The 69,860-nt window shown below is 40.4% G+C and overlaps 1 protein-coding gene across 2 annotated transcripts; it reads left to right on the top strand.

Annotated features, from left to right (window-relative positions):
* The first annotated feature begins 10,132 nt into the window (after positions 1–10,132).
* Positions 10,133–65,100, top strand: CLGN (calmegin). Of its 2 annotated transcripts, none has more exons than XM_063458450.1 (15): positions 10,133–10,277; positions 26,513–26,669; positions 29,272–29,345; positions 31,688–31,746; positions 38,587–38,728; positions 40,671–40,752; positions 41,393–41,585; positions 47,815–48,004; positions 50,166–50,279; positions 53,421–53,577; positions 54,741–54,956; positions 56,169–56,288; positions 59,374–59,521; positions 60,040–60,134; positions 63,650–65,100. In XM_063458450.1, exons 2-15 carry the CDS (start codon positions 26,514–26,516, stop codon positions 63,728–63,730), a joined length of 1,827 nt encoding a protein of 608 aa, XP_063314520.1. In that variant the 5' UTR covers positions 10,133–10,277; position 26,513; the 3' UTR covers positions 63,731–65,100. The 2 variants fall into 2 exon arrangements, with proteins under 2 accessions (XP_063314520.1, XP_063314521.1); XM_063458451.1 differs by having other exon boundaries at positions 26,510–26,669.
* The last annotated feature ends 4,760 nt before the right edge of the window (positions 65,101–69,860 follow it).

Below are 69,860 nucleotides of genomic sequence, written 5' to 3'. Positions count from 1 at the left end.
CTCCGAATAGGCTTTCTTACCACAGATCCAGTACAAATTTGCTGGGGCTCTCCAGGTAGATGTGATGGATAGGTCAAACCACACATCCTTTAAATTGGCGTATCTAGCAAACGGGTTAGATGGTTCTGAGACATTTGAAGCCGACCACCAAGTTGTATTCTTAGTATCATCATCATAAGCTTTTTGCCCTAGACAAGTTAATTCTCCTACAGAAGTATTATACATTATTCCTTTCCTTGCTATGCAAACATAATCTATGATGGAGGTATTTAATCTCCACTCAGATTTACCTCTAACACTCGCATGATAATCGGCTTGTGTAGATATTAATTGGTCAACTGCCTCAGAACCGGACATTACCTCCTTTGCTTCCCAAGGCCATTGGTCTCCCATGTTAGTACCTCCACACACATAGCAGTTGGTAACATTAAGACTACCGGCAATACTTTCAGCTAAATCGATGAACAGGTTTTTAGCATTATGGGGGATCTTATTATCTATACTCATCTCTTCATAAAAGGAATGGTATACTTGATGAGTCTGGGAGGATACCGTATCAGTCTCTATCCCTATAAACAATACTGTCCCAGGATCTAAACCCGTCCCATATATTTGAAACCCAAATAAATTACCATACTTGTCTAAGAACTTGTCGGGGTTATTTATAAGTATATGGACTGGATTGCATTCCATAGACTTACAATATGGGCTAGTAGGCAACTTAGTCACTATCATGTCCTTGTCTACTGTCTGTCCCCAAGTTGCCCACCCCACACAAGATCAATATGGGCAAAAGTTATAATCTCTATTTGGGCATCTAGGACTCACATACTTATTTTTACTACTGGGACAAATATATTTATCGTTAGACCCATACGTCCTCTCCCATCTAAGATCCCCACATACATTCCACGGCTTTCTACCACTTGATATCGCCTTACATGCATCAAATAGCAGAACACCCGAAGAATATACGGATTCTAATACTGTCTTGTTAATTAGGGTCCCCTGAGGATCTCCATTCCTGAGAGTCAACCAAATTGTACGAGGTTGATACTCTGGACTGAAGCACTTAGGTTCTCCTACTCCTAAATGGCACACACTATATTCTATATTTAGGTATCTACATCTTGATACATCTCCTTTACACTCGTATTGCGAATGCCAAATTAGGGTTTGGGAAATATGGTTACCTGTTCTTGTAGTCTTAATGCATACCTCACAGCTAGGAGTGTCGGTACCTCTACCTTCCTGAATATAAAAATACACATAAATAAACATTATCAAAAACACATCTTTCGCCGTCATCCTCAGTCTTCGTCCGTGCGAAGGCACCTCAGCTTCCAGGATGTAAGGGCTGCAGGGAATGGAGTTCTGCTCGTCTTCACATGAGTCCCTTCGAGACTTTCCCTGGCTTATACACTATACGTCGGTGAGCGGACAGGCTTTATTATGGCCGTCTAAACACTCACTTCACCAAATCTCTGTAACAATAAAATTTATAATCCACAAAGTTCCTCGTTACTCCGACTGAGTAGTGCGTTTTAACCGGATCTTGCAGGGATTCTCTGGATCTGCTGTAACTTGCCAAGAATCGACTGCTGCTGGTTTAACCCTGGAGTGATGTATCCACGGAGTCACTTCGGCTACTTTTATTGCTGTAGGGGTAGACAAAAGAACAACATAAGGACCTCTCCACTTGGGCCCTAACGGTACATTATTCCACTCTTTAATCCACACTTGATCTCCTGGATGGTAACTATGAACTGGGGGATAAATATTCACAGGTAATCTATCTTGTACCCATTTCTGTACCTCCTCCATAGTCTTACCCAACTCTACAACCTGCTGCCGGGTAATTCCTTCTCCCAACTGACTCAAATCCCCCCTTAAGTTACCAAGTACGGGAGGTGGTCGCCCATACATGATTTCAAAAGGAGAGAGGCCCATCCTTCTGGTAGGGGTACTGCGGATTCGCAATAGAGCTATGGGTAAGAGAACGTTCCACTTAAGTTGGGTTTCCTGACACATTTTAGCCAACTGATTCTTAATAGTTCTATTCATTCTCTCTACCTTACCAGAACTCTGGGGTCTATATGCAGTATGAAGCCTCCACTTTATACCAAGCATATGAGTCAGTTGCTGTAGGCACTGGTGAACAAAAGCTGGACCATTGTCCGATCCTATAGAGCAGGGTAGTCCATATCGGGGTATTATTTCTCGTAACAGGAATCTCACAACTTCTCCTGCTTTCTCTGTACGAGTAGGACATGCTTCTACCCAGCCTGAATAGGTGCACACAATTACCAGCAGGTAACGATGTCCACCCGACTTAGGCATCACTGTAAAGTCAATTTGTAAATCGGACATGGGGAGTCCCCCCATAAACTGGACTCCTGGTGGCTTTACTGGTCCTTGTCTTGCATTATTTTTAGCACACGTTACACATCTTCGTACAATGGCCTGAGTCAAGTTGGACAATCTTGGTATGTAGAAATGTTTTCTGAGAGATTCTTCTGTGCTGTCTCTCCCAGAATGTGTCCCGTTGTGATAATTCTGGACAATTTCTACCGCTAGTGATGCTGGAATGACTATTCTTCCATCTTCTAACTGATACCATTTGTTCTCCAAATACTTTCCAGGTTCAGTCTTTAACCACTCCTCTTCTTGAGCTGTATAAATTGGAGTCCATTGAGACAGTGGAGTTGGTATTAGAGCAGCTATATGCCCCACATATTCCTGTCTTCCCGATTCAGCGGCACGCTTAGCTGTACTGTCTGCCATCCGATTTCCCTTGGTTACATCACCATCTCCTCTCAGATGCGCTCGACAATGTATGATACCGACTTCTTTCGGCTCCCACACTGCTTCCAATAGTTGTAGGATTTCAGCTGCATACTTGATTTCTTTGCCTTCTGAATTCAATAGTCCTCTTTCTTTATACAAAGCTCCGTGGGCATGAGTGGTTAAAAACGCATATTTGGAGTCCGTGTAGATGTTCACTCTTAAACCTTCAGCCAATTGTAACGCTCGTGTCAGTGCTATCAATTCTGCCTTTTGTGCTGATGTTCCTTTCGCCAGTGGCCGAGCTTCTATCACCTTGTCTATTGTTGTTACTGCATATCCTGCATAGCGGATCGCTTCTTTCACATAACTACTGCCGTCGGTGTAATATTGAACATCGGGGTTCTGGATGGGAAAATCACGAAGATCTGGTCTACTTGAAAATACTTCATGCATTACTTCCAAACAATCATGTTGACTTTCAGTAGGTTGTGGCAAAAGGGTAGCTGGATTTAAGGTGTTTACAGTCTCTAAATGCACTCTTGGGTTTTCACACAACATTGCTTGATACTTGGTCATACGGCTGTTACTAAACCAATGATTTCCTTTGTAATCCAACAACGTCTGTACTGCATGTGGGACTCGTACATAAAGTTCTTGACCCAGAGTGAGCTTATCGGCTTCAGCTACTAGCAGGGCGGCTGCAGCTACTGCTCTTAGACAAGGTGGAAGTCCGCTGGCCACTGCATCCAGTTGCTTAGACATGTAGGCGACAGGTCTTTGCCATGATCCCAAGTACTGTGTCAATACTCCCACAGCCATTCTTCTTTGCTCATGTACATACAGGTAGAATGGTCGTGTGTGATCAGGTAGACCTAATGCTGGGGCACTCATCAAAGCCTTCTTCACATCTTCAAATGCCGTTTGCTGTTCTTGAGTCCATAAGAAGGGGTCGTGCTCTGTACCTTTGATAGCTGCATACAGAGGTTTTGCCAGTATCGCGTAGCTGGGAATCCATATCCTACAGAAGCCTGCTGCCCCCAAGAATTCTCGCACTTGTCTTCTATTCTTGGGTATCGGTATTTGGCACACAGCTTCTTTTCTCTCTGGCCCCATAATTCTTTGACCTTCAGAGATATGGAATCCCAGATATTTGACAGTTGGCAAACCCAACTGAGCCTTCTTTCTAGACACCTTGTATCCTGTCTTCCAGAGAATATGTAGTAGATCGTGCGTTGCTTGCTGACATATTTCCTTTGTAACTGCTGCTATCAACAAGTCATCTACATATTGTAACAATACACACTCTCCTGGGATGGACTCGAAATCCAGTAGATCTTGGCTTAAAGCTGAACCAAATAGGGTAGGTGAATTTTTAAACCCTTGGGGCAGTCTTGTCCAGGTCATTTGGCGTTTTGAGCCCGTTACAGCGTTTTCCCATTGGAAAGCGAAGATACATTGACTTTCTGCGGCAATTCGGAGGCAAAAGAAGGCATTTTTGAGATCTAAGACTGTGAAGTAAGTAGCCCCGCCCGGAATTAAAGCAAGCAGGTTATATGGATTGGGCACAACTGGATGTATACTAACAACCGCATCATTGACTGCTCTCAAGTCCTGCACAGGTCGATACTCATCTGTACCGGGCTTTTGAACAGGCAGCAATGGGGTGTTCCAGGGGGAAGTACAGAATTTTAGGATACCATACCGTATGAACTTATCCAGATAAGATTGTATGTTCTTCTTAGCCTTCTGCGGGATGTGATATTGTCTTAGGCTCACTGGATAAACCCCAAGTTTTAGTTCAATTTTAATAGGTGGAATATTGCGGGCCAGTCCTGGTGGGTTGTTCTCTGCCCAAACTCCTGGTATGTTGAATAAGGATTCATCACTCCTAGGGTTTTGGCTAGTCAACGCTGTATAAAGTCGCCACTCTTCTTCCTTTGGTACGGATAATGTCATAATACCTGAAGGTCCATTAAACTTTAAGGATGTTGTTCCATTTGGTAGGAACGTAATCTGCGCTTGTAATTTAGATAGCATATCACGTCCCAGCAATTGGACTGGACATTCAGGCATATAAAGGAATTGATGTTTTACTACGTGGCCTCCCAATGTACAGAGTCGACTTTTAAGAACCGGTTTTTCAGCACTTCTTCCAGTTGCTCCTATCACAGTAATAGTCCTTCCAGATGGAGGAGCAACTAGATTAGTCACCACCGAATGTTCAGCACCAGTGTCGATCATGAACGCACTCCTTTTTCCCCCTATTGATACATCGACCATAGGCTCCGCTCGACCAAGGGGGATGGAGCCCGGTCGGTATCAATAGTCCTCCATGACCGTGTCAGCCAATCCTACAAAGTCCCTACCTTCTCTATCGCGGGACCTTTGCGCTGCTGGGAAATACCTATCTTCCCTAACACTTCCTCTGTTCCCATTACTCCCTCTATTACCATTACTCCCTCCGGGACCTCCTCTACCTCTCGCTCTGCCTCTAAAGTTCCCATAACCTGTCCTAGGTCTGTCTTTCTCATACTGTTCTCTTCGCGGACACTCATTTCTCCAATGCCCTTCTTCCCTACAGTATGCGCACTGATTTCTACTTAGCGGTTCCTCATTCCACTTACTATCGCCTCTATCTGGGCCCCGTCTATCTACGCCTGCGATTGCTACCGCTAGCATATCTGCCTTTCTACGCATCTTGCGCTCTTCCTCTTTCTTACTTTCTGTTTCCCTGTTCATATATACTTTATTCGCTACCTCCATTAGTTGGGTGATGGACATTCCTGCAAACCCTTCTAACTTTTGTAGCTTGCGCTTAATATCTCCGTAAGCTTGGCTGACAAAGGCGGAGTTCACCATTCGGGAATTATCTGCGTCTTCCGGATTAAAGGGGGTATACAAGCGGTATGCCTCCAATAATCGGTCATAAAAGACACTGGGCGCTTCATCACTTTTCTGAATCACCTCAACTGTCTTCGACATGTTAATGGCTTTCTTTCCTCCGGCTTTCATGCCAGCAATTATAGCGTCTCTATAGGCTCTGAGTTGAACCATATCAGCACCATTTACATTCCAATCGGGATCGGTGTTAGGATAGTGTGTTGCGGCCCATGCTGCTGGATTGGCTTGATTCAAAGCACGGGCTCTATCCTCTAGCGCTTTAATGGCCGCTTGATTAATTCTTGTCCTTTCCTCATTGTTAAACAAAGTCATTAATAACTGCTGGCAATCAGCCCATGTCGGGTTATGTGTCTGAACTATCGAGGTGAACAGATCAGTCATAGCTTGTGGTTTCTCAGTATACGAGGAATTGTGGGTCTTCCAGTTTAAGAGATCGGTTGTAGTGAACGGGACATATACGAAGACTGGGTCAGCATGTGCCATTTGACCCGCGGCATCGATATAGGCTGACCCGGGATTCAGACGAAGAGGCATCTGATAGTGTTTTAATTGTTGGGTACCGGTCAGTTGTCGGGTTTGTATGGGGCTACGTGGAGGGGCGTCAGTTATGGGTTCCAGTCGGGGAGAGATAGGGTATGAGGATGGGGGAGCTTGGTTTTGGGAAAAGGTAGTAAATAAAACACTTCGGGTCGAGCTAGAAGAAGCTTGACCGGATGTCTGAAGTGGCGCCAAATCAGGATATTCAGACCTAATGGGGGTTGGCTCTGATTCCGGAAGGGGAGATTTAGTACGAGAGGGGGTGGATTCTGTACTGGAGGAGGAAGCGGAAGTGGATGAGGGCAATGAGGGGAGGGTTGCAGGACTTCCTGCATTTGCGTCACTTCCTCTTAAAGGAAAGTAAGGGGGCGGCAAAGGGATCTCGGACTCAGGGGGCGTGTCCAAAATGGGCCCAACCACAGTCCTAGTGGACAAACAAGTCCTGGCCACCATGAGGCGACATTGCTCCTCGTGGCATGTCTGGATCCATTTTGGCGAGTCATTTACGGCCTGTCTCCAACAATCAATATAAGGAAACTGTCCGTAAAGTTCAGGCCTACCTGATACAGCCACGTGTAAGCGCTGTACCAGAGTTGGATCCAAACTGCCACGTGGCGGCCATGCCGCAACCAAAGTAGGCCACTCCCTAGTACACAAAGTGACCAAACGTACAGGAGACATTTTAACCCCAAAATCACATTTTGTAAATCCCTTTTTAAAATTCTTCACCATACAACCTAAGGGATCCGGAATCGTTGACTGCGACGCGCCCATACTTAACAATGGAACGTCGTCGACAACGAATACTATACACGCGTACTATTCAACAGTCACACCCGTTTCCTCTGGCAACAGCACCACGTGGTACGGTTACCAAGTGAAACGTACACAATAACACAATAAACACTCAGGGAATTCCCGTACACACACAGCTGTTACACCAGTCACTAGATAATCAATATTATGCCCTTTGGCGAAACTATACAGTCACCCATGCTATAATTCTCTATATACGAATTACCCGTCTATAACACACCCCAGTAACATCGTCTTTTACAAATAGCGGTTACAGTACGGTTAGCATAGGTCAAAGCACAAGTTAAGGTCACAATACAATTATTAGTGGTTATGGTGTTAAACATGCATTAGACGACAGTGATTAGTACTTATATACAGTGTCAGTAAATATACAGGGTTATGGTACCGTGCACTATGATACAGCAACAACTATTAACACTCTCGCTAGACGGCTGAGCTCGCGCTATCTAACAAGATATACACTTTACTAACAATCTTTAACACATTTACAATTCCCAACTAAACTATTGGCCAGTACCTTGAATGGACTACCTAAAAACAATCTACATACGTTTTGGTTAGCCACACTGCCCAAGCACCACATATAGCGAGCTAGAGGACCGAATTTACACAGACGCCTCTTAGTCGATAACTATCAAAAGTCTAGTGGGTTCCAAATTTACACGCCTTCCCACTTAGCCAAGATAGGTTGAGAGCTAGCGAACCGAATTTACACAGACGCCGCTTAGTCTCCCGGTCCCTCCGACCTAGCGAACAAAATATACACCCTAGAACGCTAGTCTAGACAAGACACCGGTGTCCGGCTAGGGCTATTTACACCAGAACCCCGCCTGACTAACAAAATCAAACGGTCTGACTAAAGAGCGTTCGATCGAGCGGTGCGCCTTCGCTCCTTCCCTCCGACAGAGGGGGCAGATTCCATACACAGATTTAAACCCCTTTTGGGCCTACCGCACAATCGGTATACCCCTAGTGGGTCTGCCGTCTAAAACAGCAGTTGTCTTACCTCCTCGTTCCTGAACCTGAGTTCACACTCATCGACGGGGACACCCCAGCACTTCTTACGTAGAGGCCGATGATCTCCTGGACAACAGACCAGTGGCGCCGAGACGAAGGGAGGTCCACGCAGAAGTTCAGGGGTGCAGCCGTAGAGAACGTGGGCAAAGATAGACCGTCTCACGCCTCTGCCTCTCAGCTACAGTTGAACGATGATCTTCCCGGCCAATGCACCAAATGATACCGGAGAAACTGACGGAAGCGAAGCACAGAGAGATGGACACAGGTTTCTTCAGGAAGGAAGAGATTCTTTATTGGATCACCGATCGGGACTCAGAGGGACTAACGTCACCAAAATACAACAAGTTCTGAGCCCCGGACAATAGTGCAGGCTCCTTATATAGGCACATAACTCCTCCCATATTAAGCTCCACCCGCACATTCTCTTGACCAATCAACACAAATAAGAATTAACTTCCTGTTTGACCGCATGGCCTGTCCAGCACTAATGGAGGAGGGGAATACTACATCCTGTATTCTTGCACATGCTCCGTACACTACTGATCGTATCTTGCCTCGTGCAACCAACTGATCGATACGTCAGCATATGCACGTACACATGCCACGTGGTAATCTCGGCCTACTAAATTTATTTTTACCGAGATTCCACCACAGTACCATTTGGTATTTATTATTCTTTTAAGTTTTATTGTGGACTCTTTTTATATCCTGTGTGTTTTTCTACTGCTCTTAATATTATACACTATTGTTTGGAGTACTTTTCTCGGCGCTACCTACCTGTATAGCGTTGTTTGACTTTTTCCTATTCATTATTTAACTTGAATTTGTTTTGTTAAACAAACGAAATAACAAAACTTGTCAGTGTCCAAATATTTCTGGAACTAACTGTATCCGTTGTTATTTTTTGTGCAAAAGAGACAGATTTCACCACAAGAAGTGCAGATGCCCACATTTCTCAGTACTAAACTATGACCGAAAGTAGTGTAAATTCCCGATGCACTGTCCTACTGACTTGAGCTGTTGTAAAATTTCATAATTTTATGTGCTTTATTCAACACTGAGAATATGATCTGTGATCACGCTATGTTATCACACTGGTGAGACTGCTCTGCGTACTACATTCCCACAGTGATATGAGATATGCCTCAGACATACCTCTTTATTCTTGCATTGGTAACTGCTGGTTACAATAAAATATTTAGGGGGACGGGAACTTTGAGACCACTGCCATACACTTTGTAAGATAAAAAAAACTCTGACCGCACAAAGCAGTCCACAAGAAAAACAATACATAAATTGCAAATACCAAGTAATAGCCAAGAGACTGTGCAGAATTCAATAAGCATGAAAATTGCTCACCAACCTGTTTTTTGCAAGCATTTTAGGAGTGCTGTGAGAAAGTCTCTGATGCCAGCAGCAAGTAATTTCAAATGAACTTTCACATAGGGATTTTAAAGCGCAGAATGCTTGGAGTGAGTAGACATATTGATATAATTAATTTTCAATTTACAAGGTTATAATTGAACTTCACAACTTTTAGATGATTCGAACGGAGGAATACTAAATTGTACTTTTATACAATGAGTAAGAGACAGCAGAAATGTATTTCACCACACATTGTAAAGAATTACCATTACAGAGCATGACATGTATGTACATATACTCTTGGGGTTAACGGAATACTCATGCTTGTTAAACACTAGTAGGTTACCATAGTAACATATACTAAAACAACCTATATAGTTGAATGGCTTGCCAGCTGTATCTCTATCAATAAACCATCCAGATGAAAAACACATGTATTTTTCATTTACCCAGGAATGGGATCGCATATACTGGTCACAGGTAGGTACTGCCAGGATTTCAGAGCCAATAGGTTATATGTAGTGTACTGGGAGTGTGAAGCAGCTGGATGCTGATGAAACCACCATTGTGTTAGAATTTAAGCGAGCAGCTCAGTGAGAGGGATGCAGTAAATAGCAATGTGCTAGCATCAGGCGAGCGGCACAGTGATATGGATGCAGTGAGTGTCCCTCCTCCCACACCCCCTCCCCCGCCCAGTAACCTAGCGAAGAGGAGGATTACAGGGGATATCGAGCAGCACCCAGTGTTAGCAGCAAACTGGATTTTTCCTTCTGTCTAAGCACAGGCCATTACCATCACTGGAAGCTATAGCAACTCTGCATCCCCTGCTGCCTGTTTCCTTCCTTCCTGCAGTGAGTATATCCGCGGTCCCTGCCGTGCCTTGTCCATCCTCCTGCCCAGTACTGCTAATCTCATCTATTATAGCCTTTATGTTTTCTACATGAGCCGGTTCTTGTCACCCCTGATCAAGTCATCATAGGGCTTCTCCCACAATCCTGTCATTCGAACGTTCACATTCTAGAATGGTGGGGTACATTAAATAGACATAAATGTCCACGATTTGGGTGAATGTTAACATCAGTTATAAAGGCTGTACCAGCTTCATGGGAGTCGTAGTACTCCGTACCTGTAAGTGATAAGGTTCATCTTCTTCATATTCTTTAAAATGCAAGTCAGTCATGGTAAAGGCTAAATCGTTTGTGTTTTATTTCGAATGTAATGTTTAGATCTAACTATATTACTATATATTGAATATTTACTCTGAATTGACCTTCTATCAAGTTTGTAATCTCTTACTTTTCGTGTTTCTACTGATAGTCCATTCTTTATGCTGGCCTCTGACTCCCTATACATAACCTTTTGCTCCAGTGTGATTTAGGCCCATGAAGAATTGACAGTAATTATAATCACATGGTTTTGCATGAAAACCGTACTGGACTCTATGATCTTTATAGCATCTTTCATCATACTATATTGATTATATATTGTACATTCAGACAACATGTCATGCTTTAATACATCTCCCGTCACATACGAGAACCCGGTCCCCAAACACATGTATCACAGACATTCAGCTTCCATTATGTTTCACACAGCCAGACAGCTTCATTCACACATGTTTTAGGTACTACCATATCACACAAACACTTTACAAAAAAGGCGAGCTTCCCTTTTACTTGATCCTCAACCCAGCACCCCACCACCAAAAGCAAAACAAAAACAGACTTCCTGAAGCCACATTCTCAGAATATACCTCCATTGCCAGTTATGGCAACTTTCCTCTGCCCAGTTTATATTTCTCTTTTTCTGTTCCCCCTTTTCAGTTCATCCTTCCAATTGTCATATCCCTTCAAACAATTCTACAATCACACTTCCCCTCTCCAGGTTTCCCATTATCATCTCCAATTCATTCAACCCCCATCAATATTGCTCCTAGTCATGCCCCCTGCCATATATCCCACTCTTAATATACCCCATCTTCATATGCCCCAACTATTTTACGTTCTTTTTCTTGCTCCCTGCCATATTCCCGCATTCACCTATACATCTATATCTCCCAATTTCACATAAACCAGCAATATATCACGATTTATCCACCCATTCATCATCCCCACAGTAATTTAACTAATATTTCTCTTTCCCACAGCCATATCACCCCCAGTTTGCTGTTCACGTCATTATGCCCCCATTCATCTCCCAACATAAACAGTGTACCCCATTTAATTTCCTTGTAGGGCCAGCCCTGATGTCAGAGATTTATCTACCTATCTCTTGGATACATACAGCTGCCAGGGATATGCACTAAGCCAGGAAGTGTCACAAACTGACTAGGCCGGAATTTAGCTGGAAAACATTGAGCAGGAGAAATGATTGACATAAACTTTATTTCCAGCTCAACTATTTTGGCATAAAATGTGAAATCCCCCTATAATTCATATTTTAGTGGATAACCATGTGCATTGCTTATCTAACACTTACAGGTTTGTGTATGTGGCGTTGAGATTTTATGCATTGAGCACCCAGTTGTAATGATTTGAATACCGAATTGCAAAATTCAGGCAAAAAGTGGAAACATTTGGATTTTTATTCTGTTATAGCACATGCCTCACTCAGCTTTTACTGGCAACTCACAATAAGCTGCATGAGGCACCTGACATGTAGATCACATCTACAGAGCGCCATGTCGCGCAACTCCCGGGAGCAAGACTTGCTGACTGTTGTCTCCCTTTGTGAATAATGTTGGCCTTCCAAGTGGGAGGGATAGCAGTGATTCCCCAGGCAGCGGCAGAGCAAGCCAGCCCCGGAGTCACTACTCTTGCGATAGGCACACAATCACAGTGCTCTGTGTGCCGAGAAGGCAATGACATATGATGCGTGTCATATCTCCACCCCCTTTACAGAGCACTATGTGATGTGTTCCAAACTGAACTATGCTAACTCCTCTCAGTGTGCCAACATGTTTGGGGACTATCTCTCATCCAACGCCACCACACTCACAGGTTTACAATTACATTCTATATATAATAATTAAAAAAAAAAAATACAAATAACAATTTACTTATAAAATAAAGATGTGATCAAAATGGGAATGTAGAACGACATGAGCAGGGGACACAAGTATGAAACGGGGGATATAAGATGGGAGACATCATTGATCAGCTGCACATTTTCTAAATCAACTAACCTTTCCCAGCTTAATGTAGTGGTTCTGGTGTCTATATTCTGACACTACGGACTTTTCAATGTAAACACTACCTTTTCAGAGAAAAGGCAGTGTTTATATTGCTGCTTAGGCACTCCTACAGGTGGCAGGTACTCAGACGGCCACTAGAGGTGCATCCTCGGTCAGTTCAGTATCTCCATGCGGAATGTTCCCCATAGAGATGCATTGATTCATTTAATCTCTGAGGAGATGCTGATTGGAACAGCGGGGCCATAGCATGTTCAATAGCCTGTTTATTGGCTGAGATAATCAAGATTGATTATTGATTGAGGGGAGGCCAGCAGACGGTGCGGCGGTGTAGAAAAGGTGACTTAAAAACTTTTATCTCCACAGAGAGGGGGGTCATGGAGCTAAAAATGTATTCCAGCACTACAGTATCCTGACACTATATACCTTGACCTTTATGTCAAAATAGCCAAAATAAAAACATAAGTGACTTAGATTCTTTACAATTGGCTAGTATGGCCTACATTTTTAAAATTACTTTGAATTCCTTGAAAGTCTCAGTTTATTGAATAGCCCTTCTAATTTTGCAATTTGGTTTTCAGTTGACTGCAGTTTGGAATTTAGTGTATAAACGTTTTTTAACGTTCTGGGGTAAATTTATCATGGCAGACTGCTAAATGTTGCTACAACTTATGGTCTCTGTGTTGATTGCTCCTCATATAGCACTTTGATTAAGAATAGTGCCTGTTTTACATTTTTGCAGGCTTTTTAAAGTGACACTATAGTCACCAGAACAACTACAGCTTATTGAATTTGTTCTGGTGAGTAGAATCATTACCTTCAGGCTTTTTGTTGTAAACATTGTCTTTTCAGAGAAAATACAGTGTTTACATTACAGCCTAGTGATAACTTCACTGGCCACTCCTCAGATGGCTGTTAGAGATCCTTCCTGGGTCATGGCTGCCTAAAATGCATCCAAACATTCAGTGTCACCTCCCTCTGCATGCAGACACTGAACTTTCCTCATCGAGATTCATTGATTCAATTCATCTCTATGAGGAGATGCTGATTGGCCAGGGCTGTGTTTGAATTGTGCTGGCTCTGCCCCTGATCTGCCTCTTTGTCAGTCTCAGCCAATATAAGTATTGTGATTGGATCAGGCTACCACTTCTGCTGATGTCAGCAGGCAGTGGGCAGGTCTAAAGGAAACAGTGACAAAGTAAGCAGCTCCAGACTTGAATACAAGTAAGATTTCTATATTTAGGGAGGCATGAGGGGCTCAGGGTGGCAAGGTGGTGGTTTTAACCCTATAGGGTGAGGAATACATGTTTGTGTTCCTGACCCTATAGTGCTCCTTTAACAAAGCTGATCTGTCACCCCACAAAATATTTTGAGCATTTAATAAAGGTTAACAGGGTTATTCACTAGAGTCTAAATGGTCTCAATACTGAACGTGGCAAATCCATCCAGCTGCATACAGAGCAATTTGGGCTGCTAAACCCGGATATAGTTTGTGCTATTTAATAATGTCTGGATTTTATAATTCAGGCATTGATCGTACGGTATGCTAGTCCATGGTCAAAAGTGAAGTGAGGAAACTCAAAACATGACTCACAGGTGCAGATATGGGATCCACGTGTTGTTCCATACACCAATCATTCCATGAGTTCCAGGCATAGACATATGATTTCCTTGTTCCTGGGGCCTAAACTCCCGCCAGGAGGTCCAAAGTTGTTCTTGGAACATTAGGGTCGAAAACAGAGTCTCCGGAATGGAGCAATGCTAATAGCTTGAGATGTGCCTGTAGGAGAAGTGGATGTGGGTTCCCGTTGGGATCCAACAATAAGTTGGAGAAGACCGGGAGCAATGAGTGTAGGGAACCATGGCTGAGTTGTCCAGAACGGGCTATGAGGATCAAGGAGGTCCGATAACACGTGAGATGTAGAAGTGTCCGAGCAATGATGGAGAAAGGTGGAAAGCGTAATGACGAGTATTCGGGCATGGTTGCAGGACGGCATCTGCTGCAAGAGCCTCTAGATCTGGTCTCCAGCTGAAAAATTTCAGTAGTTGGGAGTTCAACTGTGATGCGAATAGGACGATCTCCAGTGGGACCCAAAGAGACTGCAAACGGAGAAAAATGGATGGGTTCAGCCGCCAATCGCTGGCATCCCGTAAGTGTCTTGCGTTCCAATCCGCTACTGTAGGACATCCCCGGAATGTTCTCCACTTGCACAGAGATATTGCGATCCAGGCAGAATTACCAGAATTCCATTGCTTGGTTTGCCAAAATTGTTGACTTTGTGCCCCCGAGGTGGTTGATGTACCAGACAGCTGATATGTTGTTCATCCGTAAAAGTATAGAGCAATTGGTTGATACACCCAAGAAGCTCCATAGGGCAAATGAGCCTGCCAGCAGCTCAAGGCAATTGATATGCATTCCTTGTTCTTCCAGGGACCATTTCCCTCCGGTGGAGGTAGGCCCGCAGCTTACGCCCCAGCCAGTCGTACTTGCATTCGATTCTATGACGAAATCCGGAGAGGTTCCAAAAATTACTCGACCGTTCCACAACTCCATGTGTTGTAGCCACCAATGAAGTTCCTCATTGGCTGTGCAGTCGAGAGGAACAGAGTCTCAATAAGAATGACCCAAACAAAGATGTTTGGCTTTCAGTTGTTGAAGTGCTCTGTAATGAAGCGGGCTGGGAAAAATGGCATGAATCAATGCTGAGAGAAGGCCGATGATCCTGGCCAGCTGTCTCAAGGTCAGGACGGATCTCTTTCTTGATGGACTTGATCTTGGAGAATGGTAGTAGAAGTGCCCCAAAAAAGGAATCTACGATGAATCCCAGGAATTCTATGGATTGAGAAGGTTTTCTTAATTTTTTCGACTTTTCACAATTTAGAAGGAAACCTAGGTTGCTCAGGAGAGTCGTCGCCCAGGACAGGTGTACGTGGAGCATGTGAGGGTCCTGTGCCATTACGAGGATTTCGTCCCAGTATATTATGAGGCGAACTCCACTGCTGTGCAGAAGGGCCACTACTTTTTTCAGTAGTTTTGTGAAGCACCATGGGGCAGAAGCGAGACCGAATGGAAGGCAATTGAAACGCCACATGGTCTTTTCCCACTGAAATTGCAGGAATTGTTGTGAGTCCTCGGCCATCAGAATGGTGAGGTATGCATCCTGTAAGTCGGGTTTGACCATCCAATCTCCCAAAAGGAGCAGGTCTCGAAGAGCGTGAATACCCTCCATCTTGAAATGGTGATATGTGACAAAAGCGTTTAGAGGTCGTAGATTGATGACCAGTCGAACACCTCGACCTTTCTTGAGGACTAGAAAGGGGTTGTTCAGGAAGCCTGGGGTTTGAGGGTGAATTTCCGATATAGCGCCTTGGATGCCAGGGACTGTATTACTTGCGACACCAGGTGCCGGTCTTGTGCTGAGAACACGATGCAGTTGGGTAAAAACCTCTGAACAGGATATTGTACGAAATCTATGGAATAACCCAGGACAGTTTGAAGGACCCAAGCATCTGAGGTTAACCTGCGCCAAGCATTGTCTTAATCAGCCCCCCACTGCCACTGAAGGCAAATGGCATAAAATTGAACTTGCCATAAGGCCGTCGGCCATAGGAGGAACCTCTGGGTCTGCGAGACTGCCAAGGTCTGCCTCGACCTGGGAAAAGCGGTGAATTGGGTTTGGGCTCAGGTAGTTTGAAACCTGGCGTGATCAGAGCCTCTGGAACCCCGGGAGGAACTCTGGGAGAACATTCTCTTCATATTGGCTTGCGCTTTATCAAGTGTCGTGAAGGTCCGTATGTATTTGCCTAACACCTTCACAAACTTGTCTCCAAATAGGAGGCCTTTTGGCTGTGGTTCAGGCTCTAAGATAGCTAGATTCACTAGCTTAGGTTCTATTTTTATGAGTATTGCCTTGCACCTCTCAATAGCTAATGCCGTATTGGCATTGCCAAGCAAACATATGTATTTTTATTCATCATCATCTTTGTTAAGATTGTCCCTGAGGAAGTCCCTAACAGGGAAGAAACGCGTTGGACTGATTTACCTGCTTTTATTTACTTTGATGTAAGTAATAAATGCTTTTTTTACTCTTTACTCATACAGTCATCCAATCTATTTTTTTGCACTTTGTTTTTTATGTGAGATTCACATTTACCAAGTATTTGAAGCAAAGAAGACACACCAAGTATATTTCTGAAGGCAATTCTTGGGATGTCAAAGTGTGAGTGAGCATTTGTCTCTTGCTCATATATCCAATTATAATATATACAGTATTGCACTATGCCATATATTTCTTATTTCCCTAGCTTGGAATAGCCCTATACCATAAACAAACATATGTATAGTTGGATCCACCCTCTTATGGCCAACAAGTCTGCAGGGGTACCACCTACTAAGGCTATCTCGACCATGTCGAAAATTTCCGCGATTGGTCCCAAGACATCCAGGATTTTATCCTGGCAGTTCCGCAAGTAAAAATCCTATTTTGGTCTTCCATCCTGTTTTGCCCAAGAATTGGGTGATTTTTTTGGGTCCACGGTCGGTGTGGTACATGCCATATCGGGGAGATTAGGTTGTAGGCATTCTGCCCCGAGTTTGCTCCGTGCAACCTTGTCAAGCGGTTTTCCAAAGCAAGCGGCAATGTATTCTGCCTAGGATCCAATGGGTACCACTCTGAAGAGCCCGGATGCTGCAGGCTGTCCGGGTCAAAGAGTGGTTCACCCTGAGGATCATGGAGGGTGGAGTCATCAACTCCGACCTTAGGGTCAACCCCAGGTCCAGACAAGGAGCCATGGTCAGGAAAATATGTGCTTGAGTCGTAAGAGTCCTCATCATCGGGCTAGCTCAGTGCCTCCTCTTGCTCCGATTCTGATTCGAAAGACTCAATTAGGGCTTTTGCCCTCTTCCAATTTCTCACCGATTTTGCACGATGGATAGCTCTTTGTTGTGGTGCAACCACATCCTCTGTGACAGGACGTACCTTGTCGGTCTGACAATTTTTGGAGGCATCCTCGTCCCATTGACGGATTGGGAGCTACCGGTTTACTCTCTGGGGGTTAGAAGAAATGAGAGTAGTTGGTCCGTGGGTGGATATTAGGCCTCGTGTGATAGATTATCAGACATGGTCCCCATAGCCGAAAAAGTGTCTGGTGTCACTGATTTCGCCATTGCAGCATCCATGAGGGAATGAAACTCTTCTGGATTAATTTGCTCTTGTGATGCTTCATCAAGTATGGCATGTGTGGGTGGACTGGCAACCACCAGGGAAATAGAGAATTTAGGGACACTGGTGAAAGAACCGTCAACAGAAACTTCCAACTCCTTTTGGGACTGCATGACACATTAATATAAAATAGTTTATATGAAAATATAATAAGAAGTAACAAGAACAATTATCCTAATGATAGTGTAGGAAGCTCACATCCACAGTGCTGGATAACAGTACTATAGAGGCAGTGAAAAGAATATAGGCACTGACAGTAATTAGCTGAATAGCAGTAAGGCCTAGGCACAATGACCAAAGGAAGCAAGCTTACTGAGTGTTCCCTCAGGAATGGCTTGTAAGTTTTACCCTACAATCCATGAACCATTCTAGTAGCCCTTCTCTACGGTCTCCAGTACTGCGTACATTAAGCTGTTGTTGTTCTGGTGACTATAGTGTCCCTTTAAGCATAAATAAGTAAATATAAAGCTTATAGGGGTAAATAAGACCCCGAAATTACTTATGCCCTAACCTGTCAAGTGGAAGATGGGGGCATGTCTACTACGGTTAAAATTAGCGTCTGGGCGATAATGTCAGGCAGTGACTTTAAATAAGTAATATATGTTGACAGATCACCGTCCATCTCCCTGTCTCCCAACATAAGAATGTCCCTACTGACTCCATCCAAAATGGTAGAAAATAGATGTTCGTGCACACACACAGAATATAGCCAGTATGCAGCCTTTTAATATTAACCCACCCAAAATAGTGGCATGTCCATGTTTCTCAGGGGGCTGTGGATCCCCTAGCCAACCCCTATTAAAATTAAATGAAGCTACCTACTTAATCCCCCCCCCCTCTAATAAAACTAATTTGTGTAAAATAAACATTACATAGTTGCATAGTTACACAGCTGAAAAGAGACTTGCGCCCATCAAGTTCAGCCTTCCTCGCATTTGTTTTTTGCTGTTGATCCAAAAGAAGGCAAAAAAAACAGTTTGAAGCACAATTGTGCAACAAGCTAGGAAATTACCCTACATGAAAGATTATATCCTTGAATATTCTGTTTTTGCAAGTATGCATCTAGTAGCTGTTTGAACATCTGTATGGACTCTGATAAAACCACTTCTTCAGGCAAGAGAATTCCACATCCTGATTGTTCTTACAGTAAAAAAACCTTTCCTTTGCCTTAGACGAAATCTTCTTTCTTCCAGTCTAAATGCATGGCCTCGTGTCCTATGTAAAGTCCGGTTTGTGAATAGATTTCCACACAATGGTTTGTATTGGCCTCGAATATATTTGTATATACATTAGTATTCCTTTCTTCAAAAAGGCAAATTAAAATCTATAATAACTGACAAAAATAAGTGGGAAAAAACTAAACTGATTCGCAAAACCAAAAAAGATGGGGCGAAAACAGGACCCACACTGGGTGCCAACTGCTCTAGGTACGCCCCTGCCACCAACATTTTCAATAGAGAAAAGGGACACGTTAATTTTACTTTTATGAGTGAGGGTGTGAGCAGTGCTGTTCTGAGAAATTTTAGATGCCGTTACTGTGAGTATTATTGCTGTGGTGCTCTGTTGTACACTCAGACAGACAGATAGTATGGATTTCCTAGAAAAGAGGGGCACCATCATCTATTTCTCCCTATAGCTTTTTGTAGAAGAGCTGTAAGTATCCTTTTCATCTGTGCAGATAAGTTAATTAAAATCTGACAGCATGGAGCAAAAAAAAAATTATTTGGAAACTTCGTGTAGTTTATATTCTATTCACAAGTATTTCTCAATGATATTTTGTTTAAGGAATAAAACCTGGGAAGTGGGTCTGGCGTCTTTGCAGTTTGGGGGAGAGAGCTATACATTTCTGCATGAAAGTATTTAACTTCATGGCAGCCAATGAGAGATGTTTTCTGTTTAACGGGAAGAAATAACCATTTGTAGTGTTCCAGTTATTTTCCTGTCTAATTTAATTCTGAAACACCATGCTTTTATTTCTATGCAGAGACTCAAATAACAGTACCTGTAATTATGCAGGTTTTTTTTTAGAGGCTTCTAGCCATACATCCTGTACTGGTTGATGGAGACAATGCGGTTCATTGCCATGGCTGTATATTCACAGAGCTTGAAGATGAACCCTCATTTCACTGGATTTTCAATATTCAGTTTACTTATCCTTATATTTACCAAATCGTTATTTGTGAGGTGTGAAAAATAAAATTAAATGTGGAAATCCACACCTCTTTATCCTGCAACTTGATGCCTCCATCATAGCTGCCTGTCAATCATTGTTCTAAGCTCTGTCTGTCCTTTGCACCTGGTAGTCAGCACACAGAAAAGAAACAAAACAATGTTTCTGTATCTCCTCTTCAGTTGCCATGTTTGCCTGGTGGTGCCTTGTCTGAACTGGATTATGCAATTTGCTAAATCTTTAATATTCATTTTAAAGAAATCTGAGCATAGTTTTATTTCGTTACCGTATATACATTCTAGGAAAGTGACAGTTTCTCTTTAACCTCCCTGGCGGTATGATTATGTCAGGAATTTTGTACCAAAAGCGGTACCATTTTTTTGCATTTGAATTACCCGCCCAGTTCCGCCCCCATGAGCCTCTGCGGCTCACAGAGATGGAACCAGGAAGTCAGATGGAGGCATCCGCTGGGGCTCTCACCGGCAATCACAGCGCGGGGACATCGCTGGATCGCAAGGAGAAGTTAACCCTTTCAGGACGGAGTCAATAGTGCACGTTCTGATCAAAACAAAACGTAAACAAAAACTGGAATTTGCGCTATATGTCTGTTCACCCGTAGTTCCCCTCTTTCAAATTATATGCACCCACACTAATTATATATCATCTTGTTCAGGAGAAACAGGGCTTTAATCTATCATTAACTATTCATATATGGAACATCATTTATTATGAATAAAAGTAAAAAAAATGTGAGAAAATAAGATTTTTTTTAAATTTGCATTTCCGTCTGACATTTTAACTGTGAATGTCATAATACTGTTTTTTACTGCAAAAAAATGCACATATTTGTAATCAGCGATGTCTCACGAGTACAACAGTACCCCCCCATTAACAGGTTTTATGTTGTTTTGGAAAGTTACAGGGTCAAATATAGTGCATGCGAATTAAATTCTCTGCACTTTCTCCCTGTGTTGTCAGGCATGTCAATCAAATTTTAATTAATCAAATCACATAATTACGTTAAAAGATTATTTAAATATACATGTAGAATTTTAATATATATGCATTTATAGGTATTTAAATTCTACGTGTATACTAATGTAATCTTTTATGTAATTATATGTATTTATCTATATATATATATTTGCGGTTATTTGTATTTTATATATATATATATATAGAATGTCATTCTAAGTGTATTTTGTTACCGATATATATATATTAATAACAAAATACAGTTAGAATGAAATTACATATGCATATATAATTTATATTAAATTTTGTTTCAATATTTTATTTATTTATTTTATTATTTTATTTATTTATTATTTTAATTATACGTATTTATATCTAATATATATATGTACATCTATTATATATATAATATATATACATATTATATATCTGTAACGTCATTCTAAGTGTATTTTAATATTAATATATATACTTATATTAATATTAAAATACACTTTGTATGACGTTACATATATATAATATGTATATATATTATATATATAATATATATACATATTATATATATATAAAAATATATTAAATTTATTTTTACACTTGTCTTTTTTTTTTTTTTTATACTTCCCACCAGCAGGGGGACTGTCTGATATTTCAAACAGTCCCCCTGCTGGCAGATCCACAGCTGGCAGATCCATAGAGGGCCATGTGATCGCTCTTTAAGAGCGATCACATGGCCCCCGGGGGCCTGATTTGCCGTGGGAGGGCTGCCTGGGCTGTGAGGCAGTCCTCCCGAAGCGGATCGCGGCGGAGGTAAGTACATCTTACCTCCGGAGGCTCTGTTATCTACCCCGAGCGTGACTCGGGGTTACCGCTTCTGGCAGCGAAAATTAACCCCGAGTCATGCTCGGGAATACCGCCAGGGAGGTTAAGTTAAAGCTCACTATTACAATGTACAATATTTATCTACCTCACAGGGCTTAAAATCCAAAGTCAGAGCTCATACCATCGTGCAGGGCTCGACAAACCCCAAGCGCCAGGTCGCCACGGCGACCAGGAATTTGATCCTGGCGCCTGTGTGCCAGCCCATTCAGTGGCTGCGGAATCAGCAAGGGGAGAATAAAGGCGGTGGTGAGATGTCAGGAAGCCAGAATATGATGTCACCACGGCCCTGGCATCCCTAAACGGCATGTGAGGGAATAGAGTAAGAAGAGCTTGAAGATTTCAGCAGCCACATTGGACCCCAGGGAAATAATTCAGTCCAGCTCTCTCAACGGTAGGGAGGCTAGGAGAACCTAAATGAAAACAAATAATTTGTAAATGTGTGAATATCAGTGTGTGTCTGTCAGAGTGTGTGTGTCTGAGTATGTGTGTCTGTCACTTTCAATAGCATCCATAGTGTGTGTGTGTGTCTGTAAATGTGTGTCTACCTGTCTATCATTCTGTCTGTGAGTATGTGTCTGCCAGTGTGTGTTGAATCAGTGAGTCAGTATCTGTCTGTCATTGAGTGTGTGTGTGTGTGCCTCTCTGTCAGTGAGTGTGTCTGTTTAGGTGACCATCCCCCCTCCGATTGCATGGTTTTTTACTCACCTTTTTTCCATGTGTGCCAGTCTTGCCGTGGCTGGCTTCACCTTCATTAATTATCTTTGCCAAGCCAATGCTTTCCCATAAGAGAGCATTGGGAGGCTACTGCGCATGCAAAGCAAAACTGTGCAGAATGCAGAGACGCTGAACGTATGTGCTGCAGTGGCTGTCTGAGTGACTGTCATTAGAGGTGTTACAAGGCAGCAGTGTTTACACTGAAAAGCCTGCTTGGACAGACTGTAGACACCAGAACCACTACATTAAGCTGTATTGGTTCTGGTGTCTATAGTGTTCCTTTAAAATGTGTATTTTTGTTGTTGAAAATAAAGCTTTGTTCGTTTAAAAAAATATCCTAGCTCCGAACTTTTCCTGTCAAACCCGGCCCTAGTGTCACTCTTGCCTGCATAGAGCTCTTTGTTTCTCCGATTATGATCCTTGCCAATTAAATCTGCTCTTCTTATTGTGTACTGAATTTCCTATTATCTTTTTTGCCTGATCTAAAATTCCAGTTACCGTGTACTAACTTATTGCTATTCCTGACTATCTAATTAGTCTGTCACTTCACTCAGGCCTGATCCTGAGTTCCACTTAGTTAGATCTGAATTCTGTGCCTGTCTATCCAGAAGTCTATCCTTTCATTTAGTTCACATATTATCGGGTTGCTGAACTTGCTCATTCTGATCATGTCATCTCCCATAGTTACACAGATATGAGGAGTTTCCCAGCGGCTGGATGAGCCTTAGGGTTAAACAGGCCTAGAAGAAAGGTTTTTCTGACCAAGGCTCTACTTCTGTATTCTATTTGAAAATAGGTTATACAAAATAAGGGCTTGAGTTTTGTAGACTGTCGGGGTTAATTACTAAAGGGAGAATTGTCAGGAATTGAAAGTAAATTTCAAATTTAACTGGAAGCATCGCTGTCTTTCTAAATTTTTCCTTTTCAGCTACCGGTACTTAGGTCTTAGTTTGTGTGGCATTAAAATCACTTCCCAGCAATTCTCACTTTGATGAATAAACCTGTATTTTTATCCTTACTTTAACAATCCTGATTATATATTGAATATCTTCCTGCATAATGTACACCCCATGCCCTTCTTTGCGTATGATGTAATATCAGTAAATAAAAACTAACAAGTCATCTAGCTACGCTCTAACAGCGACTGTGGCGTATTCTCTTGGGGTCTTGTGTGCCACGTAAAGAAAGAGATCATTTGAGATCAACACCAATTAGCCCTGTATACACTGCAGCTCCTGATGGCAGCACTACTATGCTGTTAATTATAGCAACATTAATAAGCAGAAGTACAGGCTGCAGAGTTCTCAAGTATCCATGGGGAGTAGGCAGTTTATCTTCTATGTAAAGCTGTATTTATTTTAAAGCAATGCAACCTCATCACTGACTTTAAAGAGCTTGGCTTGTCCTTTAACCCCTTCAGGACGGAGTCAATAGTGCATGTTCTGATCAATACAAAACGTAAACAAAAACTGGAACTTGCGCTATATGTCTGTTCACCCGTAATTCACCTCTTTCATATTAAGCGCACCCACACTTATTGTATATCATTTTATTCAGGGGAAACAGGGCTTTCATTTCCCATAATCTATTCATATATGAAACCTAACTTTTTATGAATAAAATAAAAAAGGTGAGAAATTAAGATTTTTTTTAGAAAATTTGTAGTTCCATCTGACATTATAGCTGTAAATGTCATAATACTGTTCACTTTTAATGCAACAAAATGCACATATTTGTATTCAGCAAAGTCTCACGAGTACAACACTACCCCCCCCCCATTAACAAATTTTACGTTTTTTTGGAAAGTAACAGGGTCAAATATAGCACATTCCATTTTTTTGCCAGATTAGTAATGTTACCTTTGAGACCGTGTGGTAGCCCAGGAATGAGAATTACCCCCATGATGGCATACCATTTGCAAATGTATTCAACCCAAGGTATTGCAAGTGGAGTATGTCCAGTCTTTTTAAGTAGCCACTTAGCCACAAACACTGTCCAAAGTTAGCGTGAATATTTGTTTTTTTTGAATATTTGTTTTTGACTGGATATATACCCCATTTGTACTACCTTGGGTTGTCTACTCTTGCAAATGGTATGCCATCATGGGGGTAATTCTCATTCCTGGGCTACCATACAGTCTCAAAGGCAACATTACCAAACCGGAAATTTTTTATGTGAAAAAAATGGAATGTGCTATATTTGACTAACCACTAACGGCACGTTGCAGGACGGCAGGGGAGAGGTCCAGGGAGGAGAGATATATCTGGGTGTCTTTAGCATACAGGTGGTAGTGGAATTCAAATGAGGTAATAAGTTTGACAAGCGAAGCCGTATAAAGAGAAAATAGAAGGGGACCAAGGACAGAGCTTTGGGAGACTCCAACCGAGACAGGACAAGAGGGAGGAGGTTTCATTAGAAAAGGAGACACTGAATGAGCGTTGGGAGAGATAAGAGGAAAACCACAAGAGGGCAGAGTCACAGAGACCGAGTGATTGAAAAGTTTGAAGGAGGAGAGCATGATCAACGGTGTCAAAGTCAGCAGAGAGGTTAAGAAGAATTAGTATGGAGTAGTGGCCTTTGGATTTTGCTGTGATTAGGTCATTTGTAACTTTAATAAGAGCAGTCTCTTTAGAGTGAAGGGAGCGAAAGCCAGATTGAAGAGGATCAAGGAGGGAGTTGGAATTTAGGAAGTGAGTCATATGAGTAAAGACAAGTCTTTCTAGAAGTTTTGAGGAAAAAGGAAGCAGGGATAAGGGTCCATAGTTGGAAGGGGAATATGGGTCTAGGGATTGCTTTTTTAGGATAGGTACGACAGTAGCGTGCTTTAGGGGAGCAGGGACAACACCAGATGAAAGAGAGCAGTTTAGGATGTGTGTTAAGGAATGCACAAGACAGGGGGAGAGAGATCTGATAAGGTGAGATGGGACAGGATCGAGTGGTCAAGTGGTGGGGCGAGAGGAAATATAGTTTGTATACCTAGCTGCGGTTGTTTTGCCAGAGCATACTATGTAAACATATTTAACCCTTCACTGTACCCACACTTTTATACAACACTATTCAAGGAATAAAGAGAATACTATGTTGCGCCTATTTAAACCAAGTACACCATACCGAGGACTGGTAAGCCTATGGATCAAAAACCTATTTGAGGATTTGGATTTTTCATTTGTCCCTGTGTTTCTCATTGTATGTACTGGGTATAGAATTTTTCACTTTATTTTGATAGGTGCAACTTGGCATTTTCTTTATTTCTGTCTTATCTGTTTTTGTGGGTATAGAGGCACACTTAATTTTGTAATGTTTGCTGCCTAGCTGACTCCAACACAGACTCAAAGCTCTGTACCTATTCTTGTTTTTTTTTTTTTTTACTATCCAATCAATGCCTGAGCATGCATACTCTTATACAGCATTTCTCTGCAGATGTCAGAGTATACACTCGCATGCTTAGGTATTATGGAGCGTTGATGTTAACAGGCCTTCCAACGGTCCCACTCTTGGTGGGACAGGCCTGATTTTGGGGTCCTGTTCTGACGACCCGTTTAAGTCACGCATGGGGTTACAATGGAAATATCCATGGGCAGCAAACACCAGGACCATGCAGGGAGAGCTTCAGCAGTTAATATTATTGTATTATTTATATAGCACCAGCAAGTTCTCTAGTGCTGTATAATGGGTGGACTAACAGACACGTAATTGTAACCAGACAAGTTTGACGCACTGGAACAGAGGGATTGAGGACTCTGCTCAATGAGCTTACATGCTAGAGGGAGAAGGGTAAGGATCATTCCATTTCAAATGCTGGGTCCTCAAAGAAAATATTATCATAGGCTGCCATGATAGGTTAACGGACTATTGCTCATCTATAGATTCTGATTGTTGGATAGATTCAGTTTTATTGCTTTTATCATTTCTAAACATGTATCTTTTATCCAGCAGAATGAAGCATCATTGGGAATGGTTGGTGTGGTTGATGACATTGCTCATTATTGTAGCAGCCACAGAAGCCCACGGCAGTTTAGATGATGATGAAAAGGAGGAGCTGCTGGACAACATAGAAGAAGTTCACAGTGAAGAATCCAAAAGTTATCTAGAGGTGAGCTGTGTTTTGTAGTGCATTTCACCTACTTCTACTGGCATTGCATCCATTTACTTCTATGCATTGAGGCTCAACAAAATATAAAGTGGGGAACTATTGGACTAAAATGAACAGTATATAGTGTTAGGAATATGAAGCTGCAGTTCAATGAGATGAAGTGGTTAGGGTGCCTACAGTGTTCCATTAATTAAATGTTTGGACACTTCCAAGTCTCTTCATGGGGACTTCAATAACATAAAGTAACGAATGTGTATTTTAACTTCTATACACTAACACATATAAGCCTTTCTACCCACAGTATTTTCTTTCTTCAATGAAGTGGTCTGGGTGCTTCTACTTAATTGGGGCTTCAGGGATGGTTGCCAATCATGAGGCAATGAGTGCCACCTAAAAGGCTTCTGTGTGCCATAAAATGGCTATGTCACCTTCATGAGTCTTTGCTTATTTTGCCCAAATGATCTTGTTAGGTCAATGTTTTGTTTAACCAATGAAATTAACTATTTAAAACAAATATCGAATATGCATTATATAAATTTAGTGTATATGGGAAATGATTTCCATGTATTAACCCTAGACAGATGTCACAATCCTCTGGGATTTATAGACCTTTGAAAACATTTTAAGTCACAGACATGAACAGGCACACACACATTCACAGACATGCATACACACCAAGGCAAACAGGCAGGCTCACACATGTGCACTAAGACACAGACAGGTACAGATAGGCATAGACTGGCACATACTACATGCAGTGCCAAAACAAACCATCATTGGATTAGAGCACATAGCTAAGGGTGACTAACCTTCACAATTCTTATTGTCTGCCCACTCTCCTTCGACTGGCTGAGGCTTTTGTGACTAGCAGTACAACATCAGAGAAACCTGAGATGTGATGCTGGATGAGAATCCTTTAGGTCATCATATTCAACCCTAAAATTTGAGAATTATTATTTTTAATATTTATTTTAACTATTAATATGGTTTAACAATTCACAAGAATTATTGACAAACCTTATTTGTACAAAAACATATTGTATAATATTATATCAGGGGGTTTCCATGCTAAGAATATCAAAATTTATATACAGCCGTTTATACATAGTCACAATAATGTCACCCCACTAACCCTACTTTAGGCTCAGTTTAATCTCTAATTTGTGTCTAGAACTTTGATTTATTTTAATAATATAACCACTAACACATAGTAAAGGGGAAAAAAAATAAACATTGAGAATTAATATTGGTATTAACCCCTTCAGGACACATGACATGTGTGACATGTCATGATTCCCTTTTATTCCAGAAGTTTGGTCCTTAAAGGACCACTCTAGGCACCCAGACCACTTCAGCTTAGTGAAGTGGTCTGGGTGCCAGGTCCAGCTAGCTTTTACCCTTTTTTTTATAAACATAGCAGTTTCAGAGAAACTGCTATGTTTATACTGAGGGTTAAGCCAGCCTCCAGAGCCTCTAGTGGCTGTCTCATTGACAGCCGCTAGAGGCGCTTGCGTGCTTCTCACTGTGAAAATCACAGTGAGAGCACGCAAGCGTCCATAGGAAAGCATTATGAATGCTTTCCTATGCGACCGGCTGAATGCGAGCGCGGCTCCTGCCGCGCATGCGCATTCAGCCGATGACGTCGCGAGGAAGAAGAGGAGGAGGAGGAAAGCTCCCCGCCCGGCGCTGGAGAAAGAGGTAAGTTTAACCCCTTACTCCCCCCAGAGCCCGGCGGGAGTGGGTCCCTGAGGGTGGGGGCACCCTCAGGGCACTCTAGTGCCAGGAAACGAGTATGTGTTCCTGGCACTAGAGTGGTCCTTTAAGGGGTTAAAGTTGCTGCAGAGGACAGCCATATGCTTAACCCGACTTGTCTTTTCTACGACCTTCCAATGTGTAATTAACCACCTCTCCTTTTAGACTAATGCATACAACCACTACAACATTGCAGAAGAAAATTAAATGAAAAGGTGTTTCAATATAACAGATGTAATATACTCTGCAGCATTTTAGTGTTTTCAGTTCCTAGTAATAATGGTCAACTTGGAAAACTGCTTGCCGGGGATATGTGCTAGCAATTAAGAATACATAGCCTAACTTATAAGTAAAGACAAAACATATTATTGGACTGCTTCTCACTCACTGAGTCCCTAAGGCCTCTGCTGGCATAGACCTGCCCAGGCTACCCTGCTGGATCATGCATCATTGATGGCTCTGCTGTCCCTTGAGCCACATTAGCAAATATGCTGGGACTTCACTCTGGGAGACAGTCTACCAGTCTCCACCTCGGCAACCACCATGTAAGTAATCGCTGAAGTTTGGGCATGGCAAGTAATTTTGGATCTGTGCATAGCCCCAGTCCTTGGCCAGGCCCAGGACTTGCAGTTAATATTATAAATGGATTTTGTAGACTGGGGGTTATTTTAGGGCCCACACTTGTCCCCCACATCCCAACTTCCCTGATTGTTATACAATATGTTACATTATTTTTTTTTTTTTGTTCCCGAAATATAGATTTTTTTGTTACTGTCTGTATTAGAACATGATATATAGTTTTTTTTTTTGTGCCATTTCTGTTAAATGTGTGCTATTTGTTACAATTTAGGTTGCATATCAAAGTCCGGCTCCTAGTGGAGATGTCTATTTCACAGAAACGTTTGATGCTGGAACACTGGATGGGTAAGTGATTGCTTACCAAAATTAAATACACCCGCGTCCATGTTTAATGGTGTCATGTAAAGTATCTAGTACATGAAATGATGACATTAGGCAGTGTTGTATATGGATTGTTGCTTAGGGATGGCACAATAAAAGGATTACTACTTTGTTTTTAGGCTCTACATACCTTGGACTAGACCTTGAACACCAGGTTAGACAGAATATGATTGTACAGGCTGATGAAACATTGCTAGCATTGCTTAGAATATATACCTATCTCCCAACTGTCTTGGTTTTGGTGGAATAGTTCTAAACTAAGACTCTAGTTTCACCATTCCAGTTACCTGGTACCCCACGTTAGCATAGTGTGAGTGTATCTAAAATAAATGCTGTCAGGCATATTGAGGGCATTAGGCCCATGCCCATGCCCTGTGTGGGTTGGCCAGACAGGCTGTCAATCAGTCATGCATGCTAACGCCACTTCTGTGGGTGTTCCCCTCCCATTTTCTCATTACGCAGTGTTGGGAGATATCAATATATAAGAACATATGATTTACCTTACCAAAATATGCTTCTACATTTTAATGTATACAGTTTCTTTGGAAACAAAATTCCAAAAATAAATCTTTTATTCAAAGCTAATAGATCTTTTTTAGGGGAGGGGAGAGTGCAGTAGATTACTTGCTGTACCGGGAATAATAGATCAGGCAGAATCAGTAGGTGGGCGAAGGAAGCAAAGTATTTATGTAATGGAAAAAATCGATCAGTGGAAACTGTAAGTGCGTCTTGGCCTAGACTCCATTATCTGTGAGACTGCAAAATGAATATTACCTTGTTGAGATATTTCTGGGAAATGTCCTGCCAGTTCTATTGATATTGAAGTGGAACTGAATTTGTAACAGAGCAGAGGAAATGAATGATAGAGTTTATGAAACAAATTTGAACTTTGCTTGGACAAAAAACATACCCATACTTATATTATCCAGCTGAATAATGGATTTGAAACCTATTTTACAACTTGCATAGTAAGTAGAAAATGCTTAAATGGATACTCCAAGAATCATAACCGTTATAGCCCACTGTAGTGATTATGAGGTGAGAAATGCCCTGGCGGTGTTCCCCAGTAAAGGGGCAAATCATTTTGGAAATATTTGCCCTCTTACCTGGGTCACGCCAGGTGACGAGTCTCCTGTGCTGCAGGGTAACATGGATACTGCTTCTGTAGAAGCCAGATATCGATCCCAGCAGCCATTTAGAGAGTTAAGCGCTCTCAGCCAATTAATAAAACTCTTGATCCGGGCTGGCTAATGATGCTGCCCGAGAGGGAGTTACACCTCCAGCAGCAATGGGTTTAAACTCTGTATTTTTTGCTTTTTATAGCGAAATCCTGCACATTCAGAATTCAAACGCCATGACCAATTCAAATCACTGAAGTGATCATTGTGCTTGAAGAGAGCCTTAGTTTAAACTCTCATACATCTGTTCTTACAGGTAACCACCACAAGCTCCTACTTGTACACTGATCCCCACATTATTCCTCACTTAGTAATATTATCCTAAGAAATATTGTTTGCTTTATTTTGGATGTTAGGATGTTATTCTGTTCTTTCCTTGAATAGTAAATATAAAAATATATACTGTGATGGCAGTGTGACACGATACTAAATGAGAACAGGTGAAATAAGCAGTCAGACCATAGAAGACTGATCTACAAAGACTGTTGGCTGTTATACAGTTACAACCCTTTTCAGCTGCCCAAAAAATTGAAAGTTCTCTCCATCAACCATCCATCCGTAAGCTGAGCAATCCCTTAAATTTTTAAGTGCTGAGGAAAATGTTGGCGCAATAGAAATGCCAATAATAATATTTTATAGTAACTCCTGAATATTCTGCCACTCTGCAAATAAAACACCAAAACAAATAAAATAAGATCTTTTAAGATATCTTTTACCGTTTTAGAGGAGAAAGGTGGAAACCTAATTTTAAAGGACCACTATAGTGCCAGGAAAACATACTCTTTTTCCTGGCACCATAGGGTCTCTGGGCCCCACCCCCCACCCTCTGGGCCCCCCTCCCGCCGGGCTCTAGGGGATGGAAGGGGTTAATCCCTTACATTTTCCCCCCGCCGGGCTCCATCAATGAGACAGCTGGATTAACCCATAGGTAAACATAGCAGTTTCTCTGAGTGCCTTTTAATGTGATATATTTTTTTTTATTTGTTAATGCTTTACTATTAAAGCAAATGTTCCTGTCTAATCAATAACATGTGTCCAGAGACATAGAGGTACAATACTAGTAAACAACCTCTATCTTTATCTTTTCTACATATTGACATTTTTTGTTTGACACTTATATATTGCCAGCTGGGTGCTCTCCAAAACCACAAAGGAAGATGCTGATGAAGAAATTGCTAAGTACGATGGTAAGGGTTTTTTACTTCAGTTGGTCAAGTTGTGTTCGTTTTTAAATTTTTAGCATGTTTTCTTAAGTGCTGAATCTATAGACTGAGTGGGATAATTTCCGCTATGTTTCATTTGTATGTTGTGGTACTGAAATCCCAACCAAATGTTAGATTTAGATTAAAGCAACACTTAACGTTAAGACTATACAACTGTATTCTTAACACTATAGTGTCTCTCTGCCCTAAACTTATTGTCCCGCCAGTTCCTATGGACTGTTCGAATGTGTGCGCGGCTCTTGCCGCGCTGCACATTCAGCTCCACTCGGAGCGGAGTAATGGTACCACACTGCCCTACACATCATATAATGGTAAAACACTGCGATACACATCATATAATGGTAAAACACTACAATACACATCATATAATGATAACACACTGCCTTACACATTGTGTAATGACAACACACTGCCCTACACATTGTGTAATGCTAACACACTGCCCTTCACATCATGTAATGATAACACACTGCCCTACACATCATATAATGGTAAAACACTACCATACACATCATATTATGGTAAAACACTGCCCTACACATCATATTATGGTAAAACACTACCATACACATCACATAATGGTAAAACACTACCATACACATCATATTATGGTAAAACACTGCCATTCACATCATATAATGGTAACACACTGCCCTACACATTAGATCCAGCTCAGTTCAAGCTACTAATCTCCTCAGAAGAAGTTGATAGACAAATAAGTAAACTAGAAATGAACAAAACCCCCGGTCCAGATGGGTATACAAATGTATACTATAAGTTAATGAAATCTACTCTGATTAAACCCCTTACAGATTTCTTTAATGAGTTTGCATCAAGTAAAAAAATACATAAAGAATTACTTCAATCCAATATTCTACCTATTCTAAAGCCAAATAAGGATAGTAGATATGTGGGAAATTATAGACCAATTTTGTTAATTAATGTTGACATTAAATTATACGTTTCTATTATTGCTGAAATAATTAAAAGTATAATTTCAAATATAATACATATAGATCAATCTGGTTTTGTCCCACAACAAAATAGCGCGAGACGGATTTTGGGTTATGTTGGATCAATCCGGAAAGAGGTTAATTCCCCTGCTGACCCTGGCATTAGATGCAGAAAAAGCGTTTGACAGGGTCAGCTGGGGATACCTTGAGAGACTCCTGGAGGGTTTTGGGTTCAGGGGAAGGATCTTAAAAACAATTATGGCACTATATTCCGCTTCTTCTGCGAGGACTGTTGAAACTAATATTTGTACAGAATGGTTCGATTTAAAGAACGGTACAAGACAGGGGTGTCCTTTGTCACCTCTGTTATATATATATATTATCACTCGAACCTTTAGCAATTAACATCAGAGACAATAGTAAAATTAAGGGCTTTCATACCATCTCAAGAGAAATAAAAATCTCCCTATATGCGGATGACACTACTGTCTCACTGAGATCACCTGAACTATCTTTTCCATAATTAATGCAAGAAATCAATAGATATGGTTCTGTCTCAAATTATAAATGAAATATATCAAAATCTACGGCAATGTATAAGAATATGGAGCGACACATAGTGGAAAAATTAAGCAAGGAATATAACTTTATTTGGACTAAAAAATAAATAAATCACTTAGGCGTATTAATTCCAGCTAAGGAAATTAATGTTTTGAAGTTATTAAAACAAACAAATAAAACATTAAAATCATGGAGAAAAGTGAATACATCATGGTGGGGGAAAATAAATACTATGAATGCATACATTTTACCTAAGTGGTCCTATTTATTTTCAATGCTTCCCCTAAAAATCTCTAAAAGCTGGCTTGATATGATTCAAACCAGCTTTTCATCTTATATATGGAATAATAAAAAACCTAGGATTAGATTAAAGGTACTTTCTAAGAAATTAAAACAAGGAGGCATAAACTTCCCAAATATAAAGCTTATATATAATGCAAATATAGTAAAACATGTATACAAACTACAAGATAACAATATGAGTGAAGACTCTTCGTATTCCATTGAAGCAGAAGCCACTAAGACAAAAAAAGTTGGAATATTATTTATGGTTTAATAGCGATGAGAGGTGTACGGATCTGCTTATAGCTAAATCACCCATATTATTCCAACTAATACAAGTTTGGGAGGAGATTAAAAAAGCTTTGGGAATTGTTCAGTATATACCGAAATCTTGTAAATTAACTGTATTAGAACAGAACATGAAAGATCTGTCATTAAAATATTGGCCAAATAAAGATTCTATTACTATTTCACAAATAATGAATAATAAGATAATTACCTTCCAAGCGCTGGTAACAGACTTTCATGTCCCGAATAGAGAAATCTTTACATATTTGCGAATAACTTTTTTTGTAGATATTAATGTTTTAAAATCTTCTTCTCAATCTGCATATTATATGGAAAATATTTTTAATTACAAACATGTGAATAAAGTCACCTCTAAAACAAATCTCCTTCTAGATTTGCTTAATGACAACCCAGTGAAAATAATAAACTCTTGGGAACAAGACTTAGAAATAACTATATCTATAAAAGAATGGTGTTCTTCCTTGAATCGAATCTATAAAAACATTCATTGTTTAAATTTGGTAGAATGCCAAATTCAAAATTATGAATAAATGGTACCTAACTCCAAAGAAGCTAGCCAAAATGTATCATGATTGCAATCCCACCTGTTGGAGATGTGGCACCAATATAGGTTCCTATATTCATATATGGTGGGCTTGCCCCTGTGTTAATTCATTATGGTCCTGGGTTTCCAACCTTTATTATGTTTTGACAGGTATAAAGTTATAATTCTCCCCTACAATCGCTTTACTCCATATAAATTGGAATTTAAAATCAAGTAGCGATATTTGTATTGCTGTCCATTTTTTTATAGCTACGAAAATCAAAAATAGCTAGAAACTGGAGATCTTTTCAAAAATATCATATTCTCACTGAAATCAGAACTCGAAACTCGAAACATTTCTCCAATAACCATATTACTCAAATTAAGAAAATAGCTATATACGAAAAAATTTCATCCTTATAGACGCCATCCTGAACTTGAAACAAATGTATTAACTTTAAGAGATAAACACGACTCTGCTCTGACAGGATTACCTGTATGAATGTAGTACATTTATGTAAGGTTTGTTATTATGTGTCTTGTTTTACGATTGTTACATTATGTCGAGACATTTTTGTAATGTAATTCGTTTGTATAATTGTATTTGTTAAAAAATCAAATTATGAAATATTATAAAAAAAAAGACTACACAACTGTATTCTTAACACTATAGTGTCTCTCTGCCCTAAACGTGTTGTCCTGTCTGTTCCTATGGACTGTTTGAATGTCTGAGCGGCTCTTGCTGCGCTGCGCATTCCGCTCCACTCGGAGCGGAGTAATGGTAAAACACTGCCCTATACATCATATAATGGTAAAACACCACCATACACATCATATAATGGTAAAACACCACCATACACATCATATAATGGTAAAACACTACCATACACATCATATTATGGTAAAACACTACCATACACATCATATAATGGTAAAACACCACCATACACATCATATTATGGTAAAACACTACCATACACATCATATTATGGTAAAACACTACCATACACATCATATTATGGTAAAACACTGCCCTTCACATCATATAATGGTAACACACTGCCCTACACATGGTGTAATGGTAACACACTGCCCTACACATCATGTAATGGTAACACACTGTCCTACACATCATGTAATGACAACACAATACCATTTAATCATGTAATGATAATACACTACTATACACATCATATAATGGTAACACACAAGCCTACACAGCACGTAATGATAAAACACTACCATACACATATTGCAATGGTAACAAAATGCCATACACATCATGTAATGGTAACACACTGCCCTACACAGCATGTCTGAACTCCTACAAATTTGGAATTTGCATGCCCCGCTGCGTAATGTGAGGGTAAAAGGAGCACATATGAACTGGATCACAGCTGACCTCATCCAAATGTACCAGTTTTGGGATTCTTTGTGGTCAAAGTTTAAGCGTACTGGCTCTATGAATGATCACTGTGCGTATAGACAATGGTGAAATATATGCACAAAACAGACAAAATTGACAATCTGAACAATAACATCTCAAACCCTAGAAACTTTTGGAAAGTCATAAATAAACTACAAACTCCCCCAATCCACTCCCAACCCTCCACTGTCAAAGTGGATAACCAAACCCTGCAACTTCCCTTAGATGTAGCAAATGCCTTTAACAATTATTTTGTCAGATGCTCTACTGCCCTGATTGCCAAGCTAATAAATGACACGCATCCTGAAACTACAAATGTGGATCAGGTCTCACTAAATTTGCAAAGTCCCAATATAGACGAGTTCATTTTTAGACCTGTACCTGTTAGTGTCATTGAAAAACATTTTAAAAATGAAAAACCAGTCCGGACCTGATCAAATCCCAGCAATGCTGTTGAAGCTCAGTGCGCCAGCAATTGCTGAACCCGTCGCAACTTTAATTAACGAATCCTTGGTGTCTGGATACATACCCAAACTTTGGAAGACTGCGAGAGTAGTGCCTATCCATAAAAGTGGTGATACTACTTTGGTTTCTAACTATCGCCCTATATCATTGCTCCCGGTATTGTCAAAAATCTTAGAAAAATTTGTCCATACGCAACTATGTGAGTACTACCAACAATCAAACTATCTGACCCCTGGTCAATCGGGCTTTCGCCAGAATCACTCCACTACAACTGCCCTTTTAAAAGTTTGCAATGACATCCAAACTGGTATGGAACAAGGAGACCTAACTGGAGCTATTTTCCTTGATTTTGCAAAGGCCTTTGTCACAGTAGACCACGACATTCTACTGCACAAACTCAAAAACACAGGTATTGGTGATCATTCGCTAACTGGTTTCGATCGTATGTATCAGATCGCTCGCAATATGTGTCCATTTCTGACAGCGACTGCCTCCCTCTCCCAGTCACGTGTGGTGTTCCCCAAGGTTCCATTCTCGGCCCCCTACTATTTACATTATTTATAAATGATCTGCCTAATGTCTGCAAATCCTCAAATGTACACATGTACGCAGATGACATGGTAATCTAGCAATTCCGATCTACCGCAGCTTGAGGCTGTGCTCCAAGACCAGTTTACAGAGGTAGAAAAGTGGATCGCAAAAAACAAACTCTTCCTGAACACTGACAAAACTGTCACAATGATCTTTGGAAAAGTACATAAATTACACAAATTACACAATTCCCACCTATCCATCAAAACAAATTCAAATGGCACACTGACCGCAGTCCACTCTTTTAAATACTTGGGTATGATGTTAGACCCCAATCTATCTTTTAGCCTGCATATAGAAAAGCTTGCATCTAAACTTTATCCAAAACTAGGTGCCCTGTACAGAAACAAATCCTGCCTGAGCCCTACAGTAAAGGAAAAGATTGTACAGCAAATGCTGATGCCAATCATTGATTATGGGGATGTAGTATATGCATCTGCATCGCAATCCCACATTAATAAACTCAAAACATTGTATAACTCGTTCTGCCGATTTGTGCTACAATGTAATTACAGGACCCACCATTGTGACATGCTAAAAGAACTGAACTGGCTGTCGCTGGAATCCAGACGCACCCTTCATCTTTCCAGCCTTGTGTTTAAGAGCTTTTCTGGGAAACTCCCACCCTACCTGAACACAATGCTTTCCCCGGCTGTTCCCACTTCCTATAACCTCCGATCCAGTACCAACACTTTACTTTGTCTACCTCAATACAAAAAGAAAGCAGCCGATCCTCCTTCTCCTACAGAGCACCGCAATTGTGGAACGACCTCCCGCACAATTTAAAATCTTCCCTAAGCCTAAAGTCCTTTAAGTTCTTTAAGAGATCCCTCTCTACATACCTCAAAACAGAATGCACCTGTCATGGTTGATTATATATTTCCTACCTGTTCTATGTTAAATTTTGTATTTATTGTGTATTAATATTGTTTTTGTATTTTATTGTACCCTAATTGTAACAATGCAATGATTTGTTGACCCAGGACATACTTGAAAACGAGAGAAATCTCAATGTATCTTTCCTGGTAAAATATTTTATAAATAAGTAAATAAAGAAATAATGTAACGACAACACAATACCATATAAATATGTAATGATGATAAACTACCATAAACAACATATAATGGTAACACACAAACCTACACATTATGTAGGGATAGCACACTGCCCTACACATCATGTCATGATAAAACACTACCATACACATATTGCAATGGTAACACAACACCATACACATCATGTAATGGTAACACACTGCCCTACACATCATGTAATGGTAACACATTGCCCTACACATCATGTAATAATAACACACTACCATATAATTATATAATGATAACACACAACCATACACAACATATAATGGTAACACACAAACCTACACATCATGTAATGATAACACACTGCCCTACACATAATGTAATGATAAAACACTACCATACACATATTGCAATGGTAACACAATGCCATACACATCATGTAATGGTAACACAATGCCATACACATCATGTAATGGTAACACACAAACCTACACATCATGTAATGGTGGTAGACTGTCCTACATATGATGTTATCGTAACACACTGTCCTATATATTCTGTAATAGTAACCCATTGTGGTGAGGATATCTTGTACATTGGTTAGTCCCATAACTTGTGTTATACCCTAACTATACTTGTGTTTTTTTACCCAGGGAGATGGGAAGTGGAAGAGTTGAAAGAAAACAAATTGTCAGGAGACATGGGGCTGGTTCTGAAGTCTGTGGCAAGACACCATGCCATTTCAGCAAAACTGAACAAGCCTTTTATATTTGACAGTAAACCTCTCATTATTCAGTAAGTTTCCAAACTACAATCCATGTGCTGTGCTTGTTTTCATTAGATATATCAATCATTGAACATATATTGTGTTATGGAGGGTTTAATGATCAATTATTCAAGTTACCAGACAGGTTACAATAGCTACTATGGTACATGTAAAACAGGATATCAAAACTAAAGGTTGACAGTAGTGGAATTTCTGCTATACTTTTCTAGCATAGGCTTAAAAAGTGATGAATTTCTGCAAATGGGACAGGGGAGGTGAGAAGAACACTATGGGACGATGAGGCGGGGAAAAAGCACTATGGGACGGTGAGGGGGGGAAAGAACACTATGGGACGGTGAGGGGGGGAAGAACACTATGGGACGGTGAGGGGGGGGAAGAACACTATGGGACGGTGAGGGGGGGAAGAACACTATGGGACGGTGAGGGGGGGAAAGAACACTATGGGATAGGGAAGAGGGGAAAGAACACTGTGGAACATGGGAGGGGGGAAAGAACACTATGGGACAGGGGAGCAGATTGCTACTGAACATGCTGTTCAGTGTTACATCTTTTATTTCATTTCATTTCTAACCTTTGTTTATGAATGTATACCATTTTTTTTAACGCCACAACAGATATATTCATCACTTCTTCCGCCTCAAAAGTGTTCTGTTTCACTTCTATAAATACGAATAAATTTAGACCAAAACCACTGTAAAAGACACTTTTCAAAACTCTTTGATAGATTTTAGCCAATGTCCCACGTTAGCAATTTGCTAATGTTGCTTTTGTTCAAAAAGTCTGAACTGATATTATAAATAAATCATAGACTATTTTTAGGGGCCCCTCAATAACAAATTTACTTCTAAACTGCTCCTCCTCTGCAAGATCGGCACTAATAATAATCTCCCAGCCAATGCATTTCCTAGAGGAACATTGGGACTTATGGAGCATGTGTAGCAATTGCCATGATCCACCGGCGATGCTTCTTGTGAAGAATGCAATCCAATCAAAGGATTGAAACCAATGGTTCTCTATGAAAAGTCCTCATTTCCGTTTTGAATGAGGAAGACAACCCTCCCGGTTGTCTGACTAACAACTGGGGTGTTACTTAGGGTGTTTCTTGTGAAAACTGCACTTTTAAAAAATAAGCGAAAGGGGATATGCTATTAACCCTAAAGTACTTTAGGGGCTTGTCAAGTTCCTTTAAAGCTTCATTCTAAGCACCTTTGCAACTATTTATTATTGGAAAGGCGATGGGGAATTCTCAGCTCTGAAAGTGGCTTAGAACTGCAGTTATCTGTACTATGCCTGCCCTCTGAGCTGTCAATCAGACAGACTGCATCTCTTTAATGAGTGGAATTGTTATGAGATATGAATAGATCCACAGACCAAAATGAGACTCTCCTGATTGTGGTTTGTGGTTTTGGTTTTTAATGCATGGTCAGGGCTCAAAATGTAAAGTTCTATGCTACATGCTGGGCTTTGTTACTCTAAACTTCAAGCCTGGAGCTAGCACACTCACCAGGGTGATTTTCTACTCAAGGGCTGACTTTTCACTCAACAGTGTGTAGTGGGCAACTGGAAATTGTGACACCTGATAATGCTTAAGAATACGTGGTCATTTTTATCTCATAGTTTCCCTTTAAACTAATACTGAGAGGTGAATTAACCAGTTTTGTTTCTTTGAATAAATGTTGGTAAAAGTTCCTTTATTGATACTGATTGATTGATTGTGTTCTCCCAACATATATTTTAGTTTCTGTCATTTCCATTACGTGATTCTTGTAATTACATGAGTCACTACCTGCATTTAATAATGTGTTTAAAAATCAATGTTTAAACATTTGAGCATTAACATTTAAAAAATAATAATTGTACTTATATTAAATGCCTTGAGACTATCACATGGTTTTCTGTTTGATGGAATTTGGCCATAACCGTTACTGATCTAATTTCTTTCTGTTCCAGATATGAAGTGAATTTTCAAGATGGGATTGATTGTGGTGGAGCTTACATAAAACTACTTACTGATCCACACTGTCAGAACCTGGTGTGTGAGGTTTTAATATTTGTTCTCTACTTCAGTGTTTGTTTCTCAATTAAGGAATCATAAAAAAGGATTGAGAAGGACTAATTCCTATATGCAGTGGAAGGCATGTGTTTTAATATTCAATTGATAATTTTACCCCCTTTCTGTATTCTAAAATACATATCTAGCGCAGCATATTATTTCTGTCTTATAGCCTTTTATGAATTTGTACAATAAAAAAACTAAGAAAAAACTACCTGCACACTATTCCAAATCCCTGTGCATGTTTTTTAAATGGAGGTTTTTAGTTCCACTCCAATGGCCATTAGATGTAAGCCCACCTGCCACGTCAAGGCAAACCTCTTGGGTGGGTCCTACGCTTACATCTAATGGCCATTGGAGTGGAACTAAAAACCTCTATTTATATAAATATGCACAGGGATTTGGAATAGTGTGCAGGTAACTCTTTTCTTTGGTTTTTATTGTATGTATTGGGGCTGATGTATACTATCGTCATTGCTGACACCCAGGAGTAGTGGGAGTTTGAGCAAAGGACTTATTTTTGTGTATTTGTATGAATTTGTACCTTTAACATTTCTCACAATATGGCAGCTGCCATTTGCCTACAATTATATCGTTTTTTTGTTATATGTCTTTGTAGGAGGAGTTTCATGACAGAACACCTTATACGATCATGTTTGGTCCAGACAAGTGTGGAGAAGACTATAAACTGCATTTTATCTTCAGGCATAAAAACCCTATCATTGGAGACTATGATGAAAAACATGCAAAGCGTCCTGAGGTTGATTTAAAAAAGTACTTTAATGACAAAAAGACACATCTTTATACACTTGGTAAGCTTAATTTATGTCAATAATATACTACAACCAGTGATAAACCGTGTTATCAGCTATATCAGCTATATCGGTTGTTATCAGCTATATCTATGTGCCCCAATATTTGTGTCCCCTCATACAGTATATCACACCCGCACTTACGCATGTCTCTTAAAGTATATATCTGCATAATATGTATGAATTTGTGTATATACGTGTATTTGAATACATGTGTGACTGACTTTGTGTGCACCTATATAATCCACCGTAGCAGCTTGCACACTAAGAGGTTTGTTGGTAGTCTGTCCTAAAGTAGTCTATCTTTAAGTAGGATTTTGTACCCACAGAAGTTCAAACAGCACAGAAGTTAGAAAACACTTTGAAATGTTGCAGTTGTTTTAGTGGGGCAAGTATTAGGGTTAGCAAGATTGGAAATTTGACTCAGCGCGCAGTATGCTGAATGTATGCCTGCCTGGACAAGTCTTTTCAGGGAACATAATGCTGTGGCAAATGAGAGTAAACAACTTCTCTGGAAACATGGATTGGAGATCTAGAGAAACAAATTGTGACACTGAGGTAGGTGGACAACCTTGAAAAGGGCTTACTGCTCACTGAGCCAACTTTAGTGGTGGCAGGTAGGGGAGTGGGAGAAGATGAGATAGCTGGGGAACAGGCAGGTAGCTGGGTGACAGTTGGGTGAGGTAGCAGAGAGGGAGGGAAGAGTGCTGCCAGTCCTGATTTTCTACACCACAGCTGATTCGCCCGCTTGAGTGAAGATATTCAGAGTATCAACTCAGAAGTGGCTGTGAAGCTGCTCCTTCTAACAGCCATGGGGAATAACCCCTCTTTGAATGGGATCCAGAATGGAGGAAAGCTAGGCAGTTTGTGGTGGTAAGGGATTATATTATAAAAAAAGAGTATATAGGGTAATCCTCCGCTCTGCTCGCACCAACCAGGCAGTTTGCTGTCTCCCAGATGCTCGGGTGCAGCATGTTGCTGACAGAATGGATGAATTGAAAGTGACTGATAATGACCTGACTGTCATGGTCTATATTTGTACCAATGACAAAAAAAAAAAAAAAAAAGGAGGACCTTAAAGAATGAGTTTTAAAGAAAGTGCACATAAAAAGATGCATACATAATTAAAGTGCATATTGAGAAAAAGTTCTTATCTCAATGTGCAACATTCTGAGCTATTAAAAATCCCACATAAATTATTTGTGCCATTTTACCGCCCCAAACTCTACCGCCCCAAAATACTTAATAGTTAATAATTTATTGACTCTCCATTCAGACCCTTTACCCTTCACCTCTTTTTCTGCTATTTAATGCAACTTTCTCTCTTTTTTTCCCCTTCTGTCTTTAACTTATATTTGTCTCTTTCCATCTTCAAAATTTGTTCCTGCATATAATTCCCTTTATCTCTGTGTTATGATTCCCCCCATTCATTTCCTTCTAAATCTCTTTCCTCATTCCTAAACGTTACGGGCTTACAGCTTGAAAAACACATCATTGAGCACTTGAGCACTCAGTCAATTTTCTGGTTGGCTGGGAAGTGCAACCATCATAATCCAGTGTAGGAGCTGAGATGTGAGCTTCGGTCTGCTCGGATCTCCATTTCACTGCCCCCAAACTAGGTAACGGTATTTTAAAAGGTCAGGTGATATTGTATTCTAAGAATGGCTGTAGGCTGCTCAGTACATTTTGGAGTTTAGGGTTATAAGGTTAAAGAAAAAGATTTAGCAATCCATAGCTAAAGGGTGAAACATGTACGATGTGGTTTTGAGACTAGCAGACAGAGGGCAATGGAGTTCACATGGCAGGGATGTTTATTTTCACTTATATTGAGACCTATAAAGGTGTTTAATTCTTAAGTTTTAAGTTCATATTTTGATTTACTAAACTAAATTCTGATCCACTAACAATTCATATCCCCAATATATTTCCCATACCATTGCACCCCCTCAAAAAAAAAAGTGTTAAGTGAATAAAAATGCTGTAGCCTTTAAGACAAATTTTATAGAAATTGCAAAATAGTCGCAGCATGCTCTCCTTTTGCCCTTCTAAGCAAATGAACATAGATACATAGTTATCACAACATCTGTAGTGAGTGAAGAAGCACCTCCTAACTGTTTATTCACTTGTAAGACATCTTCGATAACGGTTTAATTACTCTCTCAAAAATTAGTTTTGTCCAAATATCCAAATACAGAGACAGATGATCTGTGACACGCTTACCAAGACCGCTAATGCTAGATTTTCAGTGAATTCTCATTTAAAGGGACACTATAGTCACCAAAATCACTACAGCTTAATGTATTGGTTTCGGTGTCTCTAAAACTGAACCAGGAATAGAGCAGCGCTAAACAAACTAAGAACACTAGGATAGGAGGCAGCAAACCTGATAATAGAGGAATCCCTCCAACCCCCAAGCAAACTAGAACAAGTCAAACATACAGGTAGCACCAAGAAAAATACTCCAAACACAATAGTTTATAATAATAAAAGCAATAAACACACAGGATTTTAAAAGAGTCCACAATTAAACATGAAAGAATAAAAAACACCAAATGGTACAGCACAGTCTCGAAGGTGGCAATAGATTTTCTAGCCCTGGTATGGGACTTTCTTGGTAGCTTTGTTTAATAGCAGTATATGAAAAGAAAGTAAAAACAGAGCCAAACCAATAGTGCAGTATGGTAGAGGCAAACCAATAGTACAATGTTGTAGGACAAACGATACTTAGATAAGGTGTCAACTCACATATGGTAGAGCTATAACCAGCTCTAGGTAAAACAGCATGCAGTGGTATACAATCCCCACTTGCAGAATATCCCTCTGGTTTTGGTACACAGTAGAATGATAGTAAATCACAACTGGATAACAAAGATCATATGGAATGACAAAAAAGCAGCCAATAGTGCTCTCTATACAGATAGGTAAGTATCAATAAGGTAAATAAAAATATACTTACAATAGAGTGAGCAGACTAAACGCTCTATGTATCAAACCTGGGTGGTATAATCCCCACAATGATTTCTTTGGTTGGTTGTCCACGGTAGGTAATAGGTCCAGATGTCAGGTAAAAGTATAAAAATAGATAATAATAAGTTCTAAAAATATATGACTAAAAAGCAGGTAGTAAGGTAGCCAAAATACAACAGCATAAAAACCACAACGCTTTTCTCTCCTTAGGGCTTTCTCAAGGGGTAAAAACATATACCTGCCATAATTGGGTTTATATAGGCTTTAAAACACTTCATTTTGGTGCCAAAATGACGTCATTAATCACATGAACACAATTGCATGGCTATGGCTAATAAAATTGGGGGGAGGGGGTCCTGACCGCCATGCCGACAATCGCATGCCTGAGTGGCTCCTGAGGGACTCGGCTTGCTGAGCTGAATATTAGCGGAGCCTGTACCCATCTGAAGCCAACAGACAGCTGGTGCTGGCACCGCGCCCGGACTTGGGAATTCTAATGCCTGGATTATTATTACGACACCCTGGAGTTTGCGGCCTATTAGAGTGAGGGACAAGGTGGACGGCCGCCGCCTTGTTTCCTTGCTCACTGTACCACACCGGCTCTTCAAAGGGACAACTAACTGGTTCTCCCCCTACCCCCTGCACCTGTGGTGGTTTTTCCCCCACCAGCACATTTCTCTACTGAGCCTGCTACTCTGTGTAAGCAATCAGAGCCAAAACGCCAAGTATTGAGACACCTAAGATGGCGACCGCAGCAGAGACACATCTAAGGTGGGAAGAAAACTCCCTGATGGCTTATGTGGATTTATGTACACATTGCTGGAGGAGAGAGTCATGCAGCTCAACCTAACAACCATAGATCCGGCGCTTCTGGATCCCGAGGGGTTCTTGCATCCCTGATCCTTGATCAGACATCACCCTCCTGGGCAGCAAGATGTGAAGGGAGATTCCCCAGAAGGTGGCTCACAACCTAGAGGGGCTCTGAACAGGGGACTATCTACGGTTACCGCCTCGCACAAACGGCATGGAGGGGCTGCAAGACATGGAGTGCTGCTTCCAGATCACTCATTGGGCTTGGAAGAGCGAGCCCGGAATGTACCACCCTGATTGGTTTCTCTTACTTGTATATGTCCCTCTTCTGCTGTCCCTGGGTTGACATCTTAATACCTCATGTTTGTCAGCACACATTGATCCAAATAGCTCCTATTAACAGCTGCCATACTGTTTATTCTCAGTTAATACCAGCTCTCTTTTTGTTTATGATATGATTGCCTCAATGCTCGTCCATTATTATTTATCTGCTATGCAGGCCTAGCATAAGTATAAGAATATGTCAGTAGAAAGACATACTGGTGGTATTGTCAGCCGTGCCATTGTTCATCTTGCAGCATTTCTTAGATTTTCTTGTATTTTCCTTGCAGTGGCCTTAGTCTAAGCAGCATCTTAGCTTTGTTCAGTACACTATCAATAAGTACACTCTCCTCGATATGCATAATCTATCCTATCTATGCACTACAAAAATAAAGAATTATAATAAAAAAATAAAATACATTTTTTTTTGTTTGTGTTTTCCCCCTAAATAGTAACTTTATTAGCTCTAAGCAATATAGTGTGTGTGGCAGTGTAGCTTGTATAACTAGATTTTAAAAACGAGAGTTTAGGAATGAACGGTATGACATAAAAATCTCAGCATAGGTGCTATGCATTACGGGACATATAGTTTAAAATATGGCCGATCACAATATCGCGAGATTTCGGGATTATAGCTTGCATGGGGATGTAAGAATGATGCTCAAATCAGCTACAGAGAGAGGGAAAAGGCTGAACTTATAGAAAGGGTCTTAGCCTATAAGGAAGAAAGATTGAATGGCATAATGGTTGCATATGGTGGCCATATTGGAAGGGGAAAACATAAGTAGCAGGTTTAACAGTCATATATTGCTTAGACCTAATAAAGTTTCTATTTTAAAAATAATCTGCCACACACACTATATTTCTTAGACCTAATAAAGTTACTATTTGGGGGGGATTTTCTTTTTTTAATTTTTTTTTTTTTTTTTTTAACCATAGCCATGCAATTGTGGTCGTGTGATTAATGATGTCATTATGGCGCCAAAATAAAGTGTTTTAAAGCCTATATAAACCCAGTTATGTCAGGTATATATTTTTACCACTTGAGAAACATGTTGTGGTCTTTATGCTGTTGTTAAATAAAGTATTTGGCTACCTCACTACCTGCCTTTGAGCCATATATTTTTAGAATTTATTATTATTTATTTTTATACTTTTACCTGCCATCTGGACCCATTACCTGCTGTGAACAACCAACCAAAGAAATCCTTGGTGGGGATTATACCACATAGGCTTGATACATAGAGCGGTTAGTCTGCTCACTCTATTGTAAGCATATTTTTATTTACCTTATTTATACTTATCTGTCTATATAGAGAGCACTATTGGCTGCTTTTTTTTTCATTCCACAAGATCTACCTCATCGTTATCCAGTTGTGATTTACGTTCTACCATATGTGAGTTGACATGTTATCTAAGTGTCGCTTGTCCTACCAGGTACTACCATATTGCACAATTGGTTTGCCTCTGTTTTTGCTTCCTTTTCATATACTGCTATTAAGCGAATCTACCCAGAAAGTCTCATACCAGGACTAGAAGATCTATTGCCACCTTTGAGACTGTGCCGTACCATTTGGTAATTTTTATTCTTTCATATTGGACTCTTTTTATATTCTGTGTGTTTTTATTGCTCTTATTATTATATACTATTGTGTTTGGAATATTTTCCTTGGCGCTACATGAATATTGTTGTTTGACTTGTTCAAGTTTTAGTCTGTCCTGCATGCTTTTCAATGTAAACAGGGACTTTTTACAGAAAAGACAGTGTTTACATTGCTGTCTAGTAACACCCCAAGTGGCAGTCACTCAGACGCCCACTAGAGGTGCTTCCTATTTCAGTGCTGCACTGTGTGCTGAACCTACGTTAAGCGTATCCACGCTTTGCATGGAGACGCTAAATGCTTCCTATAGAGATGCGTTGATTTAAAAAAAAAAAAATGGAACACCTGCAGAGCAAAGCCAGGATACCATTGTGACATATATATGCCCACGAAACAATGCTACTTTAATTACATGTCACTGTTTAAATGGATACGTTCAAGCAAATGGTCCAGTTAAATCCCAGATAATGTTCTCATGCAGGATGTTCTCATGTGGAATTAACAGCCCATCGACTTTTTGTTCCACTTAGTTGTGAAGCCAGACAACACATTTGAGATGCTTATTGATCAGACTGTTGTCAGCCAAGGAAGTTTGTTGGAAGACGTGATCCCACCACTTAACCCTCCCAAAGAAATTGATGATCCTAAAGACAAAAAGCCAAAAGAGTGGGATGAAAGGGCAAAAATTCCTGATCCTAATGTGGTAGAACCCGAAGATTGGTAAGAATTATTAACAGATTATTAACAGGTGTGAGCTTTATTAACTCAGTAGCAGAGATATTTGGAAGAATCATTTGGACTGTCAGTTGTTTAATTTGACGCAATGTGTGATGATTGTATGCATTTTATTTGCAAACTCCAACTGTCTCTCCCACATACTTACATCAAATATGATGTACTGTCTTCCATCATCCAAAGGGGAGTCATTATTTTTCTACTTACTCTAACAACATGGCATTTTATTGACCTACACTCTACTGTCCCTGTCTATTCTCTTTCACCTACCAAATTATTGAATTTTCTCTTTACCAAGGTCAAGTAACCTAATTTACCATTTACGTGAGCTCCATGTTATTATCTCTCCTTGCATCTTGCTAACATATTTTCTGTTATATTTAAAGGGACACTTTAGGCACCCAGACCAGATCAACTCATTGAAGTGGTTATTGAGAAACTGCAATAATTACTTGCTAGGGTTAACTCCACCTCTAGTGGCTGTCTAGAGGGACTTCCGAGATGTTAGGTTACTTTTGGTCATCTAACTGACGCTGGATGTCCTCACATTATGCATGAGGATGTCCAGCGTCACCTGAAACCCGATATGAAAGCATTGTATAATGCTTTCCTACAGGTGAAATCCAATTGCGAGTATGGCCATTGCTGCACATGCGCATTAGGTCTCTCCCGCCGGTGGGGGGAAAAGCGGAGGCTTATTCCGAGCCAGCGCCGGTGCTGGACTCAGGTAAGTGATAGAAGTGGTTTTTAACCCCTTTCTCACCACTGGACGAGAGGGGGTCTCTATTGGAAGCTATAGTGCCAGGAAAACAACTTTAAGAATTGAGTTAATGTCACCCTCTCTTTTTGACTTAGCTTGGTGTTTTTAATTTGAGATATTTAATGCCCCTACTGTTGAGATTAATAGCTTCTACTGATAGCAGAAATACACTGTAAAAGTTGTCACCAGCTAAGAACTTTTCTGCCAGTGTTGGTTTCTACATGGCAGATCAGCATGGAAGGAAAACATTAATTAAAACTATTATCAGCTGTCTAGAGCTTGAGCCATTAAAGGCTTAAAACTTCCCCTTCCCACCAACTTTGGGAAACATATGTAGTGGGATCTAAAGATCCCATATAAAACCAGTTGGCCCCTGTACATGACCCCCTCTTGGAAAACAATAAACAAAAGTGCAAAATAAGCACTGCTTGCCAGGTCCCTGACTCAAGGCAAACAAATGAGTGGCTAGTGCACCTCTAAATGACCAGGTGGGCTTGGCAAGTAGCTTTCCTCTTCCTTAAAGGGATAAATTGAATTAATTAATTTCATTTCGTTTCTACTCCTTCTGTCATCCCACATGCCAAATCCTCACACTTAGGGCTAATTTCCAAGGCACTACTTGCTTAAAAAACTGCTGCGAACATAGGGACTATTTCGAAACTACTAAATCGTACCATTATCAACCCAAAGGTCCGGGCTGATGAAACTTTTAACAGCTCCCATAGGGTATAATAGGAGTTGATAAACACTAGATACCAAGTAGTTTCCAGACTAGTCACACAATTTTTATTTTCATTTATTGGTTTGCCCTTTATAGCACTGTATCTGCTTCATCTAATTAATCTGGTTATAGTGTCTGGAGTCCCCTGTTGCCATCATTTCATTCAGTATTAAATGTTTTTTAATGTTTTTATGTTGTAATACTAAAAGAGAGTCCACAGCAGCCCATTCCCTCTCTGCTGCTTTGGCAAATGAGAAAGTATTAGCCTGAGCATTCTGGTCTGTCGCAGTTCCGGCACTGTATAAGGTAGTCAGAGCGCAAGTACCAGGTTTTTCCCAGCCTACAAAAAAAAACCACAAGCAACCACCCCACACATGCTCCCAGACACATATATTCACACACATGCTCAGGCACATGCACAGGTACAGAATGCCAGAGACACAGATACACTCAGTCAGAAATGCACACACAACACTCACACCCATTACATCTGTGAAAGGTCCAAATTACAAGTTCTTCTCATAGGTGAAAAAAAGGTTTGTTACAGATTTTAAGGTAACTCTAAACTGCTCTTCTACAATATGTCTAAAATTCCTTATTTTATTTTACTGTCACCAAGATATTAGTATTTGTTGTTATAATTTGTTTTTGTTTATATGTCACAGGGATGAGGGCGGACCGGCTCAGATAGAAGATGTGAATGCTGAAAAGCCAGAGGGATGGCTGGATGAAGAACCCAAAATCATACCTGATCCAAGTGCACAAAGGCCACTTGACTGGTGAGAAACCCTTTTATCTGGTATTATTATTTACAATTATACAGATAAGTTTAGTAATCTGCAGTCACATGAATAAATTATTACCTTCCAAATCACCTGCAGTAGTGTTTGGTGGATTTGTAAAGGTTTAAATCTGGCTATTCGTGCCATTATCTCTGATTAATAAAGTGTTACTCTACATAGTTTATCCCTTAAAGGACCACTCTAGGCACCCAGACCACTTCAGCTTAATGAAGTGGTCTGGGTGCCAGGTCCTTCTAGGGGTAACCCATTTTTTCATAAACATAGCAGTTTCAGAGAAACTGCTATGTTTGTGAATGGGTTAAGCCTTCCCCTATTTCCTCTAGTGGCTGTCTCATTGACAGCCGCTAGAGGCGCTTGCGTGATTCTCACTGTGAAAATCACAGTGAGAGCACGCAAGCGTCCATAGGAAAGCATTATGAATGCTTTCCTATGTGACCGGCTGAATGCGCGCGCATTCAGCCGATGGGGAGGAGAAGAGGAGGATCGGAGGAGGAGAGCTCTCCGCCCACCGCTGGAAAAAGGTAAGTTTTTACCCCTTTCCCCTTTCCAGAGCCGGGCGGGAGGGGGTCCCTGAGGGTGGGGGCACCCTCAGGGCACTCTAGTGCCAGGAAAACGAGTATGTTTTCCTGGCACTAGAGTGGTCCTTTAATAAAGGGACACTGTAGGCAGAAAGACCACTTCATCTCATTGAAGTGGTTTGTGTGCAGCGTCACTGTCACACTTAGTCTTGCAATGTAAATTATTGAAATTTTGAGAAATCAGACAGCTACTAGAGGCACTTATTGAGTCTAAACAGGCTTTTGGTCGCCTAACTGACGTGGGACGTCCTCACGCTCTGCATGAGGACATCCAGATTCGGTAAAATCCCCATAAGAAAGCATTGATGCAGTGCATTCCTATTGGGAGGGCCTAATACGTTCGCAACACATGCGCCGACCGAGCGCCGATGGACATTGGCGCTGGAATCAGGTAAGTGACTGAAGGGTTTTTGCAACCCTTTAGCTGCCTGAGGGGGTAACCAGAGGGCTCTACAATGTTAGGAATACATATTTGTATTCATAACACTATAGAATCCCTTTAATTCTACACGACATGCCAGGACAGTCGCAAAAAAACGTCTCTAGAGGGTTCCCTCACATCATTCTAAATGTCTCAAGGAAAAAGGGTGCCCTCACATCATTCTAAATGTCTCAAGGAAAAAGGGTGCCCTCACATCATTCTAAATGTCGACATGGGACTGGAATTATCTGTACCAGCAACCACTTTGTAAAAAAAATCACTGACACAGATTGAACTGTAATTTTGTGGTACACAGCGCAAAGCTGGCAGGAAATGCTTTACCAACTGCTGTAGATATACAACTCCCAGGTGCAGTGCTGCCCTTTAAACTGGTGATTTACCTATTAGCCATCCTTTGTTTAGCACCTGTCCTGTGAAATGTCTGACTCTCAGTGTTGACGACATATGACCACTGTTCCATTTTGCACATGCTAGATTTCATTATGTGAAAAATGCTGAAATTCTCCGTGAGACTATTCCCCTTAAAACACTGAATAATTCAACTGTTTCCCTGAACAATACACCTGCAGTTTTAACACCAACCTTTTTTCATGTAGCTGTATAAACTTACATTTTAAAATACCAAAAGTCACTTCTATTTATAACTGGCACATACGGCTCAATATGCAATTAATCTAATATCAATGACTCTTTCAGCTGCATGTTTATTTGTGATTTAATTATTTAAAGTCCTTGCCATGTGGAGTTTTTTTTATCTTCTCTAAATGCGTTTTAGGATTAAATCAATGACCTACTATTAGCCCAACCATACAGGGAGGGAAATGGTGAAAACGTTTGGAAGAGTTTCTGAAATTGCAACAAAAGTAGTTAGTAAAACACTTTAGTGGGTATCTCTGTGACATACATAAAATGCAGCAATAATTTATCTTTGTTAAATCAGACATTTTTTTTTAAAGGGAGAACATTTATAAAACACACACCCTACAGGCTAGAATTGTTTATTTTCTTTATTTTCATAATCACTTTGTTGTATTCATTTTTTATGTTAAAAAAAAAAGTAAAGTAGGTATATAAACCAAATGATGGAGAGACATATAGACTGATAATCAGTGTTCAACAAAACTGCTAAAGGTCTCAGATAAACATAATAATTAATAAGGAAAAAAGAACACAAACAATAGATGTTAGCATCAACTCTGCCTCTGTACCATGCAGAATCGTAAGCATGAAAAAGGTAATTGGAGTGGATGAGCGAGTGGAAGCTGTGCATCTATACGTCAGCATAGATTTCAAAGTAGTCCTTATTAATAAGTATTAAAGGGACACTATAGTCACCAGAACAACTACAGCTTATTGAATTTGTTCTGGTGAGTAGAAGCATTACCTTCAGGCTTTTTGCTGTAAACACTGACTTTTCAGAGAAAATGCAGTGTTTAAATTACAGCCTAGTGATAACTTCACTGGCCACTCCTCAGATGGCTGTGAGAGATACTTCCTGGGTCATGGCTGCCTAAAATGCATCCAAACATTCAGTGTCTCCTCCCTCTGCATGCAGACACTGAACTTTCCTCATAGAGATTCATTGATTCAATTCATCTCTGAGGAGATGCTGATTGGCCAGGGCTGTGTTTGAATCATGCTGGCTCTGCCCCTGATCTGCCTCCTTGTCAGTCTCAGCCAATCCTATGGGGAAGCATTTTGATTGGATCAGGCTACCACTTCTGATGATGTCAGCAGACTGCTTGTATTTTTGAGGCAAACATGCAGAGCTACAGCTTCAGGCTTGGATACAGTAAGATTTTGCTATATTTATGGAGGCATGAGGGGCGCAGGGGGCTAGATGGTGGTTTTAACACTATAGGGTCAGGAATACATGTTTGTGTTCCTGACCCTATAGTAATCCTTTAAGCTGCTGCCCTCCTCCATTAAAATAAACTCCACTCCAATATAAAGTGGAAGCCTATTGTATTCAACAACATATCTCATAGTTTTGTACAGTAAACAATCACATGTGACAAAACAGGTTTGATATGAAGAAAAGAAAAAGGTGAGAAAGATCCTGCTCAAGTGTCAAATGTAACATCTTGTTTTTGGCAGGAACGATGACATGGATGGAGAATGGGAGGCACCATTTATTCCCAACCCTAAATGCGAGTCTGCTCCTGGATGTGGAGAGTGGCAACAACCAATGATTGATAACCCGGAATACAGAGGAAAATGGAAGCCTCCATTGATTGAAAATCCCAATTACCAGGTCATTTCACCTGCACAAAAATATGATTTAATTTGCTGCTGTTCATCCAAATCATAGAAATAATTTAAACCCTTCACTCCTGACAATTTGTACAGATAGGCTTGCTTTGTTTTGCATTATATTGTATAGGTAAAGCTTTATTTATCTTTCTATCCACTCCTGCTCTGGTTCCCACCTGACAGAGAAGTGTATTGCTCGTCTGCGCTTTGATCAGTACATGTAAATGCCAAGCACTAACACATCCCACATTGTGCTTGAGCCTACACTGTTCAGTTTTCAAAGGGCTGCTGAATAGCAGCCAGGAAGGCATGAAGTCAGGTGATAATTCTGGTACACAGCAGGGCATGTTAGAAGGCTACAATACTTTTTGGAATAAAAAGACCTGGTTTTCGTCAGGGAACAGTATTTACTGTGTGCTGCTTTTTAAGCATATTCACTCCGAGAATTTACATCCTGAAGGAATTTTGGGAATGTGAATTAAAAAAACATCCAGCAGATTCTGTTCAAATACACATGAACAAAGTATTTTCCCATTTTAGTTGTATTTTAGTTTTACACTAGATGTTATGAATAAAATTGTCCTGTTGGGCTTATTATTCTATAATTATAAATGATTATGTCAAGTTAAGCGCTATGTATGTCTCAAATATGTTATGAATAAATTTCATCCTCAAAAAATTTAAAAACAATAAAATAAAATAATAAAAACATTTTTTTCAGGTTTTCGAAATATATAAATATTTTAAAAGTTTATCCAAAAGTATAAAATAATTTTAAAAGCTTATCCAACAGTATTTTATTGAGGGTAGGGTATGAAAATGATAGACAACCAGGTGTCTCCCTTCATGCATGACAGCATGAGGAATTGATATATATATATATATATATATATATATCTCTGGCAACTCTACCTCTACTCCAAAGGGAAAAAACTATGCAGCAGGTTCTCAGCTCAGTGTTCTCAGCTAGTGTCAGTATTTATGGGCTCCAATATACAATGTGTCTGCGCATTTTATCTTGCTAATAAAGTTCAAAACATTTTGTAGTTTAATGCCTTTCCATAAGATCAGCAATGGGAAAAAATGTATAAAGATCACGGATCTGTATTTCTCTTATCTCTGTTTTAACTAGAACACATCTTTTTTTTTTTTTGTATTCTATAGGGCATCTGGAAACCACGAAAAATACCAAACCCACATTATTTTGAAGATCTGAATCCATTTAAAATGTCGCCTTTTAGCGCAATTGGCCTAGAGTTATGGTCGATGACTTCTGACATCTACTTTGACAATTTCATCATCTGTTCCGACAAGGAGGTGGCCGATCGCTGGGCATCAGATAGCTGGGGTCTGAAGAAACTGGTAGCTAGTGCTAATGAGGTAGGATCAAGATGATGGATAACATAGGGATTTTCATTAGGAGGACATGGCAAAAGTTTGGAGTAATTATTTTTATTTTTATATAATCTTAAAACTGGGGCGTTTGTCTTCCTTAATCCTCAACTTAATGCGTACATAGATTCTGGTGGGGCTCCTGAGAATATTCATACTTCAGAAGATAGACAGTAGATACTCCCATACATTCATTACTCCTCAAATGTTTTTCCTTGTATGAGCCCGCTAAAATTACTATCCTGTCAAAATGTAAAGTGGAATCAGTCAATCACTGCAAATTCACTGCTTGCAGTGCTACTTACTGAGCCAATATATTTAATTTATGCAGTGATCTACTAAGCAAAACGACAAAATTAAAAAAGGGCTAGTATTGCAAGGTTACATCATTTACCTGAATAGTCTTGTTCCAGGATACTCTGTAGCAAAATTGATTTGATCAAACTTAAAAGATTGATTTATGGTTTTCATTACTCCCAGTACAGGAAGATACTGTAAAGTTAGCTGGATGTAAGTTAACACATTGCAGAGCATGCATCACTTTTGCACCAAGCAGTCTGATGATGTACGCCCATCCTAGTGTAATTTCTGATACTGAACACTCCGTACCCGCATCCTTCTATCCCTACAATGCTTTAAAACGATGACGTGGAAAATTGTGCTTCATTCCTTCAGAACTGTACGTGCATGTTTTCTGTGAGCAGGAATGATGCAGAGCTTTTTGCCTTGTTGTGGTAAAACTCTGGTCCCAATAGCACATTCGTTTGGTTTGCCAGTATGTAACTTGGCTTTCCTTGACCTTTCTTATTTCTGGTATCCTTGAGCTGGCTTTGTCTTTTGCTTATCTGATCTCTGGTTCCCTCTGAGTTTGGCTTGTATTTGACTTCTCCGTTATCATTTGCTCCTTTGTAAATATGGTAAGCCCAGATATTCCAAGAACCGGTAATACATTACAGTGTTTCCCCTGTCCATCCACAGTGGGTTTATACTTTGCATCTTGAGGCATATACAATGACAGATTTGTAATTTGCTCTAGGTGTATAAGCACAACTGAGATGGGTTTAAATTCTATAGCTTTGAAAAATACCAGTTCAGTTGTTTTTTTTTTCTAGCATATAAATTGAAGGCAGGTTAGCTGTGATTATTGAATTGTAGATCATCTCTCCGTGATAGATGCTGAATTACTTCTTGTTTAACCAGCCAGGTATGTTGAACCAGCTCCTGACTGCTGCAGAAGAGAGACCGTGGCTCTGGGTTCTCTATGTTTTGACGGCTGCTCTGCCTGTGGGCTTATTAGTACTATTCTGCTGGCCCAGAAAGGTAAGGAGAGTTTATTTGTTACTGGTTTTTCATGCTTTAAAGTTATAGACAACGTGTTTCTGCTGACCATAACATATATTTAAAGGGACTCTTTAGTCACCAAAACAACTTTAGCTTAATAAAGCAGTTTTAGTGTATATATCATGCCTATGCAGTCTTGCTACTTAATTCACTGCTATTTAGGAGTTAAATCAGATTTGTTTCTATTTGTGCAGCCCTAGCCACACCTCCCCTGACTGTGATTGACACAGCCTGCATGAAAACAAAATGGTTTCATTTTCAATCAGATGTAACTTACTTTAAAAATGTTTAGTTCCTGTTCTGTAAATTGAACTTTAATCACACACAGGAGGCTCCTGCAGGGTCTGGCAAGCTATTAACAGAGCAGGAGACAGGAAATTCTAAATTAAACCGTATTTGCAAAAAGAGGCGTGTAATCATTAGATGACTCTTTACAGGAAGTGTTTAGGAAGGCTGTGCAAGTCACATGCAATGAGGTGTGACTAGGGCTGCATAAACAAAGTGATTTAACTCCTAAATGACAGATAATTTAGCAGTGAGACTGTAGGGGCATGATCTATACACAAAAAACACTTCATTAAAGGACAACTATAGGCACCCAGACCACTTCAGCTTAATGAAGTGGTCTGGGTGCCAGGTCCAGCTAGGTTTAACCCTTTCTGCTGTAAACATAGCAGTTTCAGAGAAACTGCTATGTTTACCTATGGGTTAATCCAGCCTCTAGTGGCTGTCTCATTGACAGCCGCTAGAGGCGCTTCCGCGCTTCTCACTGTGATTTTCACAGTGACCGAATAAGCGTGCGGCTCTTGGGAGAGAGCCCGGCGCTGGAAAAGAGGTAAAGGAGTAACCCCTTCCTCCCCCCTCAGTGCCATGGGAGTGGGACCCTGAGTGTGGGGGCACCCTCAGGGCACTATAGGCCCCGGAAAAAGAGTTTGTTCTCCTGGCACTATAGTGGTCCTTCAAGCTTAAGTTGTTCTGCTGACTATAGTGTCCCTTTAACAAAGAGAATGGATGGTACTTTTTTCCTCTATTAAAAGAGGAAATGGATGGTACTTTTTTCCTCTATTATTAAGCAAGAACTTTGTAACTACTAATTTAGGGTATGCTTTATGCCTTGCGCTTGCATTGTGTAGCAGAGATGGCTCTACATTTCAATGGGTCTTAAGCCCCACATTTCTATTCGGTAAAAGGGCAGTACAAGGTTATACAATGGCCAAAGAGACACATAAAACTACAGTTATGCTACCATTGCCAGGAGTTACATGAATCCACATATGAAAACTCCACTGACTAATGTGGGCTTTAAACAAATACTTGTAGTATTTATAGAGATGTGCTAGCAGCTTTTTAGAATGGTGGTATTTAGGTACAGACATCATTTTGAGTATAGCAGTGATATATAATTTGATTTACTATCAGGAAACCTCAACATCTGGTGTGGATGTTCTGTTAACCAAAGTTAATAGTCAAAATAGTGTTAAACTCACCATTTAGGTGGCTTGTTTGAAGCACAATTTTGCAACAAGCTAGGAAAAAAAATCCTTCTTGACCCCAGAATGGCAGTCAGATTTATCCTTGGATCAAGCAGTTATTACCCTACATTGAAAGATTATATCCTTGAATATTCTGTTTTTGCAAGTATGCATCTAGTAGCTGTTTGAACATCTGTATGGACTCTGATAAAACCACTTCTTCAGGCAGAGAATTCCACATCCTGATTGTTCTTACAGTAAAAAAAACCTTTCCTTTGCCTTAGACAAAATCTTCTTTCTTCCAGTCTAAACGCATGGCCTTGTGTCCTATGTAAAGTCCGGTTTGTGAATAGATTTCCACACAATGGTTTGTATTGGCCCCGAATATATTTGTATAATGTTATCATATCCCCTCTCAGGCGACGTTTTTCTAAACTAAATAGGTTTAAATTTGTTAACCTTTCTTCATAGCTGATATGTTCCATTCCTTTTATTAATTTTGTAGCCCGCCTCTGCACTTTTTCTAGTGCCATAATATCCTTCTTTAGAACAGGTGCCCAAAATTGCACAGCATATTCAATGTCTGGTCTTACCAGTGATTTATAAAGAGGCAAAATGATATTCTCGTCCCGAGAATGAATGCCCTTTTTCATGCATGACAATACCCTACTGACCTTGGCCACTGCTGATTGACATTGCACATTGTTGCATAGTTTGTTGTCTATAACAATTCCCAAGTCCTTTTCGTGTGTTGTTATCCCTAATTCGCTTCCGTTAAGGGTATACGTTGCTTGTGTATTCTTTACGCCAAAGTGCATAACTTTGCATTTTTCAACATTAAATTTCATCTGCCATCTAAGTGTCCAGTCCTCCAGTCTATCTAAATCCCTCTGCAGCAAAGTAATATCTTGCTCACATTGTATTATTTTACAAAGTTTTGTGTCATCTGCAAACACTGAAACATGACTTTCAATGCTGTCTTCAAGATCATTTATAAACATGTTAAATAGAAGGGGTCCCAGAACAGACCCCTGAGGGACACCACTTGCCACATCTGTCCAGCTTGAAAATTTACCATTAACGACAACTCTTTGTACTCTGTTTTTAACCCCTTAAGGACCAAACTTCTGGAATAAAAGGGAATCATGACATGTCACACATGTCATGTGTCCTTAAGGGGTTAAGCCAATGTTCTACCCAAGAACAAGCATTTTCATCTAGACCGATTTCCTTGAGTTCTACCCAAGAACAAGCATTTTCATCTAGACCGATTTCCTTGAGTTTGAACACTAATCTTCTGTGTGGAACTGTATCAAATGCCTTGGCAAGATCCAAATAGATCACATCCACTGCAAAACCCTGATCTATACTTCTACTTACTTCTTCGTAGAATGCAATCAAGTTAGTTTGACACGACCTGTGCTTCATAAAACCGTGCTGATTTTTGCTGATAACCATGTTCCTCTCAAGGAATTCTTGAATATTATCCCTTAATAACCTTTCAAATATTTGTTTGCATTAAAATGTGCATGTATCATACCGTGGAACTTTTTAAGTAACTGAAGGATTTACCATAACTCATATTTGTACAGAAAATCGAAGAGGAGGACATGGAAGACATAGATTTCAAAATGGATGATTTCTTGGATCCCAGTGAAAAAGAATTTGAGCTAAAGAAAGATACAAGGGAGAATGCTGAGACTTATGAAGAGGAAACTGGAAAAGTAATGACAGAGGAAGGTGAGAGAAATATTTACAATTATAGAGCTATTTCTTCCATTAGATATAGGTAATTTGCATAAGAAAGTGTCTTAGCGATGGACTAAAAATGCAGAACAGTTCTTAATTGAGCACATGCCTGATTTTCACTAGTAATAAGGAATACATAAATGTAAGCAAGTCCTATGAATGCCCCCTTTAATTCTTACGTATTTCAAGGTAAGAGTTCCTACACCTAGAATGTTTTAACTGGAGACCACTATTTACATAAAACTAAAACACACGCAATAATAATTCCATGGATTACTGAATACCATTGCATGTAGCACAATATTTAGCATATTCATTAACACCTCAAAAAGGCCTATTATTTAAGATGTGGTTAGGAAAATGGTAGTTTTTCCCAGAAAAATAAATAAATTGAGTGGTTTAGTTACATTTCATTCCTCATTTACCATGCTAATTTATTAATATGCTTAGAACCTTTAAAAATAACTTGTGATTACAGGTATTTATTGTATTTATTTGTATTTAATCAGGATTTGAAGAAGATGAAGAGAGCGAAGAAGAAGGCGAAGTCAGTCAAGAGGACGAACAGGATAGTGCTATAGAAAACCAGTCTTCGGATGAGGAAGTAAGTTTGACTTACATACTGAAAGTACCGCGGGTGGCAGGGGTCGCAGCTGTTAGAGCCATCCGATGGAAATTCATTTCCAGGGGGTCCAGTCAGCTCTGTGGCACTTTAACATAGTGAACGGGCCCCCTGTGATGACATCAGAGCTGGGAGGAAGAGACTTCTCCGGTGGGCCACTGGACCCCAGGGAAAGTCACCCTCCTGCACTTAAAAGGTAGGAAACAGGAGGGAAACTAAAATATTTTGTATGTGTGTTTGTTTGTATGTATGTGTATGTACACTGAACAAAATTATAAACGCAACAGATCTAAGACTTTTTCTATGTACACAAAAGGCCTATTTTTCTCAAATATTGTTCACAAATCTGTCTAAATCTGTGTTAGTGAGCACTTCTCCTTTGCCGAGATAATACATCCACCTTACAGGTGTGGCTTATCAAGATGCTGATTAGACAGCATTATTATTGCACAGGTGTGCCTTAGGCTGGCCACAATAAAAGACTGCTCTAAAATGTGCAGTTTTATCACACAACACAATACCACAGATGTCGCAAGTTTGAGGGAGCGTGCAATTGGCAAGCTGACTGCAGGAATGTCCACCAGAGCTGTTGCCCGTGAATTGACTGTTCATTTCTCTACCATAAGCCATCTCCAAAGGCGTTTCAGAGAATTTGTCAGTACATCCAACCGGCCTCACAAGCACAGACCACATGTAACCACATCCAGCATCTTCACCTCCAAGATCATCTGAGACTAGCCACCCGGACAGCTGCTGCAGCAATCGGTTTGCATAACCAAAGAACGTTGTGGTTCGAGTGGCCCATGGTGGAGCTGGGGTTATGGTATGGGCAGGCGTATGGACAATGAACACAGATGCATTTTATTGATGGCATTTTGAATGCACAGAGATACCGTGATGAGATCCTGAGGCCCATTGTTGTGCCATTCATCCACGACCATCACCTCATGTTGCAGCATGATAATGCACGGCCCCATAGCGCAAGGTTCTGTACACAATTCCTGGAAGCTGAAAACATCCCAGTTCTTGCATTGCCAGCATACTCACCGGACATGTCACCCAATGAACATGTTTGGGATGCTCTGGATTGGCGTATACGACAGCGTGTTACAGGTCCTGCCAATATTCAGCAACTTTGCACAGCCATTGAAGAGGAGTGGCCCAACATTCCACAGGCCACAATCAGCAACCTGATCAACTCTTTGCGAAGGAGATGTGTTGCACTGCGTGAGGCAAATAGTGGTCACACCAGATACTGACTGGTTTTCGATCCCTGCTTGACCTCCCCAATACAGTAAAACTGCACATTTTAGAGTGGCCTTTTATTGTGGCCAATCAAAGGCACACCTGTGCAATAATCATGCTGTCTAATCAGCATCTTGGTATGCCACACCTGTGTTGCGTTTATAATTTTGTTCAGTGTGTTTGTATGTATGTATGTGTGTGTGAATGTCTGGCTGTGTGTCTGTATGTCTGTGTGTCTGTGTTTGTATGTATGTATTGGTGTCTGTGTGTTTGTATGTATGTATATGTGTCTGTATGTGTTTGTATGTAAATGTGTCTGTGTGTGTGTCTGCATGTGTATCTGTTTGCCTGCATGCGTGGGGGAGCAATGTATCGGTGATGGCCCAGGGCAATTTTCGCACCGGAGCCCCGTGCTTTCTAGTTATGTCATTATTACATTTACGTGCGTGGTAAAATTAGATTACAACCTAGGTGGGGTGAAATTACACCAGAGGTGGCAATAAAGTGCATCATGTTTAAAATAAAAATGAATTGCTAGAAAAGGGTAAGTGTGAACAGTTAGAAATTCAAAGTGAATTTAAAATAGAATAGCCAAACTCCAAATATTTTTCCAATTGGTTGTTGTCATATATTGAAAGTTTTCTTTGAATAAAAAAATAAAATAAAAAAAATTACACTTTAGTAAAAAACGTTGTTAGTCTGTACATATTTTATATGATTTTTATTAGAGTAGAAGGAGAAGCTGGGATTAGTGAAGACAAGGCAAGGTAGAGAAGTTAATTGATTCGTTACTATGTCTACCTAAAAAGTTAGCTATGACGGTGTAAACAGAGGGTGCAAGTCTTCAGCTGAGGTGAGGGGCCAAGACACATACTTGTGTTTTAATGAGTTTATGTAGATTGGTGCACTCTTAGAACTTTGGTAAGGGCTAGTATTGTAAATCAAACCATAAAACATATAGGGATCTAAGGTGGGGACTGATAGAGGGTGAAGTGGGGGAAGAGTGGAGGTCAGAAAGTCAAGTCTGACATCAGCATTATTTATTAGGTTGTAATGAATCAGTTTGGAGTTGAGTGAGATCAGTTAAGGAATATGTTGCGGGAATCATAGGCACGTATTTAGGTATCACTGGTTGTTAGGTAGGTGTGTTTTGAAGATGTATATGGCCAGGATTTGGAGACAAATGATGGTTTGACAAATTCTCAGTTTAAAGATGAAACATCACCAGTGTGAGGGATGAAGAGTGAGACTAAAAGACTACGTTATAGAGAGGAATTTGCATGTATTGGAGTTGCAAAGAATGTTCATGGTGATATTAAAGGACCACTCCAGACTGATTTTTTTTCATAAAACAAGTCACTGTTTATTAGATATTCTCCCAATGAACACATGCATGCATTTTTCATGCTTTCAAAAGAGCTTGCAAAACCTGCAGTTCCTACTTTGCAAGCCCCCCACCCCACCCCACCCTTTTCCCTGGAAGAGACTATCAGTGTGCTCGCAGGTGTGTGCGCATCTGATGTGAGATCTTTGGAGGTGCTGGAGTTCCTGAAAAAGCTGGTCTGATGTCTGTGGTGTAGAAGGCTGTCTCGCTCAAGTAGTTAAGTTCCGTTAGCAGCGGAGCTAACAGAAGCAGGAAGCAAACCTCCCTGACTGTCTGATTGACAGCCAGACAGTCAGGTTGGTGCTCCATAATTTAATTATAAAAGTGCTGCATTTTCAGAAACTGGGTTAAAAAAGGAAGCACGTCAGTGTGGAGTTGTCCTTTCAAGAGAAGAGAAAGGGAATGTGGGAGTTATATTACTCATGCATATTGCACTATGCAGACTCATATTTTCATAATGTACATAACACAATTATCTGAGCCTTCCAAACAATATTGCCATTGACTTGTGTTTAATTAGTTATATATTTTTTTTACTAAATTACAACACTGACCATCCACACAGGACTCATTACGTTCTCGCACAGCATTTCTATGTATAGTATAGTATTCAGTCAGCAATGATGAAACATTGGTCATTTGTGACGAATAATTCTCCATTGGTTATACGTAATTTAAAAATGTTTCTCTTTTTTTCTTTTTAAATAGGGAGTAGTTTCACATCTTCAAAAATGTATCAAAGAAAATTAAACAAAAACCCTACAAAATAAGCATTTTCAGTTTGTAACATGCATTTTTATATATAGGGGTTTATTCTTGTTTTATCCAACTACAAATCTTTCCTCCACCTCCCTCCCCCATTTCATAGATGAAAGAAGCTGATGAAGGTGCAAGTTCTGGAGATGGTCTGAAGAAATCTTTGCGTAAAAGAAGAGTACGAAAAGATTAGTCCCACATCTGCACACTCCCTCCTAGGATTTTTATAGTTAACCACTCACCAGCAAAGCTCTCAAGACCTCATGGGGATTGTAACAATTTGAACAGAAAACTACTTTTTTTTTGTCCAATATTGATTATCATGAATATCTTCCAAACCTGCCCCACCATATTTGCTGCTGGAAGTTTTTGTATGGGACTCTGGATCGGAGTCCTCATGTGACTTTTTACCTAAACTTTTGTAGTCATGGTTATATTTTGTCCCGTTTCATGTTACTTATCCCTTTATTACAAAAGTAAAGTGTGTCCTGACTTTGATACACAAATGCGAATAGTGGAAATTATGGTAAAATACAAATGTAACTTTATTAGTAAGAACAAAATACAGAAGCACCATTCAAGAAAAGGAAGACAAAAAAAAGAGGGGAGAAGGGTAGCCACAGACAAACATGTTTTAAATATTGACGATCCTTATTCTTACGTAACTAACCATAAAGTTGGGCTGTATCACATTTTCTTGAAGGAGTAGCTGCTTTTTTTTTGTTCCTAATAGAGTTGAGTTTGTACGATCAGAATGTCCACTGTGTGTGCGGCTCAGGGCTTAGACATATCTGTCTCTGTTACAAGGTAGCCCTGGAACAACCAAAACCTGCCGAGAGATATTTACAGCGGTACTGTAATCATTTTTTGACTGTCAGTTTGTAAACATGTTTGCCAATGTGTACCCGTACCAGATTCTGAGGTAAAATTTGCAACCAGAAAATATTAAAGAAAACACCAACAGCTGTTTATTGAAGTCTAATTTTTGAATAACTGAATATCTTCATGCCAGCCTGCTGGGAGTAACATCTAGGCAGAATACTCTGTAACACTATAAAGCCAACACACTATGATCTTTCTAATATCAGCAAAAGACCACAGAATACAATTAACTCTTTCATTAACAGGGCATTTTAATTCCATATTGATTTTGTTCTATTGTTATGATAACAGTTTATTAATATGTCTATTTATTTGGGAGGACATCTAACCTTGCTTCTATTTCAAATGTTTGACAGAGAAATGTATTTGGCCATTTTTAAAGGCATGCCTTATATCATCACACCTGCTGAGCATGCGGATATATTTATTCTGGTGACCTTACTTAGCTTACGTACCAAGGTTTAATAATGTGGTTTGCTAGAGCTGTCTTGGTGACTGGTACATGTGTTGTATCTCTAAGTCAACTGGCAGCAGACTTTTACATTTTTATGCTATTACATTATATATACATATATATGAAAAATGGTGTACAGTTTTTTCCAGATTTTTATAGTTTAAAGTCAAACCCAAGTTGTGAATTATAAAATGTACATTGTTATTGAAAATAAATATTTAATATTTGTTTGCCTCATGTCTGTTACTTTGTAGGGCTTTGATAAACGAAAAGTATAATATATGAAATTCAGAATAATAGGGATGTGGGGTTATAGTGGAGGCTTGCCATAGTTACACAATGCAAGTCAATGGTCAAAGCTAATGGTGGAAAAGTGGCGTGCCAGCCAGGAACATTGACTGTGAGGCCTGCATGCCAGCCAGCCAACCAAGGATAAGCATGTGTAGAGTACTGTTGAAGGTGGATAGAAAATCCCTATATTGGCATTGTGCAGTGCAAGAGTGTTTGATGCTGTGCTTTCTCAAATCTTTTTTTATTTTTTTCTGTTGTCCGCAAGAAAAATAGAAGTTAAAAAAAATACTAGAACAAGTTATAGTTACAGCCATACAGATAGATGGGATTGCTCAATCGTTTTGTACTTATCATACAATGTTGCTGATAAATGTATTAAATACATAAATATTTCAAGTCGGATTGCACCAGTCTGCAGCCAATTCAAATAGAATTTTTTTTTTTTAATCTTAGTTTTTTTAAATGTACAAAACTATTGCCGGGAACCGATCAGCTGCTGCACTTTACCATGAGTGATGCGAGCTAGGTTTTGCAAAGGCGCTGTAGTCATCAGAGGGGACCATATTCTTTGAAAGTTTGGTATGGTACAGTTGCATCTATGTGATATTTCTTTCCTAGTATAGAACTTACCTTTTCTATGGAAGGTAAATGTGTGTGTATCCAGGACTTTTTATTTTCTTGCTACAAATAGATGGCATGGTATGTGAGCAAGAGATTTGGGCATGAAAGTTAGGCAGTGCCAATTGTGAGTTAGGTCTGATATTGTAACCGGCTATGCTGAAAGAATTCCTTCCACAGAGATCAACTAATGCACAGTTCCACAATATATGGGTGCACTTGCCCCTGCTCCCACACTTCCTCGAGCATGCTCCCATCTAGTGTTAATTTGTCGACTAGCAATTTTAGTCTAATACATTTTTTTGAGATTTAGTCGACTAAAACTAGAACAATTCAGATGACTAAAATTAAAATTGCATTTTAGTCAAAAGACTATGACTAATACTAAATTGAAATTTGCTGCCAACATTAACACTGCACAGAAACGCTGTGTAGGGACAAAAGAGACAGAGCAGGGCTTGGGAGAGAGAAATCTAGAAGAGCTGGGAGGAAACAAAGAGACACAGAGGGGCTGAGGAAGGGGCAAAAGAGACAGATAGATGCTTTAACTAAACCCATTAGATTTTAGTCATGTCGACTAAAATCTCCAGTAGATTTTGTTGACTAAAAATTTAGTGGACTAAAAAAATTCAGATGACTAAACTACGACTAACTCTAAAATGCCATTTTAGTCAAAGATTATGACTAAAACTAAATTGAAATTTGCCACCAAAATGAAGACTACTCCCCTCTCCTCCCCGTGTGTTGTAATCTTGCTGGGCCACATACCATCTCAAAGCTAGTTTGACCACTTAACAGGGAAAAACAGGTGTCTAATAATGGAACAAGAGGTTGAAATACAGACTACAGTGACAAGATCCAGGTCAATTGGGAGCCATGAGTGCTTTAGATTATTTTTTTATGTTATTATTCAAGACCAACAACAACTGAACACCTGGCACTATTCATAGAACAGAACGATAGGCTGTGGGTGGCCAGACACCCTTGTTCAGCATTAAACCATTTAAAAAAAAACAGTAGTTTAACACAGAGGAAAGGGGCAGTGCCAGTTGACTCCAGGCACTTTGACTACTTCCATAAGATGAAGTGGTTAGAGTCTCCCTTCTGTTCAGGGACGGTCTTAGGCCTTTCGGCGCCCTGTGCGAAGAATCTTCACTGCGCGCCTCCTCCCCCCCCTCCCTGTCCTTCATGTATAGTGTGTGTGTGTGTATAGGAGTGCTGTGATTGTATAGGGGATTTATTAAATTAATAATGATGTAAAAACAAATTCATTCCTCCTTTCGTTTTGTTACCTAGCTGGAAGAGGGGCATGCTCTGTGCCCTCCACTGGGTACAGGCCATGCATAACTGTCTCTCAAGCTCAGGGACTTGCAGTGTCCTGTGGTAATCTGCAGCAGCGCTCTGATTATCCCGAGCTAGGAAGACAGCTACTAATGGTCTGCAGCCAACAGACGTGCAGGCCAGACGTGCCAGACTGCATCCCCTACATTACCGAGGAGGAGACTAAGTATGTCACATAATACTGTGAGTGGTTTTGCTTTGCAGCTCTGGATTATACTTATTTACCTTGACCTCTTTGGAATAAATTTATTTTAGTAATGCGCTGCTTCTCCATTTATCACAGAGCTCCACAACAATAAAACTCCCAGTAATGTGGAGCTCAGTGACAAGGTCATACACTACACAACAATGCAAGTCTAAGTAATGTGTCTATTAGTGTATTACTGAGCTCCCTAACTATAAAACAGAGTAATGTGCATTTTATTTACCAGAGCTCCACTGTAATACATCTCACTATAACATGATGTAATGTTTGTGTTGTCTGTGTATGTGATAGGTGTGATGACTGAATGTGATATGTATGCTATGTGTTGGCTGTGTGTGATATTTGTAATGGGTGCCTTAACTGTGTGTGATATGCGTGTATTGGTTGTATGTGATATTTGTGATGGGTATTTAATTCACATATAAATATGCATTTAGGCCTATGTGTGAATGCAGGTGTATATTTTTGCAGAGTTATGTGCACACAGTCCCACAGTTATATGCACACAGTTATACTTATACACTGTCAAATCCACCACATGCACACAGTCGCAGGCAGATAGTCACATACACAGGATCAGGCAGAAAACACAGGTACAGGCAGTAACACACATACACAGTTACAGGCAGACAGCCTCACACACAGCCACACATACAGTCTTACACACACATACTTACATGCAGACAGTCACACACACATACACACACAGAGGCACTTTTATCTCCGCCCTCACTGCAATGTTGCAGGGGGAGGGGAAATTTAGCTTTATATTTGCTTTTCCCTTGTCAATTTTCCACAATTCAATGTTTCATGAATAAACATCTACAATTCACTGTTTAATGAATAAACCAGACCTTGCAATTCTGGCCATTTAAAAAGGCACTTGAAGTTATAGTGCAATTATTCTACACAGCTTGCAGGTACATTAACTATAGTATTAACGGAGATACACAACGGATTAAAATATACTTTCACTGGACCATCTTACTACCAGGAAGAGATACCTTCAGCTGAACACCACTAACAAGGTACATTTAATCTAAAAAAACGACTCACCTCCATGTGTAAATTGGGTTTTAGATTTGATCATTCATTCAGCAATGCTCAGATTTAATTTCTAAACACCAAGCAAACTAATTGATGCAGGCCCAGACTGGCCATCGGGCACACCAGGCAAATACCCGGTGGGCCGCGGTGGCCATGGGCTGAGGCCGGCAGGGAGATCACAGGATCTCCCATGCCGGTCTATGCAGGGCTGGCACTATCCGAACGCCCTATAGTCCACAGCGGGCCAGTGGGGAGATCAAAGATCTCCCTCACCGGCCCACATGCAATATATTCCAGCCGCCGGCGGGGAGAGAGTGAGGGAGACAGCCAGGAAAGGAACCCGGAGGAGCTCTAACTTACAGCTCCGCCGGGTTCTTCTCGCGAGATTCGGAGCGTTGCCATGGCAAAGCTCCGGGTCTTGCGAGAGTGAACTCTAGCCCCACAGGCTAGAGTTCACTCACCACTAGGACCACCAGGGTTGGCAGCAGCAGCAGGATACCCCCACCCAGGCTAAAGGTAAGCAGGGAGGGGGGATATAATCACTCAGGGCACAGCAGCCACACTTACTCAGACACACCCTGCACCCCTAACACTCACAGCACCCTCACTCACACTGCACCTCTGACACTCACAGCACCCTCTCACACACACACACACTGCACCCCTGACACTCACAGCACCCTCACACACACACACTGCACCCCTGACACTCACAGCACACACACACACTGCATCCCTGACACTCACAACACCCTCACACACACACACACACACACACACAGCACCCCTAACACTCACAAAACCCTCACACACACACACACACACACAGCACCCGACACTCACAGCACAAACACACTGCACCCCTGACACTCACAGCACCTCACTCACACACACTGCACCCCTGACACTCACAGCACCCTCACACACACACACACACTGCACCCGACACTCACAGCTTCCTCACACGCACATAGCACCCTCACGCAAACACAGCACCCACACACTGCACCCATCTCACACACAGCACCCTTACCCACATAGCACCCATCACTCTCACACACACACACACACACACACACACAGCACCCTCACACACACACACACACACACAGCACCCTCACACACACTACACCCTTTACACACACACACACTGCACAATATGCTTTCCTAGCATTTTTGTTTCCTGGTATCCCAACTATGGAGACACCAGAGACAAATTTAAAGCAAACACAGTGCAAGCATGTTATTAAATTTGCTTGTGCCGTGCAGAACAAATACAGGGTCTTTTTTTCATGCCAGAGCTCTTCAGCAGAGCTCTGCGCATGGTCTACCCTGGAAGAGCATTGAACCAACATGCTCACTTTGTGATGGGGCGTGCTTGTCATTGGTGATGACAAAACACACCCTATCTGGCCACGCCCCCTTTTTAGTAATTAAAAAAATGCCCATGCCTCTTCAACCTATTGTTCCTGTAAGTTTTCTCGT

Source organism: Pelobates fuscus, chromosome 6 (genome assembly GCF_036172605.1).
Source record: "Pelobates fuscus isolate aPelFus1 chromosome 6, aPelFus1.pri, whole genome shotgun sequence".
NCBI classification, from domain to species: Eukaryota; Metazoa; Chordata; class Amphibia; order Anura; family Pelobatidae; genus Pelobates; species Pelobates fuscus.
The sequence above is the reverse complement of the archived record's forward strand: the minus strand, read 5'-3'. Positions and strand labels throughout refer to the sequence as shown.

What these genes read in the sequence shown, in the direction of transcription:
- CLGN (XM_063458450.1), top strand. Translation starts at nt 26,514, where the DNA reads ATGAAGCATCATTGGGAATGGTTGGTGTGGTTGATGACATTGCTCATT. An exon ending in AGTAAACCTCTCATTATTCA is followed by an intron (nt 38,729 to 40,670) that starts GTAAGTTTCCAA and finishes TTTCTGTTCCAG; the next exon opens with ATATGAAGTGAATTTTCAAG. An exon ending in TATTCTGCTGGCCCAGAAAG is followed by an intron (nt 56,289 to 59,373) that starts GTAAGGAGAGTT and finishes ATATTTGTACAG; the next exon opens with AAAATCGAAGAGGAGGACAT.